The following is a 72,089-nucleotide window of genomic DNA, read 5'->3' on the forward strand; positions in this document are numbered from 1 at the left end:
GCCAGATCGTCTTAGATATGTGATAGAAGCTGATAGCATGTGGACAAGATTTTAAGTTAACAGGTCTCTTTTTGTTTTTTATGATTTCTGTTTGAGGAAGAATTCTTTTAACTTCCAAGTAGGATTTATTTTTTTCTCGAGGTTCAGCCCACTTGTAAGACCCAGAAATTGGGCATATATTATTCCATATTTTTCGACATATTAGACAGTCGAGATACTCTGAACAAATTAATTACACCTCTATTAAATAAAGTTTTACCCGGGATCGAACACGACACGTTTCGGTTATACAGTGGAACAGACACGCTACTATATGAGCTACCGAGACAGGACAGTGACAGCTGCAGTCCAGAATGTAGATCCCTTAGCAGGCATTTCCCATTCAGTACAGTGAAGCAATGATATTTTGTGACTCGGGCTATGTTGTCAAATCCTGGCCTTAAATGGCAGTCTTCTTCGTGATCCTTATTCTGGTCCTTGTCCTTCTTGTCGTCCTTATAACAATTCTTGTACTATTTGTCATAGTATGTATCGTTACGTTGATATCGAGTGTACCGCGCTGTAGAACTTTATCTTCCAACGACCAAGAATCGTCTCATTCCTTTTAAGGGTAACTGTACATCATGTAATCTAATTTATATTCGAATATTTTTTACCCCTTTACCCCTGTACGCCAGTTTATATCACAATAAGTTTTTTTTTTAATATGACTTGACAAATTGTATCTCAAAAATTAAGACCATATTAATTATATCTTACTTTCGCTAAAACATGATGATACAATATATAAATTCGCAATAAGTCACTTTTTAACAAATAATAATATTGTGGGATACGTATATTTTAGAAATTAAGACATTGTTATTTCCACAATGCTTAACTGATTGGCAACATGATTATATAGTTAGATTCTCGCAGTAACACATTTTCGGGAAGAACATTATTTAGGGAGACCTATACTTTAGAGTTAATACTATTTTATTTTCACTGGGCTTACGTACTTTCACATACTACCATTAGTAACTTTACAAAAATATCATTGAGTTGCTTTTTGGTATGTGTAAAATGCTTTGTTTTCCCCTCCTTTGCATAAATATATGTATAATTTATGTATAGGTGTGCCCACTCGAGAGCAAGCTGCATAGTTGGCAATGTGAAAAACACGGAGTTGAGCAACTGTCCCTAAGCTTTATTTTAATACGGCCATTACAAATGCTAGTCCCACTGAAATTAAATTGCAGTTGCTTAAATTCGAAAGGCAAGTTAGTAGGTATCATAGGAATATGTGAAGTAAAAACATCTTCTTTTGTTTTACCAGTTAGTATAGTCACTTATATTACTTTTTTTTTTTCACGCTCCAATTCCTGTTCCATTGCATAATTTTGGCATGGAAATATTTTGCAATAGTTCCGGTACTATTGGTGATTCAAAATTAAGTAGGCTATTAAATTATGTGGTTAAAATACAGCCTGCTCACTATCTACAACTGTTTATTTAAAATAAAATACCACTATTCACTATAGTTTCTCTCTGTATCCACTGATGCTTACTTAGAATAAAAATACCACTATTCACTATATTTTATCACTGTATCCACTGATCTTTATTTCGAATTAAATACCATTATTCACTATAGTTTCTCACTGTATCCACTCATGTTTATTTCGAATAAAATAACACTATTCACTATAGTTCCTCTCTGTATCCACTGATGCTTATTTAGAATAAAAATACCACTATTCACTATAGTTTATCACTGTATCCACTGATCTTTATTTCGAATAAAATACCACTATTCACTATACTTTATCACTGTATCCACTGATCTTTATTTCGAATAAAATACCACTATTCACTATAGTTTATCACTGTATCCACTGATCTTTATTTCGAATAAAATACCACTATTCACTATAGTTTATCACTGTATCCACTGATCTTTATTTCGAATAAAATACCACAATTCACTATAGTTTATCACTGTATCCACTGATCTTTATTTCGAATTAAATACCATTACTCACTATAGTTTCTCACTGTATCCACTCATGTTTATTTCGAATAAAATACCACTATACACTAGTTTCTCTCTGTATCCACTGATCTTTATTTCGAATAAAATACCACTATTCACTATACTTTATCTCTGTATCCACCGATCTTTATTTCGAATAAAATACCACTATTCACTATAGTTTATCACCGTATCCACTGATCTTTATTTCGAATAAAAAACAACTATTCACTATAGTTTATCACTGTATCCACTGATGTTTATTTAGAATAAAATTGCACTATTCACTACAGTTTCTCTCTGTATCCACTAATGTTTATTTAGAATAAAATACCACTATTCACTACAGTTTCTCTCTGTATCCTCTAACGTTTATTTAGAATAAAATACCGCTATTCACTGTAGTTTCTCACTGTATCCACTCATGTTTATTTAGAATAAAATACCACTATTCACTATAGTTTCTCACCGTATCCACTAATGTTTATTTAGGATAAAATAGCTCTATTCACTATAGTTTCTCACTGTATCCACTAATGTTTATTTTGAATAAAATACCACTATTCGCTATAGTTTCTCACTGTATCCACTAATGTTTATTTAGATTAAAATACCACTATTCACTATAGTTTCTCACCGTATCCACTAATGTTTATTTAGATTAAAATACCACTATTCACTATAGTTTCTCTCTGTATCCACTAATGTTTATTTAGAATAAAATACCACTATTCACTACAGTTTCTCTCTGTATCCACTAATGTTTATTTAGAATAAAATACCACTATTCACTACAGTTTCTCTCTGTATCCACTAATGTTTATTTAGAATAAAATACCACTATTCACTACAGTTTCTCTCTGTATCCTCTAACGTTTATTTAGAATAAAATACCGCTATTCACTGTAGTTTCTCACTGTATCCACTCATGTTTATTTAGAATAAAATACCACTATTCACTATAGTTTCTCACTGTATCCACTAATGTTTATTTAGGATAAAATAGCACTATTCTCTATAGTTTCTCACTGTATCCACTAATGTTTATTTAGAATAAAATACCACTATTCACTATAGTTTCTCACTGTATCCACTGATCTTTATTTCGAATATAATAGCACTATTCACTATGGTTTCTCACTGTATCCACTGATGCTTATTTAGAATGAAAAGGCACTATTCACAATATCTTCTCACTCTATACTGATGCTTATTTGCAATCAAATACCACTATTCACTATAGTTTCTCACTGTATCCACTGATCTTTATTTCGAATAAAATAGCACTATTCACTGGTGTTTCCCACTGTATCCACTGATGCTTATTTACATTCAAATAGCAATATTCACGATAACATCTCACTGTATCACTGATGCTTATGTAGAATCTACTAATACATTAATAAGATATTAGATAGGCTCCAAAACTAGAAACGATTAGGATTTTACAGCTTGGAGAGCACAGCATGCTTACTTTTTTTAACTTGGAACACTTGCAATGGGTTTCATTCTTATCGTTCAGTGCCTGCTTTTCATTTTGGACCTTACACTATTTATTAATGAATATGTTGGCCAATACCTTGCTGCACTTCATTGCTAATAACCCATACTCCTTGTTAAAGTTCCAACTTTCCTAGGAAAACTTATAAATGTGGGGCTTAGAACAAAAAGCAGATAAGTGACAGAAACATAGTTTTGAGGAAATTATATACTAGCTTGGTGAAGTGATGCACATATAGCATCATTGCACAGTGTGATCACTTCCTTGATTTTTTCCCAAAGAAACATCCTTTTGGGCTATCACAACACGCACTTACCTCATTTTTTTAATAATGTCACTTACCTGCTTTTTGTTCTAAGCCCCTCAAATGAATATGGAAATGAATATGGAAATTTAGGCTATCTTCTCTGATAACGAAATAACAACGAACTTGTTTGGTGGGGTAAAATGTTCACAGTGGATGCTTCTTGTCCACTTACAGTATATCTTAAATCTTTATCTTTCGCAAAAAAAAAAAAAAAAAAAAAAAAAAACAATATATGTACAGTTGTCAAAAAAAAAAAAAAAAAAAAAAAAGAAGTGGCCACACTCGTGAACAGCGAATATTTTCTAAGTCCAATTCGGGTCACAGCGATGTTACGCGATGCATGTGCTTTTAGAAGCAGTTCTAGAACTATGAAATCATTCCATATCTGCGCCTTGTAGACCAGCGGTAGAGTGTTCGCTTAATGATTTGAAGGTTGTGAGTTCCGGCCTTGTTCAAGTTTTCATTTTATTTTTAGTTGTTCTTTAGCGATAGGTATAAATACATTATTCAAATTATCATTTTCGAGGGGGATCCAGGAAATAACGACCGTTTGCGCATACCCGCCGCGCAGCTGACTCCCCTTCCTTGTTTGAAGGTCAACTGGCTTCCTTAACATGTGTTCTCATAATGTTGTGAGTACTGGTTGCAACAAGTCGCCATTGTGCATTTTGTGTTACTTCAAAATGAACGACGTGGTTGATAATCCCGCCGACTGTGAGGTGAAGAGTGTGATTCGATTTTTGAATGCCCGACATTTGAAACCTGCACAAATTTACCGGCAATTGAAAGAAGTGTATGGTGATACTGTAATGAATGAAAGAAATGTGCGATATGTTCAACTATGGGCGAACAAATGTCCACGATGAAACTCGACCCGGATGCCCATCACTCATCACAGAAGACCTGAGGACTAAAGTCAATGACAGAATCTTGCAAGACAGGCGCACATCACTCGACGAATTGCATATTGCCTTTCCTGACATTTCTCGTTCTTTGCTTGGTGAAATTGTGTCGCAACATCTTGGCTACCACAAAATCTGTGCACGATGGGTTCCACGACAACTGAGTGACCAACACAAAACTCAGAGAATGGCCTCAGCATTGACATTCTTGATGCGATATCACACAGATGGAGACGCCTTTCTTGATCAAATTGTGACTGGTGATGAGACCTGAGTGTCTCACAACACCCCAGAGACCAAGCGCCAATCACGTCAGTGGCATCATCCCTCATCACCCAATAAACCGAGAATATTCAAACAGACTCTCTCAACACAAAAAGTCATGGCTACTGTCTTTTGGGATCGCAAAGGTGTTCTTTTGCTGCATTTCATGCCAAAAGGCACTACGATCAATGTAAATCGTTATTGTGAGACTTTACGAAAACTACGGCGAGCCATCCAAAACAAGAGCCAAGGAATGCTTTTGAGAGGAGTTGTGCTTCTTCACAACGCCCGCCCGCACACTGCTGCTTCAACTCGAGAATTGCTGGATCAATTCGGTTGGGAAATCTTTTATCATCCGCCCTATAGGTCAGACCTTGCTCCTAGCGATTTTCACCTTTTCACTAAGCTGCAAGACTTTCTGGGTGGTACACGTTTTGGAAGTGATGAGTTGAAGAAGACAGTGAACACTTGGCTTAATGAACTGGCGGCAGAGGAGTATAACACAGGATTTCTAAAGCTAGTGAACAGATACGACAAATGTTTAAATGTAGGTGGTGATTATGTAGAGAAGTAAAGGAAGCTTCAGTTATGTAACAGACTTTGTTTTTTCAAATAAATATATTTTTTTAATTATTACAACAAAACGGTCGTTATTTCCTGGATCCCCCTCGTATATTCTGTTATCGTTCTTTATCGATATGAATAATATTCAAGTTATTTATATTTTTTCGTTGCTTTAGCGATATATATAATATTAAAGTTATACTTTGTTATATTGTTATCGTTCTTTAGCGACGTGAATAATATTCAAATTATCATTTGTATTCTATTATCGTTCGTTAGCAATATAAATAATATTCGAATTATCATTTGTATTCTGTTATCATTCGTTAGCGATATAAGTAATATAAATTTAATGTTAGGTTTAGAACAATACAGCTGCCTAATACGAGTGTTAGTTTTTTCTTCTTATACTGTTATATTATTATTACATTACACTATCCTGTAACATAACAAATTGGAAAGGTGTCACGAGCCTGATACATTGACATTTCAATTCCGAATTTCGCGACGTCCGACGTTCCTACGTTCTTCCGACTGAGCTATGTCATTTACCTGGTATTAACGTAATTCAGCGCATTGTCAGAAACACTACAACTTAACAGGGGCGTATTTTGCGGACTACCGGGGCTACAGGCAGTAGCCCAAGGAAATTACAAAAGAAAAAGTTTATAATATAACATAATGTAATAATTTTGTATTATTAGTTTTACCACATTAATTAAAATTAAGATAATCGTTAGATTTATATGCGCTCTCTGCTCTCGAAAAGAAACAAGTTGTCAAGGCGGCATCGCTGGAGAAACCGCTGCTACTAGGCGTAGCCTGTGACCGTTCCGCTAATGCTGTTCTGTCGCACAACTGCCCATCCCCTTCTCCCTTCTGTTTCCATTGTGCAGTGTAGGCCAGGTGAGTTGCCGCTCTCATGATCGGTTTCTTCGCAGGCACGAAGCAACAATACGCTAGCTCATCAATGTGATTGCGTTCTTGCAGTGCAGTATTTTAAATTTGTGATTTGTTCGAGTGTCTAAGAGTTATATTAATTGTTCATTATTAAGTTTTTAATTTCCCAATTAAGTGATATTGTGAAAAATATGGCTGAACAAGTTTCTGAGAGGTTTGTGTTGAAAATGACTGTGTAATAGAAGGTTTATTAAAAGTGCCTTTTAACCGTCGTACATAACGAGAAAGTTGAAACTGTGAAAATGGAAAGACCAACTCCTGAGTTAAATTTGTCCATGGACGTAAAAGAAAAACAGCGTGAATACACACGCCATTTCACTTCAACATCATATGGTAAGTGGAATTGGTTGTGTGGTAGTTCTAAACTGTCTAAACTATTTTCCTGGCCATGTTTGTTATTTAGCCCGCGAAACTAATGTGTGGTCAAAAGAGGGGTTTCCTAATATGAACTCCCTTCGAACGGCAGTCCTAAAACACGACAAATCAAAAGCTCATATTTGTAGTAGCACGAACTTTGCAAACTTTGGGAAGACAAGAATTGATTTACAGCTAGATAAGCAAAACGCTCTACACATCAATCAACACAATGATCTTGTGAAAAAAAAATCGGGAGATTTCACTGCATCTTATTAACGCAGTCTGCTTTCTAGGAAAACAAGAATTGGCTTTTCGGGGTCATAATGAGAGTGTGGAATCAGACTATAGAGGAAATTATATTCAATATTTAAGTTCCTTAAGTGAATTTGACCATTTACTGGCCAATCATCTTGAGAGTTCAACAGTATTTCGTGGTACTTCTCCTGCAATTCAGAATGACTTAATATTTGCTATAAGTGGGGTTATGATAAAGAACATAAAATCTGTAATAGAAGAAACACCTTTTGTGGCCATTGTTGTTGATGAAACAAGTGACTGCTCTAATCAGAGTCAATTGTCCACTGTTTTAAGATACGTCGACAGTACTGCCAATGTTCAAGATCAGTTTATAGGATTCACAAATGTCAGTTCGGACAAAATTGCTGCTGCTTTGTTTCAGCATGTGGAAGGGGGTTATTGCAGAATACAATGTCGGCAATAACTTAATTGCACAGACATACGATGGTGCTTCATTTATGGCGGGAAATATTAATGGCTTAAAAACAAGTTCTAGACAAGTATCCTCAAGCACTATTTGTCCATTGTTACAGCCATGTTCTCAATTTAGTTTTGCAACAAACTACTTCATCCATTCCAGAATGCCGCATTTTTTCAAAACACTGTCGGGTTTAGCTACATTTTTCTCATCATCTCCTAAAAGATCAGAAAAACTCAAGGAATTTATGAAACAATCTCCCAAATGTAGCACCAACTAGATGGGATTTTACATCTCGGCTTGTAAATACAGTGAAGGAATACAGAGAACAACTGACTGCTTTTTTGAAAATATCATTTGTAATGACTCTGAAGAAAACTGGGATGAAGATGTAATTGTGCAGGCTCAAGGATATTTGTATTTTTTCACACAGTTTCACAATATATTTCTTCTTGAAGTCTATGCTAGTGTGTTCGCACATACAGATGTGCTCTACAATATTCTTCAGACAAAAAGTCTAGACATAGCATACTGCTTGCAAGAAGTATCAAAGTTAAAAAATACTATATCCGAGTTCAGACGTAGTGGGTTTCCGTCCATATGGAGTAATATGGAAAATGAAAATTCTTCAGACAATACAATGGAACCACCATTAAAGCGAAGAAAAGGAGATGATGAACTGAAATACAGGCAGCTGTACTACAGCATACTAGATCGTATGCCCATGGAAATTACTGACAGATTTTCTGATTGTGGAAAGCTTCAGTTCACACATCTTCTAAATTCTCAAAAATTTTCTGCTTATAGAGAAAACTTCCCAAATGAGGCACTACACAAATTATTTCAGTCCTATAACAGTCACTTTGATCAAGCGCGTTTGAAAAATGAATTAAGTGTAATATATTCAGCAGAAATCTTTGATTTATCGAACAAACCTATCCATGAAATATTATCTGCCATATATGAAAACCAGCTGAATCAAGTTATTCCTGAAGTCCTTAAATTGGAAACTTTAATTGTGACAATACCAGCTACGTCAGCAACGGTAGAAAGAACATTTTCTGCGTTGAAGAGAATAAAATCCTACTGTAGATCAACTCATACACAAGAACATTTATCCGGCTTGGCACTGATGTCCATTGAAAAGTCATTTCTACAGAAACTTCGCAAGCGGCCCAACTGTAATTTCAATGACGAAGTCATCAAAGTATTTTCGTCCCAATCAAGACGTCTGGAATTCACATATAAATAGGTGTTATTTTATTATAGGGATTTTAAAATATATTTTGCGTAATAATAGGGTCAGTGGTAGCACAGACCCTTAAACCAGTATACGCCACTGCAACTTAACATTCATTTCAATTATATTCTGAATATTTAATAATGATATAAAAAGATTACGTTTGTGGCAATAATATTTATAGTTGTAATACCAACTGCAACAGCAGCAGTGTTAACAGCAGCAATGATTAAGGATGTATTGCGTGCATAGAGTTCAATACAGATTTTTCGAAAACAAATTATGACACTGAGGTCGAGATAAGATAATTATATTCTTCTTAACTCTGTTGACTTCATGTTTGAAAATGATACAGTTATTAATAAGACTCTAACAAGTATTTATATTATTATTTCCTAATTGAAGAATATATATTTTTAGTATAATGAATGTTTTGCTGTTATTTTAAGACCTAGGTAGACACTAATTCTCTGAGGAAACCATTACGCCATTTCTGCCTGTGACTTTGACTGACATGACTCCACAAAGAGGTGCAGGAACAAATGAAAGTATAATACGTGCTGTGGTTCATCTTGGTTTTTCGGCATCTGAGGCAGGTAGGCGTTTCAACGTTTCAGAAAGGACAGCCCGGAGATGGGTGCAAAATTATCAACGCTCGGCAATTTTTGGCCGGAAAGCTGGGAGTGGTAGAACGAAAATTTCAACACAACAGGATGCCAGATTAGTGGCAGAGCTTGAAAGGAATCCCTGTATACCGCTGCTATTTTGAAGGCAGTTGTTAATTTCCCTGCCCACAACCAGACCGTGAGAAATCGTTTAAGGGCCGCCAATTTGAGATCTCGACGTGCCATTCCTAGGGAAGTTCCTAAGGAAGAGCATATAGAGGAGCATTTAGTCTTTGCAGTGGGAAATGGTGATCGTGATTGGAAAAGAGTAATCTTTTCTATGAAGTCACCTTTTCTACTGCAAAGGAAGGACCCACTCTTGTATATCGTCCTCCTGGTACCCGATTCAACCACAGATACACTGCTATGCATGCCCGCAGTGGTAGAGTATCTGTGTCATGTTGGAATTCTTCAGTTTCAGCAGGATAATCATCCAGTCCACACATCTCAATTGATTCGGGACTGGTTTGCAAGGAGACAGGATATTGAATTGTTAGACTGGCCTCGTCGCTCTCCAAACTTGAACCCTTTAGAGAATATGTGTCAAGTAAAGAAGCATATGCGGAAAAATTGGCACAATCCCCTCCAAGAATCCCCGATGATTTGTGGAAACTCGTCCATGGTCCCTGGGATGCCATGGCTGAGAACAGTTGTATTTGAAAACACTAGTCGATTCCATGCCCACTCAACTGCAAGATGTGATCGAGATGGGAGGAAGATGGACTAAATACTGAATTGTGGCTTTTTTTTTTTTTTTAAGGCAGATGCCTGTGTTTTGTTTATGCCACGAAAGATATTTCTGTTGAGAATATAATCTTTCTTTCAGTGGCGGCTCCTGCATATTTCTTAAGGGGACGAAAGAAATTAACAGCACTAAATGACACCTTCTTGAATAAAACATGCCACAAATTAGCCTACATGCATACATGTAAGACCAGGTAGTGTTGGGGTTGGCCTTCCCTTCTGTATAGCAATAATCTGTTCTTGTAAACTGAGTTTCCTAAATTGTTCAAAATATATTATGATTTCACTTCCATTCATTGTTGAATAATTGCACAAATTAACAATTACAAGGAAATTCACAACCTCGTAACATTTTTCGAGCACACTACAGCATCACACATGTTGGAAGAGACTAGCTAACTCATAACGAGAACCGTTTTACGGAAATGGGAAATAATCTGAGGAAACCACCCACCCACGTGGCCTGTGTTGCCACATGTACATTTTACAAGTTCAGTATCACATACTTTTGAAGAATGTCAGTTCTTGTAAAGTCATACTGTCATTATTGTTCAAAGCTGCCGGTGGCCGATTAATTTTTTATGTTAAAAATAATGTAGTTTGGAGTACCTACTTTCAGTTTCAAGTATATCTGTACAAAACTGACAACTTGGCTGTTGCCCTGTCTAGTAAACAATGAATATAAGTGAATTTCAGGGGCCAACTACGTAAAACTACTTCCTCTTTGTTTTACATAAACCCGACTAACTTTCAAATATCCACAAAAGTTTCAAACCATGAATAGTAGCCTATATAAAGCGCAATGAAAATATTTTTTATTTATAATTTAAAAAAAAGTTTACATGGTGTCTTTCATAGCATTGCGTTAAAACTGTTTTTGTTGTCTCTCCTCCTAGATGTGTTATAGTCCAGTTGAATGCAACATCGTTAGGTGGCAGTGGTAGCGAGCTTGCTGCACAACCAGTCGGTTTCTATTTCCCGCCCATGACTGATTCAGAGGAGGATCTCCTCCCTCTCCGTTCATTTACTTGCCTTAAAACTCAGCTTCCTCCTCTGGCCGCTAGTGCACTGTTGTCTATGTATGTTAACTGCAGTAGAGGAGGAATGGAGTGCCTTTCCTCGCATCTTTCTCACAGTTTTCTACAGCACATGAGTGCACATCGTTTAAAACTCAATCTACCGAGTTTTTCTTATAGCTGTGAACTTAAAATTATCGAATCTTCCTCGAATTTCAAGGCACATATTTTATTTGGTATTTACTTTCAAAAGAAAATGTGAGGAGGACATTCCTCCCTTCCCTCCCCTGAGGAACCGCCACTGCTTTCTTTCCATTTGCAGCCATAATGTCATAATAAATAACGACACAGTCATGGCATAATACATTCATGAACCTGATGTTAATTACTAAAACAGTCATAAAAAAAACAGAAACAATTATATTTCCTCTCTCTCCTAAACAAAACAAAGAGCATTAGGTTGTGTTCGAACGCACGACCTTACTAACACTTGCCAAAAACGCTACCATTACGCTACAGATTAACACGCAAAATCTTTCATTCTGACTGTAGATATCAGGCCACGTGGTCCAACAACATGTAACATCACCTGTCTCCGAATTGTAGCGAAGATACCCGAAGGGAACTTTGTGTCTAGAGAGCGGCCACTTTTTCTTTTGACAACTGTACCCACGGACTTTCTTAATGATTATTCCATTTACAATCTGGGACATCAAGTAAACATGCCTCCACAATTATTGCGATACCTGCTACACTGTCAAACATGTCTAATCACTTCCGCTTCCAGTAGCAGTTCCGGTACTATTTAGAAGGTCCTGCTATCACCATCCTTCAAGATCTGTTAACCTTAGCGAATAAAAAATATTTTGCACTGTAAAAGCACAAACCCTTATTTGTATGTAAGACTGCTCGAAAACGATATGTGAAAAAATCTGTAATAACTGAAGAAAAATATTTTTTATGGACCCAAAAGTGAAAAAAATTAACTACCCAAAAAATTAAATTATGGAACAAAAATATTGACATTACAACTCTATTTCGTTGTCTCTTATCTGGCAGAATATAATTTTTGAACATAGAGTTTTTAACTTATTAAGTTTTCAAAAACGAATAAGACATGTAGATAACGCATTTTCCAAATACATGCTGATACTTGATTATTACTAGAGGTAATTCTTATTCACAACAATGATAAATGCATTCGGTTAAAACTCATAACTGCCATGTCACACTTGAACAATTACATCTCTCTGGTCAATTGTGGACTCCTCCATACCTGAACTTGTTGAAAGGCTGTGTGGTCCAGGGGTAGGTGTGCAGTTACAGCATGCAATCCTCCGTGACAGAGGCGTGGCTATTTACGCAGAGCACAGCCTGCAGGTTCGATGCGGAGGCCAGCCCCCAGTCACGCAGCAACCACTTCAGACAGGTGCACCTCATGTTCCCCAGGTAGAAGCTCTGAAGCTTGCTTGGACAATCTGGATGGCTTGGAGCAGTCGTGTTCCTCCTGCTAGGGCAACGGATATACGTAAGGGTCTAGGCACCAGAGAATATACTAAACCCAATGTAGGAGTCAATGGGCTCTAATAAATAAACGGAAGAAAGACATCTATAAACTCCAGTTTAACTGAACATAGTGGGCTGCGAGTTCATAAGGGCTCTTTCAACAAAGTGACTAGAATAATAATGTCCCACGAGATGTCTTTAATACTGTTAATTGCATCTTATCCTTACATTTCAAGCATGGAAGAGTCTTTGCATAAGATGTATACATTAGGTACATCTATAAGTTTTGAAAATGAGTTAAGTGATGATAGTTCAGATTCTGAACCAACAGCTGTAATGGTTATGTTTCTTAGTCCGAATTATCTATGATTTCAATATTATGTCTACTTCATTGTAATTCGTATCCTTAATTGGTATTTATTATTTCAATTCACTAATTTATAATTGTAACACTTTACTATTTCAAGATTTGGTGAAACTAGCGTTGAGCGACTTCCGCCGATTTTGGAACAGACACCGACGCACTTGAACTCCCAACATAGAAAACAAAAAGTCACACTCAATCGCTTTCACCTTCATCTTGACGCGATAATAAAAGCCTAAACTAACTTAACCTAAGTGCGTCGGTGTCTATTCCAAAATCGGCGGAAGTCGCTCAACGCTCGTTTAACCCAAGATTTTACTTTAGCCCCAACCTCTACCATTACTTACATATTAAAAACTAACCTTTTTGCTTAACACAATTGAACTTCGGCAATTCTGACATCCATCGTTATTGTCTATTTCAATAAACAGATGCATTAGTCCCTCTAGCCACTCCCATCGTGATCTAGACCAGGCCGTAATGCAGGATTGTGACGATGGGTCGGGTTTTTCTATTTGAGTATAAGGAGCTGAGTGAAATATATTACTTTAATGCGTGTCGGTGCTCAATTTTATTTAGTGTAATGTGTGTATAAGATACGTTCACTTCTTATTGCATAATATGTTGCAGAAATAATCACAAAACTGTGTTATTTTAATGTGAACGGAGTTTTACATGTTAACATAACCTGTTTGCATCAACATTTTAAGTTTGGAATGGAAGCTATTTTCAGATTTAATAAAGAAGAATTATTTATATTGTGATTTTAATTTAGCACATTATCTTCCTTACTTGTAGGTAGAAAAATTTACCACAGTCCCTCCTATGAAATTAGTGTAGGTATGTACGGTTGTGTGTTACTTCATCTGGTAGGTTAGATAAATAGAATTAAATACGGCCCAGTATAGTAGGGAACAAATAAAACAAATTGTTATTCAATGTAATGTGTGCATAAGTTCCATTTATTTGTTGTATAATGTGGCAGGATTATAAAACCGTGTTATTTTTATGTGAAGAGAATTCAGCATGTTAACATAACCTATTTGCGTCAACATTTTAAGTTGAGAACGAAAGCTTTGAGATTTAATAAAGAAGAATATATTTAGGATAAACTTCAGAACACGGTTATCTTCCTTACTTAACGGTAGAAAATTCACCACACTTCCTCCTATGAAATGTACATACGGTTATATTACTTACTAGCTCTGAGGTATAGTTCCGGTAATTTCTGAACTGAAAACAGTTTAATTTATTTTTTGTGGAGATGCATTTAATCCTCTAAGCAAGGCATAATAAAAACCTGAACTAACCGTACTAATTAGTATATGCAAGGTGTATGAATACGAAGGGAACTACCTCAGCGCTAGTTTAGGCCTGGTAACTAATCAGACTGGAGTACCGTATGAAACGAATAAATACAATTGAAGTGTAGACAAATTGCATTTACAAGTTATACGTAGCGTTATGCTTAATTATGATGCATAATTGGGAATATAGAAATAAGGCAAGTACTGATAGAGTAAACATAACCTATATTTTCAACACATCAAAATATGCGTGCGATGCAACTGAAAATTGTTGAAACGTGCTTAAATGAATGTGCAAGAATTTCGTAATGAAGTGAGCATGCTTTAGTTCAATTAATTACAATACTAGATACTGTAACAGTAATGAAAACTATAAGGTATAATTTTTCACAATATACTGTATGTATCTCGCTTTTAGTTCAAATTGTGTATATTATCTAACGTCGTATTATTTATAATGTAGATTATTTACACATAAGATTGGCGCAATAATTTAAATTTAATTAAACAAATACGGTAAACTAACAATAATGGATTAGACCGACAAGAGTAACATCAGTAACGCTGCTCTTTGGCCTAATCATAATTTACTTTACATACGAGTCAATGTTTCACTTTCACGTGTATATTATTACACATATTTACTAACACCAAAAATTCACTTAACCACATAAGGGCGCAATGTTTAATCGAAATAAAGGCAGGTATTACACATACGAACTTTGCCTGCAACAACGTAATTTTTACACCAAAAATAATATACCTTACGTTGCAAGTGAATTGTGTCTCAAGTGTCTCACAATCACTGTTTAAAATTTTACTGACGCAATTACACTGCATTTCAGAGAAATATATGTTATTTTTCATGTACTGCAACTAATTGATATGGTTGAAAGACCACCCTTCGCGATCAGCTGTTAAGCGAGTCACGTGGTCTGCCTTACGGCCTGTATTAGATCACGATGGCAGTGCTCTAGCACACATGAAACAGTTGACTCTAATCTGAGGACATTCAGAAAGCGATCAAATTTGCAGTACACTCAAAGACAGCATTTTCAAATCCAGTGTTGCCAATAGCATGTTGCATAAATATTACAAGTTTCCAATACATTACACGCAAAATGAACGTATTTTATGAAAGCAACAATTTTGTCTCAAGTTTACTTTATTACATTCTAGATGGCACTCAAATGTGCATGCGATTACAGACATTGAAATTGATGCACAAAAACTATTCCACTTCTGCAATAGGACTAATATATTTCGTATCCTTGAAGAAAAAAAAAAAGCAAACATCGCAATCCAGAATACCTTGTGAAACTTCAGAACAACTCTGATCCGTTGAGATCACTGCTTCGATCCAAACAATGGCTCCATCTAGCAGAGGCTTTAGACATCATTACGCTCGCTATAGTAGCGCCGCCAGTCCATCTATTCCGAACTTGGCCAGGTAATTTATGCTCGGAACAGTAAAATAAATTCAGGAAAACTATCTCACTAGAATATATTTTTCCATTTCAATAATTAGTTTCTTCCTTTTGAAGTCTTGCGAATAATTTTTAAATGTTACAATTATTCGCGAGGTGAAATTGGTTACATCACTACACTTCCATATACGTCTTTTGAGCAAACTCCAGCAACTCGCAGGTCGGCTCACTTGGTTCCGGCGCTGTACTACTAATCCCAACTTTGCAGGTTCGAATCTCGAAAGGTATTAAAATTAATTCAATAAATGTACAACAATTGTAGTAGTAGAAAATATAGAATAAAGAAAGCGCAAGGGCAAATTATATAAAGAGTGTTTATGCGGGGCGGGATATGGGGGGAGTAAACAAATCACATAAGGGAGAGTATCGCAATGTCAACCGAACTCAGACAACCTCTCTTCATGCATAAAAAATTAGAAGGAAGCGTAGACGGTATGATTCTATTTTAGAAGCAAACTTTCTAAACTTTATTTGTACATTTTCAGAAGATTCTACAAATTCTCTAAAAATTGACAGGTTTTCAAAGTTTGCCCCTCACACGAATGCTTCCTTCACTATTAAGGGTGTACAGTTAACACCCAATTAATTATTTCACTGTTTAACATAATAAGAACTGGAAATTTTTCGTTCTTAAGAGTGGAAAAATTCAAATATCAACAATAACATATAAATGACACTCGAGAGGAAATTAGACGCAAAATAAATGTGGGATACATTAAAAAGAAATACATGTCTTATACCAATACCGTATGTCTCCATGCCCGCCTCTAGATATTCCGTTACAGTTAAACCAACATATCAGTTCATACAATCAATCGTTCTAATAGAAAAAAAAAAAAAGTTACGAATAAAACATGGGTCATTCCATAGTGACACACGTATCATTTTTTAAGTACCTAACTATCATCTTCACAGGATATTTAATTAAATACTTAGTAAGTCATGAAAAGACATTACTGTCTTTTAACATAAGTATTCCTAAATATAAACAAAAATTCTTAATGAAAAGGAATAATTAATAATGCAAAAAATATTAAATATTGTATGGTGTGACACACGAACATTTTCTTGCCACTAGATTTATTACCAAAATGGAAAATTGAAAATATCCACGGTTGTTTACAACCTTATGTGGTGATATTTCCTGTGTAATGTCATGTGACGAATATGCCAATATGTCAACCATTCCCTTCCTTGGACATCACAGACACTTTAAATTCTTCGCTATCACAAGATTTTGTAACTTCATATGTAGCCTATATTTGACGTCTTTTTTTTACTTGGTCATTTAACGACACTGTATCAACCACTAGGTTATTTAGTGTCAATGCGATTGGTGATAGCGAAATGGTATTTGGCGAGATGAGGCCGAGAATTCGCCATAGATTACCTGACATTCGCCTTATGGTTGGAGAAAACCTAGGAAAAAAACCCAACCAAGTAATCAGCCCAACTTAAATTCTTCAAAATACTATCAAAAAATGTTCAAAATGTATTAATATTTATATCAATAGAAAAACTAATATAGATTTAAAAAGGCCTAACTTTTAGAATTGCTAAATTAATTAATGTTATTAAATAAAACTATTTTAAATTAATATCAGAAATTTAGTACCATTTACCTAATGTTCAAATAATTATACCAATTTATTTATACACAGCCCTAGTATGGTGGCTACCTGTTTATGATATAAATGTACTGCATAAGCTTGTTTTTAATATGAAATAAAGTAACATAAACCAATTTTTTAAGTTTTTAATTCAAGGAATTAAAAAAATAATAAATATTTTATACGAACTTTAGGCATAAATTGTCTTATGCTAATTTTAGGCCTACACACTATATTTTTACAACAGTTGTTTAGTCTGTCCAAAGACAGGTGTGAACCTCACAATCGATACCAAGAAGGCACCACTTATGAGGCAACTAGGCCAGGAGATAATAGGATAGCATGGCCAGTTCCTTTCCCCCTTATAACAGTGTTATGGAACACATATTTTCAACAGTGTTTAACTTACAGTTTATGTACATTGAAATAAACGTATACAGGTGCGTGTGCACGCACACACAATTATCTAAATCAACAATAAGTATTTGAAATTCCACTATTAATTATGTTTAAGCGTAAAGACTTCCAATAACAAAATTTGTAACTGGATTTTAGGATAAACTTTAGTGACACACGAACATAACATTTTTGTTCGTGTGTCACAGTCATTGTGTTACGTGTGTCATGTGTTTTTCTTGTAGAATATGTACATAAATCAAAATGTTGTCCATATAAGAAGTTGATTGTTATGTGATGTTTCTCACTTTTACATTTATGAAACATGAAAAACTTAAATGGTTTTGAAGAAATATAAACAAATGTCCATTTGAGCGTGACACACGAACTCTCAACCTTTCCTTGTAATAATTGCAATCTAGCACGAAATAATCATTGTATTACGGTTTCTATGCATTGTAATTATTAACAAAGGTCCGCACTTCATTATTATTTGCATTTAACATACCGAAGTAATGATTTATTTGCCTTAAATGTGCATTCAAATATGTGATTTCTAATAGATAATTTCGCGCTCTTAAACCACAGGGTTCTAGGTGCTTTTTCTCCCACATACGTGTTGTTACACAATCAGTGTTATCAGATTCAAAAAATTCGGATCATAACGAAAAAAATTACATATAACCAGCAGAGATTCGTGAGATTTTTATTTTTCGTGAAAATGTCGCATTTTCGTGAATGACCCACATGCAATAATTAAAACATTTCTACACAATGGTCAGTACAATAATCAAGAGAATATTAAAACTCCACTGCGATTTAATTGACTATTACACGATTAGAAGACAGTATGCTGGCATAAAGAGTACCTTCACCAAAACGTTTCAACGGAGCCGCCATATTCAGTTGGCAGTCTATGCTCTAAACAAATAACGATCGCAAAGCATGTTTTATAGTACCGTAAGGAATTTGCAGTTTAAAATTTTGGCAAAAGAAAAACAAGGCTAGGTCAGTGATAAATTAAACAAATGCTAGGGAAGTGATAAAATTGTGCGATATAACGTCTATTAAACCTTAAGTCGGCTTCACTTCATATTGGGTATAACTGAGTCAATTTACCACAGAATGATAGACATCAAATATAAGAATTTTAGAACTAGTCTGTATGTGTGCAGCGATTTATACTAAACTATTGGACGGATTTAATTCATATTCAGTAGCCACGACTTAATTTATCTGAGAATAATTGACATGAAATATAACAATTTTAGTACTAGTACCAATCTGTATAGAGATTTCTATTACACTATTGGACGAATTTTCTTGATATTTAGTACCTACGAGTCAATTTAACACAGAATAATAGACATGAATACTAGTCAGTCTGTGTACAGCGATTTCTACTAAACTATTGGTCCGATTCTCTTCATATACAGTATCACTGAGTCAATTTACCACAGAATGATAGACATCAAATATAAGAATTCTAATACTAGTCTGTAACTTGTGGAGCCCTGTATACCTGAACTTGTTGAAGGGCTCTATGCTCCAGAGGCAGCATGCAGTCCTCTGTGATGGAGGCAGGTCAGAGCAGAGCACGCGGGTTCGATGCGGAGGCCAGCGCAGCTTCCACTTCAGACGGATGCACCTCATCAAGCCCAGATAGAAGCTCTGGGCCGACTGAACATGATGGAGCACTCCTGTTCGTCCTGCGAGGCAAATAGATACAGGTGCGGTACTCACTCAATAAGGGTCTAGGTGCCAAAGAATATATTAAACTCAAAACAGGAGTCAATGGGCTCTGAAAAATAAAAGTGATAAAAGACATCTAAAAATAGAGTACAATAGAACCTGGTTTATACTTAATTGCAGTTTTACAGAACATTGTAGGCTGGGAACCCAAAAGGGCTCTTTTAACTCGTCTAAATTCGTTTTAAGCATTACAAAGTGACTATCGAAGAATGTTATTTCCTTTTGGAGTTTTTTAGTTTAATTAGTTGTTTCTGAAGTGGAATAACTATGTGCATATAGGTTTGGTCCTTCGATAATATTCAACAAATTTCAACTGTCGATATAAATTCATCGTTTCATGTAGGTTAATTTGAAAATGATTTGAATTTCAATTTTACGAACGATATCCGTATAGGTTAATGTTAACAGAGTTTTATTACTTCAAAACAGCACATTGGCAATTCAATGAAGACAGCAAATCAGATATAAGAAGATTACTAAACTTAACATTACCTATATTTGTGTATTAATGCTTTCTCTACCTGCAAAGACGATATCCATTGACATGGCCGGGGGTTTATAGCGGGAGGCAAGCCCTCCGCTGCCTCCCCAAAATACCTTCGGTTTAACGTCAGTGCGATCCAAAGAAGTTTTATAGTTTAACGATCTAAGGCTCGACTACAGTGTGTTCACGAATATTACAATACAACGTACTTACGGAATCTATGTAGCAAACACCGGTAGGCCTACATGGAATCCATCAGTTTGCGCTAAGAACCCAAAGCTCTGATCTGTTATATAGACTACATGTTGATTAAATAGAGAATTAATAGTGCCTTCCGAATGTTTCCTGCATTTCAATAACTGGCCTTTAATTGTGCAATTTATTTTGAGGGAATGTGTGTAACTGTATTAAAGTTTACTTGTTGCATTGTGAGATAATTTCAGTGTAGTTAATGCTATTTCAGGAGTATGTGTGGAGACTTCTTTCTTATTAACATTATCTTTATTCCAATTCCCATTTTTTTCAAAAGATGTATTAGATTAAGTCAGATTTAAATTATTTAGTTCTAAGCACGCCATTATTCTTTCAGACGCCAGAGACAAAACTCCCCGTGGAAACGAGCTCGTGAAGGTAAACTATTAAAGAAAAGTGTTTGTTGTCAGTATTTATATAGCACAAAATGAAGAAAAATTAACGGAAATCAGAAGTTATAATTACCTATATCAACTTACGTTCACCAGGTCTTGATGCGCCTCTAGAACACGTCCAACTGATGCGACGCTACATTTCAAATGACAGAGTGACGCCTGTATCCGGTAACGTCTGCAATCTACAACGGTCGTCTTCTATAATTACGTAATTTGGGCGTGTTCTAAAGATGACCGATACATCTCAATCTGATAAGCGAGCGCTTGATGTCAAAGAACACTAACTCCATAATCACAACTTTACAGGACAGGTAGAAAACAGTAGGCCTATTCTGTACACTTTATTCTTATTGCTTTAATTGAAGAGCTATATTGATGACATTTAAATCATATATAGGTATAGAATATAACAACAGTCTAATATATAGTCACGAAGCTTGGGATGATTTTTTGCATTTCTCGCGGTAGTTGCTAGCAGCTTGGAGCGCTGTGACTATTTGGACCATAGACAAATAAATAGAGGCTACTTGCAAGGTAGAGGGAAAGGTGCAAGGGTGCAATCCATGTTCTGGAGTTTATCCTTCTTTTTATCCTCTCAGGTTTATCCAAATGTTTTTGATGTTGAGTTGTTGGCAACACTGCTCTACTACTCTACTTTTGGCGGCATGTGCATAATTATTATGATCTGGGTCAATGTCATCGGTCTGTCTCCGTGAAGTGCAGGCGTGTTCACTGTCATCGTTTATCATCCACAACTCATTCATGTTTTTTTTAAATAGTTAGTCACCGGTCGGTGCGGTACTTCGGTGCTATTTATTCAGTACATAAGAGAATACAATTTTACATTAGAGAATTTAGCTGGCTACATGGGATCATTGAATTGAACCGACGAAAGAAGAGACTGGTGAACGAGGAAGCGAAATAAGTGCGGGAATAGAAGGGGAAGTAGTGAGTGTGTAAAGCGTGCCAGGAATGAGAAAAGAGGGGGCAGTAGTGGAGAAAAACCTGTCTACAGGATGTTTAAAAAATACGGGGCATAATTTCAGGTATGTATTTCCCACATGTAGACAATCAAAATAGTTCATTACAACATGTGTTCGGAAATGCTTCATTTCCGAGTTATGGCCTTCACATGAAACCAGGCAGCCCGGGTTCGATTCGCGGTCGGAACAAGTTACCTGGTGGAGGTTTTTTCGGGGTTTTTCCTCAACCCGATAAGAGCAAATGCTGGGTAACTTTCGGTGCTGGACCCCAGACTCATTTCACAAGCATTATCATCATCTCATTCAGATGCTAAATAACCTAAGATGTTGATAAAGCCTCGTAAAATAACCTACTAAAATAAAAAAAAAAAAAGATGAGAAAGGGAAACTCAGTGTCGGCACGTAGGCTACTATACGATTTCCAGGCTAAGAATATGTTGTACTGTAAACAAAGCTGCAAAAGATATCCATCCGCGAGCTGCTATGATTGGGCAGAATTGCGCAGAATACTTTATCCGCCATGTGGCTGTTACTTTTAACTGTATATAACTGTCACCCCTCGGTCGAGGTCACGTTCTTACGAGAAAATCGGAAAAATGACGACTAAAGTAAGTAAATATGAATGTAATCCAGGTCCAATGTCATGAACAGGCCTGTTAAGAGCGTCAGAGGCATGCAAGACATACAATAACTAGTTTAATTGCCTACCTAATCAGACTGAGACAAGGTGCGGACTCCTTCCAGGAAACTCCCCTCTTCCTCTTCACCGCTGCTGCTGCTGCACTCAGCTGGGTTGATAACGAACCTGTCAATAATGGTGTCGCACAGGCCATCTGATTTCCAGAATTTCTCTTCCTCTCTTCTACATGGCATATGAACGACCACCATATATCTGGTGTTACCAACTTTAAGCCTTGTTAGTAAGGTCCTGACTTCATTAAGTTTAAAAGATTTATTATTTAGGGCAACACACCCTTTCACTTTGCTCCAAACGGCTTCTATAGGATTTAATACACAGTGATAAGGAGGGAGTCTTAACACTGTGTGACCTGCCTGTTCTGCCATAGAATCCACAACATGTGTGTGGAACTTCTTGTCAACGTTAGCTGTCTTCATCTGTTCTATCAGTTCGTCCGTCCTGTATCCTATGCCTTTCGCATCCGTCCACTCAATCGTGGATGTGTATTGCTTAGAAATCTGTGATATTCCTAAGACAGATCATGATCTGATATGAAAATATTGGGAAGCAAGAAAGAAAATAACTATGTATGAACAGGAGCAGTTTTGAAGATAACTTTCTCGAGAATTTAAAAAAAAAAAGTTAATGACCTGGCGAATTCCAATGAACTCATATACTGTTATTCGAATATGGTTATATGAAAGTAATGAAATTCATTGCACTTAAATCCTTTCTTACATTACACTGACTTTATGGCACAGTATGGAATGTGAAATTTTATTGGGAATCAGTTATAAATTATAATACTTCGATATATATTTCAGTGTGGTACTTGATTTTTATTTCTGTATTCATGTGCAATAACAGACGATTTTTAAAAAGATAACATATTTGTAGACAGTCATTGAAAAGCTGCTGAGTATTTGATGGGCAATGTGACTGAAACTTACACTGCTCAGATATTCTTTCAGTGCTAAAACTTTAGTACCCATGATATCCAGTTAACAGTACGAAAGAAGGACACAATATTTTCTGTTCCTTAATCATCACGGGTTCCTGTTGATCTTTAAACAATAATTGTCTTTTATGTGAAAATTGTGATCTCTCTTGAAGTTTTCTATTCCTTGTATTTTTTATGAAATTTGTGACTTCTTGCTTTCATGTGTATTTATCAGATGTCATTGATGTCCAAAGTGGACGAGAGATGGAACAGACTTTGATTTTGAAGAGATTTAAACCTAAATGCAGTTACATTTTGAATAAAGAGCTGGACCTAACCCAGTTTGAAGTTGAGATTACAGCAAATTCGGATGTGTGTGTCAGGTTGCAGACTGTTATACATCAGGTGAGTATATTTATCTTTACTGAGAAGACATGCTATATGTAACCTGTCTCCATTGTTATTTTGCGAGCATAATGTACAGAGAGTTTGCATTCAGCTCTCTAATGTTTATTCTTACTGGATTTTTAATGTCTTTTTATTTATTTATTTATTATAAAGAATTCATTTCTCTTGATATTGATTCCTTTTATAACACTTTCAATATTTGAAAAAATATGATAAACGTTTAAAAATTTAAAAACCTGAAAACTGCATAATGTTAAAATATTGTTAAAAAGGGAATATATCTTAAATACACCATACGGCCTTTTTCGAAGTTATTTGCTCGTTTGTCGTCAATAATATTTTTTATGTTTTCATTTCAGTTTCTTAATCCTCTTCTTGTGTAGCTTCCTCTTTGTGAATGTTGCTTGATTTATTATATTTATAGCTGATGTTCTTCCATTCTTCTCAACATTACGACTCTCCCGAGTGTCGTTTATATTTGTTACTGTTGCTCCGAGATATTTGAATTTTTCCACCTCTTTGCAGGAAAATCTCCAATTTTTATGTTTCCATTTCGTACAATATTCTGGTCAAGAAACATAATCATATACTTTGTCTTTTCGGGATTTACTTCCAAACCTATCTCTTTACTTGCTTCAAGTAAAATTTCTGTATTTTCCCTAATCGTTTGTGGATTTTCTCCTAACATATTTACGTCATCCGATTAGACAAGAACCTGATATAACCCGTTCAATTCCAAACTGTTTGTTATCCTGAACTTTCCTAATGGTATATTCTAGAGCAAAGTTAAAAATTAAAGGTGATAGTGCATCTCCTTGCTTTAGCCCACAGTGAATTGGAAAAGCATCAGATAGAAACTGGCCTTTACGAACTCTGCTGTAAGTTTCACTGAGACACATTTTAATTAATCGAACTAGTTTCTTGGGAATACCAAATTCAATAAGAATATTATACAAAACTTCTCTCTTAACTGAGTCATATGTCGTTTTGAAATCTATGAATAACTGATGTACTGCACCCTTATACTCCCGTTTTTCTCCAATATCTATCGGATACAAAAAATCTGATCAATAGTCGATCTATTACGCCTAAAACCACACTGATGATCCACAATAATTTCATCTACGTACGGAGTTAATCTTCTCAAAAGAATATTGGACAAAATTTGTACAACTTCAACAAAAGTGATATTCCTCGAAAGTTACTACAGTTAGTCTTGTCCCCCTTCTTAAAGATAGGTACAATTATGGACTCCTTCCATTGTTCTGGTACAATTTCCTTTTCCCAGATAGTAAGTACAAGTATATAAATTTCGCCAAATAATGCGCTTCCATCTTGTATTAATTCTGCTAGAATTTGATCGATATCTGGAGACTTGTACTTTTTCAGATTTTCTGTCGCAATTTCGACTTCTGAAAGTGTGAGTTCGGATATAAATGGCTCAGCAGTTTGTATTTGAATTTCGTCCCGATCATTTCTATTTGGCCCATATACATTTAGTAGTTGCCCAAAATAGCTTTTCCATCTGTTCAAGATTGAATAAGAATCTGCAAGCAAGTCACCATTCTCATCCTTGATCACGTTTACTCTTGCCTGATATGCATTCTTAAATTCCTTTATACCATTATATAAATCTCGAATGTTTTTATTCCTACTATTTGTTTCTACCTCATTCAGTTTTTCCTTCAAGCTACCTCTCTTTTTATTCCTAAGTGTACAACTTGCTTCCTGTCTTTTATTCAAATAATTATCTCTATTCTCCTCAACTGGATCCTGTAAGAATTTCGGGTTTGCCTGTTTCCTTCTTTCTACTACCATGCAACAATCTTAATCAAACTTAGTTTCATAATAACCTATGCTCTGCTCAGCTGTAATTTTGATACTATCTCTGATATTTTCCCACACGCTACTAACATCTAACTCTTTCTGAACTACGTCGGAACTTCCTAAGGTGGCAAACCTATTCGAGATTTCGACCTCATAATGTTGCTTAGTTTCCTCGTCCTTTAATTTCAGAATATTCAATTTACTAATATTAACTTGTTGCTCTACTCATTTGGCTACTGGTAGTCTTTCTCTTAATTCTCCAATTACCAAATAGAGGTCAGAATTACAGTCTGCCCCCCTGAAAGTTCGAATGTCTACTATAGTAGTATGTCTCCGTTTATCTATCAAGATGTGAGCTGTTTGGTTGTGTGTCAATCCATCTGGAGAGGTCCAAGTATACAGGGTGTTCCGAAACTATTCATTCAAATTAATACAGAAGGTAGAGAACATGAAAACAAATATATTTCGATAAGGAATATATGGTCTCTGAAGTCAACTTGTAATGTTATGGAACATTATGTTAGTGGTGCTGACGTAAGCTGTTGTGTCGGTGTCGCTGACTGGGAATGTGTACTGACATTCACAACTGCTCTCTGTACAGTTGGTTGGCTCTAAGGTCTGCAGTGCACATGGAGCGGCTTACTCATGCTGAAATGGCTGACATGCATCTGGTATACGGGTTTGTTAATGGAAATGGACGAGCTGCAGTGAGAGAGTATCGAGAGCGCTTTCCCAACCGACGGATTCCGCAGCACCAAACATTCGGACGTCTGCATCGCCTGCTACGTGAAACAGGCACTTCTCGTGCACGTATGCATGATACAGGTCGGAAACGAACAGTGCGAACTTCCGAAATGGAAGAGGAGATTATGTGACATGTTGAAGACACTCCATCTACAAGCACACGACGCATTGCACACATCAGACATAGCCTTGTGTGGAATGTGGTACACGATCAGCAGCTTCATCCTTTCCATGTTCAGCACTAGGACCGCAAGATTTTCCCCCACGCGTGCAGTTTGCACAATGGTTTGTACAACAGACTGCCTCGACCCCTTATTTCCGGCCGAGGTCCTGTACACCGACGAGGCTTTGTTTACTCGTGAAGGCTGTTCCAATATCCACAATTCGCATGTTTGGGCCCATGTGAATCCACGAAGTACTCGACCTCGTGCTCATCAACAGCTTTTCGTTGTTAATGTGTGGGCCGGCATTCTCGGTGATAGGTTGATTGGACCATACATTCTTCCATTTCGCCTCAACGGACAGACATATCGCTACTTCCTGGAACATGTGTTCCCGGAACTGCTGGAGGATGCATCTTTGAATGTTAGACAAAGGATGTACTTCCAGCACGATGAGGCGCCAGCCCATTTCAGCATTGCTGTGAGGAATCATCTGAGAGCCACCTTTGGGAATCGATGGATCGGCCGAGGTGGCCCCGTGGCCTGGCCACCCAGGTCACCTGACCTCACGTGTCTGGATTTCTTCCTCTGGGGGCATATGAAGCAGCTGGTGTATGAAACCGTTGTGGAAACAGAAGAAGACCTCGTCGCTAGAATTACTGCCGCTGCTGAAGCCATTGCGGACATGCCAGGTATCTTCGAGCAGACATGAGAGTCCCAACCCAACCCAACCATTCCATATCTGTATATTTCCTAACATTTTCTAAATTTCTCAAAAATTTCAATTATTTCCTATACTCCCCTTCGCACCACCGATAGGCTCGAGGCCACACATTTGTCATCCACGGCATGCGCTGGGCTGCATCTACAGGCTCGCCACTCCCAACTAGCAGTACATTAAATTAAAATGTTAATGAAATTTAAGAGTTTGTTGGAATTATAAAATTTTTTTAAATTTTTAAAAAAGTGTCAACATTTTCAAAAATCGTCGAAATTCCCGAAAATTTCAATATTTACAAAAATTATCAAAAATTTAAAAATTTTCAAATATTTAAAAAATTTTCAAAAAATCCAAATTTTACAAATATTTTCAAAAATTTTAAAAATTTCATAAATTTTCATAAATCGTCAAAATTCCAAAAAATTTCAAAATTTTCAAAAATTTTTAAAATTTAAAAAGTTTCAAACATTTTCAAAAATCGGCGAAATTCCAAAAAAATTTCAAAATTTTCAATACTTTTCACAAATCTTCGAAATTCAAAAAATTTCAAAATTTTCAAAAATTTCAAAAATTGTCAAAACTTTTCAAAAATCGTCGAAATTCCAAAAAATTTCAAAATTTTCGAAAATTTCAAACACTTCAAAAATTTCAAAATTTTTAAAAAAATTTTCGAAATTCCAAAAAAATTAAAAAATTTAAGAATTTTCAAAAATTTCAAAAATTTAAAAAATTGTCGAAATTCCAAAGAATTGCAAAACATTCAAAAAGTTTAAATAAATTTCAAAATTTTGAAAAATTTTCAAAAAAATAAATTTTCTAAAATTTCAAAAATTTTCAAAAATCTTCGAAATTCCAAAAAATTTCAAAATTTTCAAAAATTTCAAAATTTTCAAAAATCGTCGAAATTCTAAAAAATTTCAAAATTATCAAAACTTTCAGAAATTACAAACATTTTAAAAAATCGTCGAAATTCCAAAATTTTCAAAATTTTCAGAAATCGTCGAAATTCCAAAAAGTTCAAAATTTTAAAATATTTCAAATTTTTGAAAAATTTTCAAAAATTTGAAAATTTTCAATAATTTTCACAAATCGAAATTCAAAAGATTTCAAAATTTTCAAAATTTTCTAAAATTTCAAATATTGTCAAAAATTTCAAAAATTTTCAAACATCGTCGAAATTCCAAAAAATTTCAGAATTTTCGAAATTTTTAAAAATTTGAAAAATTTCAGAATTTTCAAAGCTTTTCAAAAATCGTCGAAATTCCATAAAATTGGAAAATTTTCAAGAATTTTCAAAAATTTCAAAATTTTCAAATATTCCAAAAATTTTCAAAAATCGCCGAAATACCCAAAAATTTCAAAATTTTAAAAAATTTCGAAATTTAAAAAATTTTCAAAAATTTCAAAATTTTCATTAATTTTAAAAAATCGTCGAAATTCCAAAAAATTTTGAAAATTTTCTAAAATCTCAAATTTTCAAAAATCGTCCAAATTCCAAAATATTTCAAAAATTATCAAAAATTGTCGAATTTCCAAAAAATTTCAAAATTTTCAAACAAAAAATTTCAAAATTTTTAAAAATTTTCAAAAATTTCAAAATTTTCAGTAATTTTCAAAAATCGTCGAAATTCCAAAAAAAATTTCAAATTTTTAAAAAATTTCAAAATTTTCAAAAATTTTAAAAAAATTTCATAAATTTAAAAAAATCGATGATATTCCAAAAAATATCAAAATTTCCAAAAATTTCAAAAATTTTAAAAAATCAACGAAATTCCAGAAAATTTCAAAATTTCCAAAAATTTTCAAAATTTTCAAAAATTTTCAAAAATTTAAAAGTTTTCAATCTTTTCAAAAATCGTCGAAATTCAAAAAAATTTCAAAATTTTCAACAATTTCAAAATTTTCAAAAATTTCAAAATTATGAAAAATTTTCAAAACTCGCCGAAAATCCAAAGAATTTCAAAATTTTCAAAAATATCAGAATTTTTAAAAATTTCAATAATTTTTCAAAAATCGTCAATATTCCAAAAAAATCAAAATTTTCAAAAATTATAAAAAATTTTAAAATTTTGAAAAATTTTCAAAAATTTCAAAATTTTAGAAATTTTCAAAAATCGTCGAAATTCGAAAAAAAATGTCAAAATTTTCAAAAATTTTTAAAAAACTTCAAAATTTTGAAAAATTTTCAAAATTCGTCGAAATTCCAAAAAATTTCAAAATTTTCAAAAATTTAAAAATTTTCAAAAATCCTCGATATTCTAAAAAATTTCAGAATTTACAAAAATGTTCAAAAATTTCAGAATTTTCAAAAATTTAAAAAATTTGAAAAAATCGTCGAAATTCCAAAAATTTCAAAATTTTCAGAAATTTTCAGAAATCGTCGAAATTCCAAAAAGTTCAAAATTTTCAAAAATTTTGAAAATTCGTTGAAATTCAAAAAAATTTCAAATTTTCAAAATTTTTCAAAAATTTCCAAAAATCTTCGAAATTCCAAAAAATTTCAAACTTTTCTATCATTCTCTATATTTCATAATAATTTCCAATCATTTTCAATACTCCGCCTGGCAGCACCGATAGGCTTGGGGCTACACATGTCAGCCACGGCATCCTCTGGGCTGCAACGGAAGGCTCGTCGTTGCGAACTAGCATTACAATTAAAAAAATTAAAGGAAATTTAGTAAATTTTTAAATATATCAATATTTTTTAAATTTTAAAATAATTGTCAAAATTTTCAAAAATCGTCGAAATTCCAAAAAATTAAAAAATTTTCAAAAAATTCAAAATTTTCAAAAATTTCAAAAATTTTCGAAAATCGTCGAAATTGCAAAAAATTTCAAAATTTTCAAAAATTTAAAAAATTGTCAAAAATTTCAAAAATTTTCAAAAATCGTCGAACTTCCAAAATTTCGAAATTTTCGAAATTTTCAAAAATAGTCGAAATTCGAAAAAAAGTCAAAATTTTCAAAAATTTTAAAAAAACGTCAAAATTTTGAAAAATTTTCAAAATTCGTCGAAATTCCAAAAAATTTCAAAATTTTCAAAAATTTAAAAAAAATCAAAAATCCTCGAAATTCTAAAAAATTTCAACATTTTCAAAAATGTTCAAAAATTTCAGAATTTTCAAAAATTTCAAAAATTTGAAAAAATCGTCGAAATTCCAAAAATTTCAAAATTTTCAGAAATTTTCAGAAATCGCGGAAATTCCAAGAAGTTCAAAATTTTCTATCATTCTCTTTATTTCATAATAATTTCCAATTATTTTCAATAGTCCGCCTGGCAGCATCGATAGGCTTGGGGCTACACATGTCAGCCACGGCATCCTCTGGGCTGCAACGGAAGGCTCGTCGTTGGGAACTAGCATTACAATAATTAAAAAAATTAAAGGAAATTTAGTAAATTCTTAAATATATCAATATTTTTTAAATTTTTAAAAAATTGTCAAAATTTTCAAAAATCGAAATTCAAAAAATTAAAAAATTTTCAAAATTTCAAAATTTTCAAAAATTTCAAAAATTTTCGAAAATCGTCGAAATTGCAAAAAATTTCAAAATCTTCAAAAATTAAAAAAATAATCAAAAATTTCAAAAATTTTCAAAAATCGTCGAACTTCCAAAAATTTCAAAATTTTCGAAAATTTCAAAAATGTGAAAAATTTGAAATTTTCAAAATTTTCAAATCTTTTCAAAAATCGTCGAAAATCCAAAAAATTTAAAAAATTTTAGAATTTTGAAAAATTTTAAAAGATTTTGAAATTTTGAAAAATTTTGAAAAATTTCAAAATGTTAAAAAATTTTCAAAAATCGTCGAAATTCCAAAAAAAAATTCAAAATTTTAAAAAATTTCCAAAAATCGTCGAAATTCCAAAAAATTTCAAAATTTTCTAACATTCTCTATATTTCATACTTTCCAATTATTTTCAATACTCCCACTGGCAGCACTTGGGGCTACACGTCAGCAGGGAATCCTCTGGGCTGCATCGGAAGGCTCGCCGTTCCGAACTAGAACTACAATAATTAAAAAATATTAAAGGAAATTTAAGAATTTCTTAATTATATCAACATTTTTTTTTAATTTTTAAAAGTTGTCAAATTTTTCAAAAATCGTCGAAATTCCAAAAAATTAGAAAATTTTCAAGAATTTTCAAAATTTCAAAATTTTCAAAATCGTCGAAATGCCAAAGAATTTCAAAATTTTCAAAAATTTTCAAATTTCACATATTTTCAAAAATTTCAATAATTTTTCAAAAATCGTCGAAATTCCAAAAAAATTCAAAATTTTAAAAAATTTTAAAATTTCAAAAAATTTAAAATTTTAAAGATTTTGAAAAATCGCCGGAATTCCAAAAAAAATGTCAAAATTTTCAAAAATTTCAAAATTTTGAAAAATTATAAAAAATTTTAAAGTTATCAATAATTTTCAAAACTCGTACAAATTCCAAAAAATTGGAAAATTTTCAAAAATTTCAAAATTTTCTAGAATTTCAAAAATTTTCAAAAATTTCAAAAATTTTGAAAAATCGTCGAAATTCCAAAAAATTTGAAAATTTTCCAAAATCTTTCAAAATATTCAAAATTTTTAAAGATTTCAAAAATTTTCAAATATTTCAAAATATTCAAACATTTTCAAAAATATCTAAATTTTGAAAAATTTTCAAAAATTTCAACCAACCACGGCATCCACTGGGCTGCATCGGAAGGCTCGCCGTTCCCGACTAGAACTACAATAATTAAAAAAATTAGAGGAAATTAAAGAATTTCTTAAATATATCAACATTTTTCTAAATTTTTTTAAATTATCAAAATTTTCAAAAATCGTCGAAATTCCAAAAACTTCGAAAATTTTCAAGAATTTTCAAAACTTTCAAAATTTTCAAAAAAAATTTCAAATATTTTCAAAAGTTTGAAAATTTTGAGAAATTTTAAAAAAATTCAAAATTTTCAATAATTTTAAAAAATCGTCAAAATTCCAAAAAAATTGAAAATTTTCAAAAATACAAAACTTCCTGAAATTTCAAAAATTTTAAAAAATCGTCGAAATTCCAAAGACTTTCAAAATTTTCAAAAATTTTAAAATTTCCATTGAAATTGAAATTCCTAAAAAATCAAAATTTTCAGAAATTTTAAAAATTTTCAAAATTCGTCGAAATTCCAAAAAAATTCAAAATTTTAAAAAATTTTAAAATTTCAAAAAATTTAAAAATTTTAAAGATTTTGAAAAATCGCCGGAATTCCAAAAAAAATGTCAAAATTTTCAAAAATTTCAAAATTTTGAAAAATTATAAAAAATTTTAAAATTATCAATAATTTTCAAACTCGTAGAAATTCCAAAAAATTGGAAAATTTTCAAAATTTCAAAATTTTCTAGAATTTCAAAAATTTTCAAAAATTTCAAAAATGTTGAAAAATCGTCGAAATTCCAAAAAATTTGAAAATTTTCCAAAATCTTTCAAAATATTCAAAATTTTTAAAGATTTCAAAAATTTTCAAATATTTCAAAATATTCAAACATTTTCAAAAATATCTAAATTTTGAAAAATTTTCAAAAATTTCAACCAACCACGGCATCCTCTGGGCTGCATCGGAAGGCTCGCCGTTCCCGACTAGAACTACAATAATTAAAAAAAATTAAAGGAAATTAAAGAATTTCTTAAATATATCAACATTTTTCTAAATTTTTTAAATTACCAAAATTTTCAAAAATCGTCGAAATTCCAAAAACTTCGAAAATTTTCAAGAATTTTCAAAACCTTCAAAATTTTGAAAAATTTTAAAATTTGCAGAATTTTCAAAAATTTCAATGATTTTAAAAAAATCATTGAAATTCCTAAAAAATCAAAATTTTCAAAAATTTTAAAAATTTTCAAAATTCGTCGAAATTCCAAAAAAATTTCAAAATTTTCAACAATTTTAAAAAATTTCAAAATTTTGAAACATTTTCAAAATTCGTCGAAATTCCAAAAAAATTGAAAATTTTCAAAATATTTAAAAATTTTCAAAAATCGTTTAAATTCCAAAACATTTCAAAATTTTCAAAAATTTCAAAATTTTCAAATCTTTTCAAATATCGTCGAAATTCCAAAAAATTTCAAAATTTTCAAAAATTTTTTTTAAAATTTAAAAAAATTAAAAAATCGTCGAAATTCCAAAATATTTCAAAAATTTTCAGAAATTTAAAAAAATTGCAAATTCGAAAATTTTCAGAAATCTTCGAATTTCCAAAAAATTCAAAATTTTTTAAAATCAAACATTTTAAAATTTTAAAATTTCCAAAAATTTCAGGAATTTTCAAAATCGTCGAAATTCCAAAAAATTTCAAAAATTTTCAAATATTTCAGAATTTTTAAAAATTTCAAAAATTTGAGAAAATCGTCGAAATCCCAATAATTTCAAAATTTTCAGAAATTTTCAGAAATCGTCGAAATTCCAAAAAGTTCAAGATTTTAAAGAATTTTGAAAATTCGTCGAAATTCCAAAAATTTTAACTTTTCAAAAATTTTCAAAAATTTCAAAAAATCTTCGAAATTCCAAAAAAATTTCAAACTTTTCTAACATTCTCTATATTTCATAATCATTTCCAATTATTTTCACTACTCCCCCTGGCAGCATCGATAGTCTTCGGTTTACACGTCAGCCACGGCATCCTCTGGGCTGCATCGGAAGGCTCGCCGTTGCGAAATAGCATTATATAATTAAAAAAATTAAAGGAAATTTAGTGAATTCTAAAATATATGAATATTTTTTAAATTTTTTAAAAATCGTCAAAATTTCAAAAAATTGTCGAAATTCCAAAAAATTCAAAAATTTTCAAAAACTTCAAAATTTTCAAAAATTTTCGGAAATCGTCGAAATTCCAAAATATTTCAAAATTTTCAAAAATTTCAAAAATTTTCAAAAATTGTCGAAATTCCAAAAAATTTATAATTTTCAAGATTTTTTAAAATTTTATGATTCTCAAAAATTTTTGAACATTTAAAAAATTTCAAAAATTTTCAGAAATCGTCCAAATTCCAAAAAATATCAAAATTTTCAAATATTTTCAAAATTTTCAAGAACATCAAAAATTTCAAAATCGTCGAAATTCCAAGAAATTTCAAAATTTTCAAAGATATTCAAAATTTTCAAAAATTTTCAAAATTTTTAAAAATTTTTAAAAATTTGAAAATTTTCAAAAATTTCAAAAATTTTCAAAAATCGTCAAAATTCCAAAAATTTCAAAATTTTCAAAAATTTAAAAAAATTTCAGAATTTTCATAAATTTCAAAAATTTGATAAAAATCGTCGAAATTCCAAAAAGTTCAAAATTGTCAAAAATTTTGAAAATTCATTCAAATTACAAAAAATTTCAAATTTTCAAAAATTTTAAAGAATTTCCAAAAATTTTAGAATTTTCAAAACTTTCAACAATTTTTCAAAAATCGTCGAAATTCCAAAAAATTCAAAATTTTCAATAATTTTGAAAATTTAAAAATTTAAAAAAAAATTTTCAAAAATTTCAAAATTTTAAAGATTTTCAAAATGGTCGAAATTCCAAAAAAAATGTCAAAAATTTCAAAAATTTTCAAAAACTTCAAAATTTTGAAGTTTTCAAAATTCGTCGAAATTCCAAATAATTTCAAAATTTTCAAAAATTTTCAGAAATCGTCGAAATTCCAGAAAGTTCAAAATTTTAAAAAATTTCAAAATTTTGAAGAATTTTCAAAAATTTGAAAATTTTCAATAATTTTCACAAATCTTCGAAATTCAATAAATTTCAAAATTTTCTAAAATTTCAAAAATTATCAAAAATTTCAAACATTTTCAAAAATCGTCGAAATTCCAAGAATTTCAAAATTTTCTAAAATTTAAAAAATTTGAAAAATTTGAAATTTTCAAAATTTTCAAAACTTTTCAAAAGTCGTGGAAATCCCAAAAAATTTTAAAATTTCGGAATTTTGAAAAATTTCAAAAATTTAAAAATTGTCGAAATTCCAAAGAATTTCAAAACTTTCAAAGATTTTTAAAAATTTCAGAATTTTCAAAAATTTCAATAATTTTTCAAAACTCATTGAAATTCCAAAAAATATCAAAATTTTCAAATATTTTCAAAAATTTTCAAGAACATCAAAAATTTCAAAAATCGTCGAAATTCCAAGAAATTTCAAAATTTTCAAAGATATTCAAAATTTTCAAAAATTTTCAAAATTTTTAAAAATTTTTAAAAATTTGAAAATTTTCAAAAATTTCAAAAATTTTCAAAAATCGTCAAAATTCCAAAAATTTCAGAATTTTCATAAATTTCAAAAATTTGAAAAAATCGTCGAAATTCCAACAAGTTCAAAATTGTCAAAATTTTGAAAATTCGTCGAAATTACAAAAAATTTCAAATTTTCAAAAATTTTCAAAAATTTCCAAAAATTTCAGAATTTTCAAAACTTTCAATAATTTTCCAAAAATCGTCGAAATTCCAAAAAAATTCAAAATTTTCAATAATTTTGAAAATCTAAAAATTTAAAAAAAAAATTTTCAAAAATTTCAAAATTTTAAAGATTTTCAAAAATGGTCGAAATTCCAAAAAAATGTCAAAAATTTCAAAAATTTTCAAAACTTCAAAATTTTGAAGTTCTCAAAATTCGTCGAAATTCCAAATAATTTCAAAACTTTCAGAACTTTTAAAAAATTTCAAAACTTTAAAAATTTCGAAAAATTTCAAAATTTTCAAAAATTTTCAGAAATCGTCGAAATTCCAGAAAGTTCAAAATTTTAAAAAATTTCAAAATTTTGAAGAATTTTAAAAAATTTGAAAATTTTCAATAATTCTCACAAGTCTTCGAAATTCAATAAATTTCAAAATTTTCTAAAATTTCAAAAATTTTCAAAAATCGTCGAAATTCCAAGAATTTCAAAATTTTCTAAAATTTAAAAAATTTGAAAAAATTTGAAATTTTCAAAATTTTCAAAACTTTTCAAAAGTGGAAATTCCAAAAAATTTAAAAAATTTCGGAATTTTGAAAAATTTAAAAAATTTGAAAATTGTCGAAATTCCAAAGAATTTCAAAACTTTCAAAAATTTTTTAAAATTTCAGAATTTTAAAAAATTTCAATAATTTTTCAAAACTCATTGAAATTCCAAAAAAATTCAAAATTTCCAAAAATTTAAAAAATTTTAAATTTTTGAAAAATTTTAAAAATTTTCAAAATTCGTCGTAATTACAAAAAAAATTCAAAATTTTCAACAATTTTGAAAAATTTCAAAATTTTGAAAAATTTTCAAAATTCGTCGAAATTCCAAAAAATTTGAAAATTTTCAAAAAATTTTCAAAAATCGTCTAAATTCCAAAACATTTCAAAATTTTCAAAAATTTCAAAACTTTTCAAAAATTGTCGAAAATTCAAAAAAAATTTCAAAATTTTAAAAAATTTTGCAAAATTTTGAAGATTTTCAAAAATTTTAAAAATTCGTCGAAATTCCAAAAAAATGGCAAAATTTTCAAAAATTTTCATAATTTTCAAAATTTTCAAAAATGTCAAAAATTTCCAAAAATCGTCGAAATTCAAAAAAATTTCAAAATTTTCTAACATTCTCTATATTTCATAATTTCCAATTATTTCCAATACTCCCACTGGCAGCACCGATACGCTTGGGGCTAGACACGGCATCCTCTGTGCTGCGAGCCCGCCGTTGCGAATTAGCATTACAATAATTTTAAAAATTAAAGGAAATTTAGTAAATTCTTAAATATATCAGTATTTTTTAAATTTTTTAAAAATTGTCAAAATTTTCAAAAATCGTTGAAATTCCCAAAAATTTCAAAATTTTCAATAATTTCAAAAATTTTCAAAAATCGTCGAAATTCCAAAAAATTTCAAAATTTTAAAACATTTTCAAAAATTTCAAAATTTTGAAAAATTTTCGAAAATTCCGAATTTTCAATAATTTTCAAAAATCGTCGAAATTCCAAAAAAATTTGAATATTTTCAAAAATTCAAAATTTTCTTAAATTTCACAAATTTTCAAATATCGTCGAAATTCCAAAAAAAAATCAAAATTTTCAAAAATATCAAAATTTTGAAAAATTTTCAAAAATTTCCAAATTTTGAAATATTTTCAAAAATTTCAAAATTTTTAAAACTTTTCAAAAATCGTAAAAATTCAAAAAATTTCAAAAGTTTCAAACATTTCAAAATTTTCAAAAAATTTCACAATTTTTAAAATTTGAAAAACGTTAAAAATTGTTCCAAATTTTCAAAAAATTTTAAACATTTGTCGAAATTCCAAAAATTCTGAAAATTTCCTAACATTTTCTAAATTCCTCAGAAATTTCAATTATTTTCAATACTGGCAGCACCGATAGGCTCGAGGCTACACGTTAGCCACGGCATCCTCTGGGTTGCGTCAGCAGGCTCGCCGCTACCAACTAGCAGTACAATAAATTCCGAAATTAAAGGAAATTTAGGAATTTGTTAGAATTATCAAAATTTTTAAAATTTTTTAAAAATTGTCATATTTCAAAAATTTCAAAAATTTAAAAAAATTGTCGAAATTCCAAAAAATTTAAAAAAATTTCAGAAATTTTCAAAATTATCAAAAATTTCAGGATTTCCAAAAATTTTAAAAATATTCATAACATTCAAAATTTTCAAACATTTTCAAAAATTTTCAACAATATCAAAATTTTCAAAAATTTCAAAATTTTCAAGAATTTTTCAAAAATTTCAAACACGTTAAAACTTATTCCAAATTTTCAAAAAATTTTATAAATTTGTCGAAATTCCAAAAATTCTGAAAATTTCCTAACATTTTCTAAATTCCTCAAAAATTCCAATTATTTCCAATACTCCCTCTGGCAGCACCGATAGGCTCGAGGCTACACGTCAGCTACGGCATCCTCTGGGTTGCATCTGCAGGCTCGCCGCTACCAACTACCACTACATTAAGTTCAAAAATTTAAGGAAATTTAAAAATTTGTTAGCATTATCAAAATATTTTAAATTTTAAAAAAATTGTCAAAATTTTCAAAAGTCGTCGAAATTCCAAAAAATTTCAAATTTTCAAAAATTTTCAAAAATTTCAAAATTTTCAAGCATTTAAAAAAGTTACAAAAAATTCAAAATTTTCAAAAATTTTCAAAAATTTCAAAAATTTAAAAAATTTTCAATAATCGTCGAAATTCCAAAATATTTGAAAATTTTCAAAAATTTTCAAAATTTTCAATAATTTTCAAAATCTTGAAAATTTTAAAAAATTTAAAAAAGTCGCAAAAAATTCAAAATTTAAAAAAATTTTCAAAAATTTCAAAATTTTCAAAAATTTTAAAAAATCGTAGCAATTCCAAAAAATTTCAAAATTTTCAAAAATTTTCAAAAAATCCAAATTTTTCAAAAATTTTCAAATATTTTCATAAATCGTCAAAATTCCAAGAAATTTCAAAATTTTCAAAAATTTCAAAATTTTCAAAAATTTTCAAAAATCGTCGAAATTCCAAAATATTTCAAATTTTTTATAAATTTTCAAAAATTGTCAAATTATTTCAAAATTTTCAAAAATTTTCAAAAAATACAAAATTTTCAAAAAATTTTCAAAAGTTCAAAAATTTCAAAAATTTTCAAAAATGGTCGAAATTCCGAAAAATTTCAAAATTTTCAAAAATTTCAAAAACGTTAAAAATTCTTCAAAATTTTCAAAAAATTTTCAAAATTTGTCGAAATTCCAAAAAATCTGAATATTTCTTTAACGTTTTCTAAATTTCTCAAAAATTTAAATTATTTCCAGTACTCCCCCTGGCAGCACCGATAAGCTCGAGGCTACACATTTATCAGCCACGGCATTCTCTGGGGTGAATCTGTGGGCTGGCTGCTACCAACTGGCAGTACAATAATTAAAAAAATTAAGGGAAATTTAAGAATTTATTAAAATAATCAAAAATTTTCAAAATTTTGAAAAATCGTCGAAATTGCAAAAAATTTCAATAATTCAAAAATTTTCAAAATTTTGAAAAATCGTCGAAATTGCAAAAAATTTCAATAATTCAAAAATTTTCAAAATTTTTAAAAAAATTTCAAAATTTTCAAAATTAAAAACCAAAATTTTCAAAAAGCTTCCAAATCGCCGAAATTCCAAAAAATTTCAAAATTTTCAAAAAATTCAAAATTTTCAAAAATTTTTAAAAATTTCAATATTTCTAGAAATTTTCGAAAATTTCAAAACTTTCAAAAATTTCATAAACGTTAAAAATTCTTCAAAATTTTCAAAAAATTTTTCAAAATTTGTCGAAGTTCCAAAAAATCTGAAAATTTCCTAACATTTTCTAAATTTTTCAAAATGTTCAATTATTTCGAATACTCCCCCTGGCAGCACCGATAGGCTCGAGGCTACACACGTCAGCCACGGCATTCTCTGGGCTGCTCCCAGATAGCAGTACAGTAATTTAAAAAATCAAAGGAAATTTAAGAATTTTAATTTTCAACATTTTTTAAATTTTTTAAAAATTTTCAAAATTTTCAAAAATCGTCGAAATTAAAAAAAATTTCAAAATTTTCAAAAATTTTCAAAAAGTCAAAATTTTCAAAAGATTCATAAATTTTCTAGAATTGTCGAAATTCCAAAAAATTTCAAAATTTTCAAAAATTTTAAAAAATTACAAAATTTTAAAAAATTTCCAAAAATTACAAGATTTTCAAAAATTTTCAAATTTCGACGAAATTCCAAAATATTTCAAAATTTTCCGAAATTTTCAAAATTCGGCGAAATTCCAAAAAATTACAAAATTTTTAAAATTTTTCAATATTTTCAAAATTTTTAAAATTTTTCAATATTTTCAAAATTTTTAAGTTTTAAAAAATTTTCAAATTTCGATGAAATTCCAAATAATTTCAAAATCTTCAAAAATATCAAAAATTTTCAAATTTTTTCAAAATTTCCAAAAATTTTCAAAATGACGGAATTCCAAAAAAACCTGAAAATATCCTAACATTTTCTAAATTTCTCAAAATGAACCTCCGGGTTCCTTAAAAGCCAGTAAGTACGTTATCCTATTTGAGTAGCGTGATCTTCACCAGATACTTCTAATGTTTGAAAAGCAGCTGTCAAACACCCAAAATTCGACAAAACATAATCTATACATATAATTTGAACTGGTAATGGAAATTACGGGAAAACGGCTCACCGGATTTTAATAAATAACCCCTCATTTTGAAGCTTGGAACCCAAAGTTTTTATTGAATCACGGCCGACTTGATCGGATTTCAGAACAAAACACACACTACAATAAACAATAGGCTATTACACGAAGGCTATGACCTGCAGGATTGCCGACATATTTAGAGCTCAATTCAATTTGTTATTAAAAACTGATTCTGCAGTATATAATTTTCTGAGTACAGCTGTGTATTGGATATTCAAATCTACGAAACTTGAGGTGGTTTGGTGACATTATTACCATTAGAAATTAAATATTATTATAGTTAATATCATGATGGATCTATTTTTCATTAATTGTACAGTACATAATATTAATGCTATATTCATGACATGAAAGTGAAACGTTTTGAGGATATGTAAGTAAATGTAGAGAATATCTTAATTTAGATCTTCATTTCTATAATTTACTGAGTGGCTGCTATATATAACTACAAAACTTAAGTAAGATAATAATATTGTTATTAAAAATCGAATATTTTTATACTTATTAACCCAGTGGGGTTGGGTCTTTTTCATATACTTAATGGCGGTGTAGTGTAGATATTGATTGTGTCATTGTCTTCAGTATTGGCTCGAGAGAGCGCAAAAATTACAGTTCCTAAGGAAAGATCAAAAGGTATTACTTACTGATAAAATAAGAGGCCTAGAAAATTTTGTAATCTCCAGATCATTTCAGCAAGATATCTTAGTAGGATAAAATGATTTTACGCTCTACATTTCAAGTTCTACATGCAGCAGCTATACGAAAATGCAATTGTTCGAAAGCTTAGCAAACCTGACATTTTTTTAACTTTTGCCTACAATCCACAATGACCTGAAATAGCTACTGCTATCGTCCTGACATTGATACTTGCGTTTTCGCGTTGAAACTCTAAAACTGATGTTGGATAGGTTGTAGAAAAAGTATTTGGCCTAAAAAAATTCATTCAGAGGGAGTATGTTTCATTATTATGGAAGCAAATAACTATCAAAAAGGCAAGTATTCTTCATTGAAAATAAACCTGAAAAATTTTTATTTGAACGTCTAACGAACTTAGTTTGCAGCAGCATTTGCTGCACAAGCCACTAGTTATATTATATTCTGTGATTATATCCCTTCTAATTAGTGTTACATACTTGGTTTTAAGCAAATGATTTAATCACTTGAATTCTATTACAGATTTTCAGTTCATTTCTTTATAGAAACACAAGACGAGATTAACGCTTCTCCGGGCAACCTACTTTTGTAATGTTGATGGGCAAGGAGGGTCCGTCAGACCCACATGCCATTTTAATATATTGACAGAAGAAAATCATTTCATTGTACACAATATTAATCCTCTTTAATAATGATATTATTATAGTGACCAATGTATCCATGATAATATACATAAATTATATAATTTTAGTAGGTTTTTCATGCGATAAAAGAAACATGTTTAGTGTATGATCTACAATTTTTTTTTACTTTCATCGTAAAACTCACACATATTTACACAAATTTTAGATTTTCTCATTTCTAGCACACACACACTCACACGTTATCACTCTCACGTGCTCACACGTTATCACTCACATCACACACTCACACATCACTCTCAAACTCACACGTCATCACTCATCATCATTCTCACAGTTTTTACACACACATGTCACTTCACTGTTCTCATTGCACACAGATTGGCCACAATTGTCACAGATTTGTTTTTGTTTGCGACTTTTTTCATACTGATACATATAACACCTTTTAATGCTCTCCTGTAGTTGGGGCGCAGTTGATGTAGAGGCCTACTAGCTCTTTGCATGAAAGGAGCAATGGTCATTACAGTTTTTTCTGAAGTCCTACTCTAGGTCTTCTTTCAATTTGAGGTTGGATGAGACTTTCAGCAACACCTACAAGGAACAACCTCCTATTGTTCTGTTTTCCAAGATTCCACGAAGGATGAAGGCTCATCCATGCAATAAATGCAGTAATTCCACATACCTACATCTAAAAGATTCATAAAAATGCAAATGGCCAGCGATTTGTATGTCTCTTGCACCCATATGCATTCACTAATGACCGAGTATGTCAGTATCTCCTTTTGTGCTATTACAGTGAAGAATAATTTGTGGTTTATTTCCTTGTTCCGAAATGGTTTGTGTGTGGTGCATTGCAGAAAGAACAACAATTGCCTTATTTGGTTTTGGTACATTGAAACCAATGTTACATATTTTGTAAATCCGAAGATGGATGAACACTCTGGCCGTCTTTTATTTGGCTGAAACTCAGGAGAGATGAATATACATATTTTTTGTGTACTGTTCCAACTAAGGTGAGACCATTACTGAGGAGATTCTCAGCGAGTTCTTTGTCAGTAAAGTAGTTATCGCAAGTTACATTTCTGTTTGTTCTTTGATAAGACAGTGTTTCTACAACCCTTCGACCTACTTCAGAGTGTACCCTTACACAGTTTTCTTTTCTAGTGTATGGCAGACCATTTAGGGGATAGAAGGTTTTGGAGTCACAAGCCCACCATATCTTCATGCCATATTTGTTAGGTTTTGATGGCATGTATTCCTTGAAAGGACATCTACCACGGAATGGAATAATTTTCCCATCAACCGTTATATCAGTACAAGGATTATAGGCCTAATATTTTTTAAAATTCGAAAACATTTTTCCAGACATCTATAACCAGGGCAAACTTATCCTTCTCACGGCAAATGGATCTTGTTGTTTTGTCATCAAAGCAAGTAAACGCTAGCAAAGATTTCAATCTCTTAAGACCCACGGTCGCTCTAAATACTGGAACACCATACAAGCTGCTCCATGGAATGTCATAATTAGTGTAATTTGCTTTGATGTGTCCTACAGTTACTAGTAGACCGAAAAATAGCCGCAATTCAGTGTTGTTACAACACTTCCACGGGTGTGCAACATTTCTTTCTAAATACAGCCGCTCAGCCTTTTGATTATCTATGTCACTTATAACTGAATCAGTATGAAGATTGAAGGCATCAATAGATTTCCCAGGTGAAAGAGTGACTTTATTTATTGACCCTTTGATAATATTGTGAGCCTAGCTCAGCCTGTCGGAAAAGGCTCAGAATTCCACGTGGTGCCATCTTTACCAAAGAAATTAGCAGTTTGAACAAATGCTTCCCCCCATATCCTAGTTCTAGACGGTCGAAACTAACCTCTCGTGGATCACATTGGTGATAACTGCTTTTCTCATTGATAGATAGATCCTCATCATGATGGGTTTCAGGGTCATATGGTGGCTCTAAATGATGATTACTAACTTCTGATGCTTCACTTTGATGATTAGATTTGCTATTATCGGCGTTATCATCTGGATCGTAGCTAGAATCATCTTTTCTTAGGTCAGGTTCTATAAACAAATCCTGATTGGATTCTTCACACAAGTACTTATACTGAGTCTGTCAGAATATTTGACCTAATTACAACTCATCATTATAACAGCATAACTAAGATGCATTCAAATATACTGTAACATCTAAAGACCGTACCTTTGTTTCTTTGACTTTCTTTGGCTCTTCCATAATAATTACTCCTATATAAAAATAAAGTAAAGATGAGAGATTGTCACTCTTCCTATTATAAACTACACCGTATTATGGCTAGCATAACTTCACAATGACTTAGACTATTTGTATTTATTATAATGCATAATTGGTCCATTTTTTAAATGTCATTGTTGTTGAGCTTCGGAAATAATTTTGCCAACATTCCATTGTCGTCAGATTGTCACTGAATGGTTTCAAAGAGTGAAATCTCGTTACGAAGTGAGAAAAACCAATAAAATATACTATGGTCCAATAGACCCTGCATGCCCAGTTAACACTTTAAAGAAGTAAAAGCGTTCTAGAACATTTGTGCAAAATACTACAATATTTTCCTTCTCCCTAACTATAAAAAATACAGAAATTAACAAAGTCATGAAATTTCAAGTAGGTAGAAATTATAGTTTTAATTTTATTCACAAAAATATTAGTGCCAGGGCCCAACGGACCCTGGTTGCCCGGAGAAGGGTATATCCGAAAATGACACATCACACCTCAACAAAGACATGCCACCTAATTAGTGTTAGTTGTCTGCCATTAACCAAATGATTTAATCACTTGAATTGTAATATATTCTGTCATTTCTTTTCTTTATAGCAGCCAACATATCCGAAATGGCACAAACCTGGACGTCACATAAATGTGAGTTCATGTTCACTTTCCTGAAGTATGATTTGCGGGTGAGGGCTATCTGCAATCAGTGTCATAGAGCAGCATTGAATCTCTATGCGAAGTGCAGATGGACTGAAACCTGAAAGTGATTGCTGATGTGAATGGTTGGGGCTATTAGGCACACTCGAAATAAACATTTCATATCTTCGAACATTATTGAAATGCTGAGCTTTTGGAAATAAAAGTATATTGTTAAGATCGATTCACATTCATCCTATTTAAAATTAAGTGTTCTAATAATCACACAATTCCCACAATAATACTTACAGTCACGTCAGTATAATATAACCATTTCCTTTTCTTCATACTTTTTTTTACCCACTTAGCCCCCCTCGCTCTTGGGTGTGCCAATGTTTATTTGTAAACACTCTCATTCTATCGAATTTCGTTATTATGGCCTCAAGATAAACTTGCAACCAGAATATGTGGCCCCGCATTATTCCTATGTTACCTAGTAAACAACACAAGATTCATCGTCTTGCTCAAAACTAATAAGTTCCTTATTAAATGTCGTGACCTTATATCATCTAATCTGGATTTCAGAAAATTACAGCTAGGCGTTATGATGTTGTTTATCAGCACAATTTTCTTACAGTTACTACAATTTCATTCAGAATATTATACTGATCGTCACAATTAATATTTTGCCAAATTTATTATGAGAAGGGGAGTTAAGCCATAGCCGCATTTGTTGTGGGGATTGTAAAAATGTGATAGACTTTGAATGTAAATGTACATAAATACAACAACCACGATAAGATTGAGAAAACTTCAGAAACAAAGATGATTATGGAGGAAATGAAATCAGAGAAGTGTATGAAATAATGTTATTAATATTATGGAGATTCTAAATTACAGTGAAATCTTAATGAAATGGGGTAGGCAATGTTCAAGAAAGTATGTAACAACACAATACTGGTAGATGTCAAGGAATGGCTTTCAGAGTTGGTACAACTCACGTTTAGTTTGGAAATGTGGTAATATTTTCGTAGGCTATGATGTTAATGTTGAATTCTGAGATGATTGGAAATCAAACTCGCGAAATTTGTAATTCACTTGTATTATCGAAACTTATCCAAATTTTGTTTACATTATATAACTCAGCCATAAATAGACAATAACATATTTTCTGTATTGCATTGGGTCAGCAACAAAATTATTTCATGTTTTCACTATTACTCCTTTTATATATTAGTATTACTTAATGTCTTCATTTACTGGAGGGAAGATCTTGCTCACCACGTTACTCCTGTATCTGTTGGATGATCGATCACCTCTGCCCAGGCTTGTGCACGTGACGACAATAGTTTGTTGGTTGACCTTGGCCATGGATTGTTATTAATGTCTTAATTTATATTCAGCTTTAAGTAGTGTTAGGAAGAAGCAATCCCACGTGCTACATAGTACACGTGGCAGTGGGTGATGTTGAACACCATAGACAGTGTGACGCAGGGAAATAACTCACATTGTTATGTAGTTTGTATTTTGTATTGATTTGTTATACAAATTGGTGTTATATATCTAAACTTGTGCTGATTTGGTACAGATTGTAAATTTATAATTTATTTGTTTGTTTATGTGCTGAGAGGTCTTTTTTGTCTGAATTCCATCTTCAGCCTGATTCAATTTATGAACAATACATCTACTTAGTGTTGAATACACAGTTCTACACCAGATATGTCTAATGCTTCAATAGCAGCTGGCAAAAACCTAAAACACGACATATCATATATTATATTGAATGCCTGCATCCCTTCTATTTAATATTACTTTAATCTTCTCTTTACAGCCTCTGTCTGGCCTGGTATGCCGCCTCTGCCCCAGAACAAGTGTGATGAGTTCACATTTACTGTTATTTGTTTGTTTCCTGTGGGTCACAAAGATATATAGTTTGGGGGGGGGGGGGGAAGGCTATCCGTAATCAGTGATATAAGGCAACATTGAAGCTGTAAAACTGATTTCTTATTGAAAGTGTGGACGAACTGAGAATTACAGAAAGTGATTCCCTGGTAGGAATGGGTGGGCTATTAAATACACTCAAAATAGAATTTACCAATTTTCGAACATTATCGACATTTTGTGCTTTTTTAAATAAAAGTGTATTGTAAAAATCTATTCACGTGGATGCAATTTGGAATAAAATGTTTTGTAAATCACACACTTCCCAGTATAATAGATACATACACGTCAGTGTAATATAAATCTGTCCTCTTCTTCGTTTCTTTCTTTTCTTCCTTTTTCTCCATTTTTTTTTTTTTTTTTCATTGGTTGCACTTGAGTCCCTTTAGCCCCTCTCCTTTGTGGGAGTGCCACTGTTTGCTTTTATGAAACGTCGTTGTTACTGTTATGTAGTTACGATTTCTAGATAAACGTGCTGTAAATATAATAATGTAGCCCTGCATTAGCCCTACGATAACTCTCACATTACCTAAAAAACAACACGAGGTTCACTGTTTGGCTTCAATCCAGTCAGTTCCTCATTAAATGTTGTGACCTTATGTCATTTGATTTGGAGGAAACAGATATTGACCTGTTTGTTTCTCTTCATCGAAAAATGCTAGTACTTGCTTAATAATATTTTTTTTTATCACTCAGTGCTACAGTATTCATGTTGATTTGACAACGCTGGACTGCAAGTGCAAATAAACTATCCTGCAAGAAGGTTCAAAATTGTGAATAGTGGGGGAGAGAAACGGAGAGAAATACAAAAGAGAGAGGTAGGAATGCAAGGAGAGAAATGAATTACCGAGGCTGAGAAGGAATTAGGGTTCAATTTGCATATCTTACCGGGCACAGATCTGATGGTCCGCTGCTGGGCTAGTTGCTTGTACCTTCAGATCTAGCCAGTAAAAGCCTTGACAGTGAAAATATTATGTGTCTGAGTAGAAGGCACCTGTAAAAATGGCATTCACTATGTTTTACTGTCTAATGGCGGGTACGTGACTGTTCGTCTTTCACCCACTTTCTCTACAGGACTGTAGGGCTGGTGTTCAGAATTACACGTGTCTATAATGGTAGGACTGTAACGTGGAGTTGGATAATTAAAGTTTCGAATCTATTCTCACCTTTTTCACTACAGTGATGGAAGAGGATATAATGTTCGTGAAATGTACCTTTGATAATTTAAAATGTAAATTATTTTTCCCAGAAAAAGAGAAACTTTTACAAATTCAGTTGGAACCAGTTTATTATTCCATTTATTAATATTTATCTTGATCCTGTTTATATTACCTTGACGTTAATGTCAGCAACACACAACAGAGCTGCATTACTGTTGAGCATTTGTTAGTAACAATATGTAATGAAATCACTGTTGCTTCTTTATTCTTCAGAACCTCGGCAAACAGGGGCCAGGTAACACAGTCTGGCAGAATATGTCGTCGCCTGAATGCAAGAACTAGGTAACTCGAAATTTGCGTTTTTTAGTTACCTCTTTTATAGCATAGCAAAAATCGCACAAAATGTAATCCAGGATCTAGGTAACTGATTGAACGATACCAGCGACATCTATTTTCCAATGTAACAAATAGGTAAAAGAAAACGAGACATATTCCTTAGTGCAATAAATAAGTAAATATGCGATGTCACAAAATATGAAAAACCAAGTTACCTAGTTCTTGCATTCAGGTGACGATATGATATCCACATACTTTTTTAATCTCTGAAGTTCAGTGAAATGTGTGAATCCAGATTTACATGAAGGCCTCATATGACTACAATATTACAATGTAGAAGTGGATGATTATACATACTTGCTTCATGGGCTTGCACATATTTATGAAATTCCTTAAGTTTAGAAGAAAGATTTTTTAATGTGCTTTCCTTCATATACTCTAAGATGTTAAAAAAGAAATACATATATTAGAAGAAAAAACTTTCTTGAAAAACTTTCTGAAACTGTGTCTTTGTTCTTAGGCTAAACATCTAACAATATTGTCCAGATATTGTAATGCTCAAAATGGTGTTAAATGTCAACCAATATTGAACATTGACAAATTCAACAGATTGAGTGACTCGGTCATGTGTCTGTAAACACCTGTGTGTATTGCATTGTACAATTCTTTTCAAGCATGTATACATGAAATAGAATGATTACATATAAATACTGCTGGTAGATTTCATTCATAATTGTAAATGTGTTACAATTTAATTCTTTTTACAAATAATTGACTCAGACCTCGGTTATAGTCTAAATATGTATGGTGATTACAAGGCAACATCATAATTATTACAATTTTCTTTTTGTACTTTCAAGACATAATGGGCCGAAACTGTGCAGTTCTCTTTTCCCACAGTGCACCAAGAGAGATGGATATACGAATGATAATTAGGATGGAAAGATTCTGTATCCTGCAACTAAGCACTGTCTTTGTACACCAGAAATTATACATAAACTTGCCGGGATTTGAACCAGTTCTCTGGCATTGAAAAATTGATGCTTCAGCTTTTGCCTAATGGTGTGCCAGGAAGAGGGAAATATATCTTTTGAAAATATATTTTATGTCAGTTTTGTGAATATAGTAAAGCTAACTTCATCTGAATTCTCCAGATTTACAACCCGAAATATTAAGGGCCGTATTCATAGACATTCTTAGCGCGGGCTTTCGGTGGATGATCAGCAAACTAACGTTTTTCGTATTCATAAACCAGTGTCAACGATATGATATGATATGAATCCTGTTTAGCACGCTCGTAGCCCGGGCTAGCGAAATGTCTATGAATAGCACCCTAAAAGATTAACATGTTTCCTTTGTATCATATGAGACGGAGGCAATATGAGTGAATAATGCTGGTCATCTTCGCTGTACTGATAGTTCATTTATCGTTGAAATTCAGTTCACATGAGTAATATTTCATATACAGAAGTGAATTGTAATTTGCTTGCACTAATGAATGGAATCTTTCATTTATTCTTGACACTATGTTATTATATATATATATATATATATATATATATATATATATATATATATATATATATATATATATCTTAAGGTATCTATGCTGGCAAGATTTTAATCTTCATTAAATACTGAACATTTATGAACTGTATTTGTTCACTTCCATGTGTGTTATTTCTAACAAGGAAAATATACCTATTAATACTTGCTTTTTTCTGATGGGAAGTTAATTTTTGAAAAGTACTTTCCACACTTCGTCTTCAAAAATATCAGCTTCTTGTATTTGAAAATTATACTAAAGTTAAAACAGGAAAACTTAATATATATTATCTTAGATTAATTTAATGATTTTATAACCCTACAGTCAAATCAAGAGCAACTTGAGACATAGGAACAGGTTCAAATGAACCTAAATCTAAACTATTTATGTTTGTGCTGATGGTGATGATGAATTTAAATAATGAAGCGAAGAGAGATCATCTTCCAAATTGATTTACTAGCGATTGAATTAAATTTATTACCAAAGTAATGGGAAAATATCTTATGACATAGCAGTTGAAATACTTGCTTTATTGTTAAGTTATTTCATTTATCAGACATTTGGAAAATATTTAAATTTAGAAAGAATAATAGTATCTTACATGCTCAAGTTCCTCAAATGACTTGAATACATATTTAAACTCTGAAAGATCATTGAGAAGGAACACAAATTCTGTCTGAAAGACACACATTTTTAACAGTTAACAAATACAGTTGGTTGAGTCCCATGTCTGTTTATTGGTTAGTGATCATTCTTCTTTCAGACCTGACCCCAGAGTGACAACAAATTCAGCTCAGTGGTCTATAATGTGAGTGTCGTCCACTCGGAATTAACCACATATGTACAGTATCTATATTTTTGGAACCCTTTGTAAAATATGAAATGTTTGTTTCACCTTGTGTTGGCCCCTCCCCATACGTAAAATACTCACTACAAACGTGTTTCGTAACTTTCGAGACTTGTTCTGTTGGAGAGTAGTTGATTGTATGTAATTAATATACATTTTCTGATATAAAATATATATCGGGTAGTAAATAAAAATTACCTCATTACTTCCTGTTATTTTTTTTTTCTAGAACATTCTAGTCACTACACATTTTCAAAAACAAATTTAGTATATAATTAGTGTTGTACATACAAGTAAATTTAAAAGCTTAACTGTTAAAAATAAAAGTTTCAGTTTATTTTTAATGATCTTCTAACTTATTTTTCTTACATATCCCTGGTATACCGAAAGAGAGAAGGAAGAAAGACTCAAGAAGTCAAGAGCTTTAATACTTCTTTAAATATACTAAAGACGTCAAGAATAGAACTGCAAACCTGAAACTTTGTTAATACAGTACAACAATCTCGTACTGATCAACCATATTTGCTCTATGTGCAGCATTGAAAAGTTGATAGGAAATATGTTACTGTATGTATCCAGAGCAGGCAAGGCAGTCCTTGGTGAAGTGTAATATTTGTAAATGATGGTACGGACTGAATGGACAAACGAAATGTGTGGCAATCTTGTTGTTGGAATATTAATATAGGCATGAAAGTGTTACATTTGATATAGAATGGGGAAAGTGCCTCTAGTTGCCAGTAAGACAAGGAACCATTTGCAAGGGTGGAACAAGCTTATGTGTGTATTTTAAACTTTGACTAAAATGTGTGCAGGTTGTGAAGAACTGGCTACAAAAGCTGAAAACTTTGATATTATTAAAAAAAAAAAAACAAAGACATTACAAGTACAGTGTAATCAAGTCTTATAAATAAGTAAATAAATTAATATACCATCTCCAAAGCTCTGTGATGTCTAAAGAAATAAGAAATTTGGGAATAATATTTAATGTACAGTAATTCTTTAACAATGTCAGCAATACAAGAGTTCATTCATATTTTAAGCCTATCTTACTTCTGTAAATTGCATTGCTGCTCCTTTGACTTATATATGCCTGTAATTTTTATTTTTGAAAAATGTCTTCATTTTCACAAATGTTGCTTCTTTTAGTCATAGTAAGAGAATGACAATGCAAAATCTCCGCTTACATAATCATTAGTGCCCATTTAACTGTGGGTCGAAAACGACCCTGTGGACATATGAGCTAGAGTCGGGCAAACAGCCTCTTACTCCCGCTCGTCTCGTAGGCGAGACTGGCTGGCCGATAACGCCAGTTCCGAGAATCGTAATCTCGAGATTGGCACTCTCGGGAACGAGGAATACCGGGTCCCGGCCTGTTATCGCACGGCCGATTTATCGTTACGAAATGCGTACACTGACTGCCGGCTTAATTGCCGCTCATCACTGAAATTCGTGACTCTTTCTGAAATATTAATGTTCATAAAGTAATTTAAGAAGGCACAGCAGTGTGGTATGCAATAATACAGCACATTATGATTGTCGACATTCTTACAGAAGTCACACTATTTTAATGAACTACTTATTGCCTTTCTGGAGAAGCAAAATAATGCAGCACTTTCAGTCGTTACCTAATCCTAAGCTAGTCTAAAACAATAACACGTTATGGTTGGAGCTATGATATACTTTCTCGCTATCAGCATTTCGTTGACATTGCATATTTAATCATTCGATAGTGTTTTGTATACGCTATAGTAATGGATAACACACGACTGTATTATTATATTGCGCGTTCACATCTGGATGTTTCGTTGTTATGCAACGGCATCTTCATCAGCATGGGTAATTATTGTGCTGTGTAAGGACGAAATAAAATAATTAATACTTATTTATATTATAAAGGACCAAAGACTCTGGCAAAAGATATTTTTGTTTCCCAACTGATAAAATGCTGCATGTGAAATGGAAACACTTTTGCAAGAGGAAGGACAGAATTACGAAATAGAGTAGATCCTTTCACAAATTGATCATAATTACTTACAAATGCATTTTAAGGAACCCGGAGGTTCATTGCCGCTCTCACATAAGCCCCCCATCGGTCTCTAACCTGAGCAAGATTAATTCAGTCTCTACCATCATATCCATTTTTATATTATCTTCCCATCTACGTCTCTGCCTCTCCAAACGTCCTTTCCCTCCGGCCATCCAACTAACACTCTATATCCATTTCTGGATTCGCCCATACATGCTAGATGTTCTGCCCATTTCAAACCTCTGAATTTAATATTCCTAATTATGTCAGGTGTAGTACAATGCGTGCAGTTCTACGTTGTGCAACTTCCTCCATTCACCATCCCTCTTAGCCCCAAATATCTTCCTAAGAATCTTATTCTCGAACACCCTTAACCTCTGTTCCTCAAAGTGAGAGTCCAAATTTCACCACCATACAGAACAACCGGTAATGTAACTGTTTTATAAATTCTAACTTTCAAGTTTTTTGAGAGCAGGCTGGGTGACAAAAGCTTCTCAACCGAATAATAACAGGCATTTCCCCCCATATTTATTCTGCGTTTCCTCCTGAGTGTAATTTATATTTGCTTTATCATAACAACAGAGAATAAATGAGGGTTATTATTATTATTATTAAATTAGTTGCTTTACGACGCTTTATCAACTGCTATAGCTATCTAGCGTCTGAATGAGATGATAATGCCAGCGAAATGAGTCCAGGGTCCAGTGCCGAAAGTTACCCAGAATTTGCTCTCAATGGGTTGAGGCGAGGAACCTCAGCCAGGTAAAGGCTGGTGCACAATAAACCGGGAACGGAAACGACAACGAGAAATAATCTATACTAATAATAAATCTGTAAGCGAAATTTTTCTGGTAATTTTCGCTTTTCCAAAAATAATTGGTCCTAACATATACAATTAATTAATTATCCTGAAACCGAAAATCGCTTTTTTTTAAATTTTTGTTTGTATGTCTGTCTGTCTGTCTGGATGTTTGTTACCTTTTCACGCGATAATGGCTGAACGGATTTCGATGAAAATTGGAACATAAATTAAGTTCGTTGTAACTTAGATTTTAGGCTATATGGCATTCAAAATACTTTATTTAAAAGGGGGGTTATAAGGGGGCCTGAAGTAAATAAACCGAAATATCTCGCTTATTATTGATTTTTGTGAAAAATGTTACATAACAAAAATTTCTTTAAAAATGATTTTCGATAAGTTTTATTCCAGGCAAAATTTTGATAGGACTGATATTTAAGTCTGTCTGTCTGTCTGTCTGTCTGGATGTTAGTTACCTTTTCAGGCGATAATGGCTGAACGGATTTCAGTGAAAATTTGAATATAAATTAAGTTCGTTGTAACTTAGATTTTAGGCTATGTAGCATTCAAAATACTTTATTTAAAAGGGCGGTTGTAAGGGGGCCTGAATTAAATAAACCAAAATATCTCGCTTATTATTGATTTTTGTGAAAAATGTTACATAACAGAAGGTTATTCAAAAATGATTTTCGATAAGTTTTATTCCAGGCAAAATTTTGATAGCTCTGATATTTAAGGATATAAAAGAGTTTTAAAATAACAATACATTTCCACCGCCGCCTCAGATTGTAGCGTCGTTGTTCCGTAACTGCTATGTGCAAACTATTAAATTTTTTAGTAGGAAGAAAAACAAATTTATTCGTTCTATGGCAGTAGTGCATAGAAGATCGTGAATTTTTACATTTTTACACAATCAACTCTATTAATTTGGAGTGATTTATTAAAGGATGCATTCAAGACTAATTTAGAAAAATGTTAAACGAGTTATATTTGCACCAAATGAGTGGTCTCTGGATCAAAATGATAGCATTTTAATTATTTAAATACAATTTAAATTAAGTAACATATTAAACGATTTATTCTTCTATCAAACACGAATGTTCCCTGGACCCAGTGTTCTATTTTAATTATGTAATTACTTTATATTTATTTCTAATAAGTGCAGCGGAGCGCACGGGTACAGCTAGTGTTAAAATAAATGTATTTAAATGTGAACATTCACAATTAACGAGAAGATTAACGGGAACGTGAAAGTTAATTGTGAATGCTCACATTCAAATGTATTTATTTTAACAATATTTCCGTTATCGTTGTCGTTTCCGTTCTCGGTTTATTGTGAACCAGTCTTAACTTGTCCCAACCAAGATTCGAACCGGAAGCAGATCGTTTCACAGTCAGGTGTGCTAACCGTTTACTCTACAGCGATTATTATTATTATTATTATTATTATTATTATTATTATTATTATTATTCTTATTATCATTATATCATTATTATTAGTAGTATTACCGTTATCATCATTATCGTAATCATTAGGATGATTAAGATTATGATTATCAGGATTATTATGATGGTTATTATTTATTACTGTCTTGTAAGTTATCATTAGGTAAAAGTATTAGAAATCTGATTAATTCTTAATTTGTTATTCTCGTTCCTATAACATAGGATAATTATTGTAAATCATATAGGCCTATATAATTTTATATTGTAACATGGCTAGAATACGATAATGATTGTTCTGTAACAATAATTTATAACGTGCACACCAATAGAAAGTGTAGTTTTCTATAGTATAGGCTGGTTCAGAATAAACCGGGAACGGAAACGAGAACGGAAATAATGTTAAAATAAATGTACAGTATTAAATGTGAGCATTCAGAATAGTTAATTGTGAATGCTTACCTTTAAATACATTTATTTTAAAAATATTTCCGTTCTAGTTCTCGTTGCCGTTTCCGTTCTCGGTTTATTGTGAACCAGCTTTTAATATTTTCATGTTTCATATCATTGTGTTACAAACAATTTTTTTATTTAGTTGCTATAAAAGATAGCCTAATTACTATAAAGTGTAAACCATCTTGGACTATATAGCCTCATTTTCAACTATCTTTATTAAAATATCAATTAATACTATCCGTCCAATAACGAGTTTTCATGCGTTGAAACGGAACAAATTTTACGGAACAAACGTTTGAGTCATGAGTCCTGCGCTAACAGGTTAACTCGCAGTTATTCGAGAACCAGTAAAAATTTTGAGTGGCCATCACTTTTAAAAGTAATTTCCATCCTTTCTCAACATTTCTCTCGCTTTGACCCCCCATCTAACGTGAAAAACAAAAAAGTTTTCAAAGGTGAAAGGTGAAGTTGCAAATGTCTATTCTGAACACATCAATCTCCATCGAAGTTAATATTTTTTTTCTCACTTTCCAAAAAATATTTTCAGTTCGATTTTTTTCCTATGTTTTCCTTAGACATTGAGCTATCAATCCAAAAAATTACAGCGCGATTGATTAAGTATTATAGGAGCTACGACATGATATATATTTAAAGAACCGGGAAATGCATAAGCCAATGCTTCCTATAAGGAGCACGGCCCGAGCGATATTGCTTGCTTATCAGTACAACAGTCCCGCATAGGCGTCCGAGACTGTCGGGAGTGATCTAGTATCGGTAATCTCGGGAGCAAGAGAATCTCGTGTTCTCTATCAATGAGTCATTTGGCTACGTTAGGTACTCGCGCACTGGGCGAGACTGCGGTGATTACGCAAGCGAGAACGGGCGATAATATGAGGCAGTCTGCCCGACTCTAATATGAGCAACCTTTTCTTGCATATTACTGTAAAGTCATCACAACGATTATTTACTAAAACTGTTGGACATAATTAATAAAAAAATTACTCTTTTGCTTAATATAACTAAAAAATTTATTATTACACTTATATTTTGTGTATGCAGATACAAAGGGACGTATGTACAAAACTACTATGCATATAAACTGTCTCTGTTACTCAGAAATTCCATGTGGATGCTATGTAATAGGGCATACTGGACATAATTTAGTCAACCTTTTACATGTTTGATATAATAGGATTTTTTTATTACTGTAAGGATTCAGTTTTTACAACAAAAAATATGCATAACAATAAATTTACGGAACTACTGCTACCAATGAAAAAAAAGTTTTGCACAACTAAAGCAGCCTAAACCAAACAAAATACTACCGGTAACCACTAGCCAAATAAATGCTGCTTTCATGGACTTACAAATGAAGGGAATGGAAATGGATGTACATCGTACGCATGGAACTGTATGAAACACTTATCACACAATGCTACATCACATCTCTTGCATGCTTTTGTGGTTTTGCTTTTGCAGTAAACACATCTTTTAGAGTTGTGGCCCACAATTCTACAGAACTGGAACGATTAATTGTATAAATAATTGATTAAATGGCAATCTTGCTCGTGTTAATTATGTAAGCATGTGTGGCTTACAGCTGTTTCGGTGTTACTTGACACCATCAACATGGATTAATTTTAGCTAATGACTGTTCTTATAAGGTCACATCAGTCCCTCCAATTATCCCTGATGCTTCTACAGAGGAGGCTCAGGAAGATAGCTGTATTTCTACCACGTTTTCATTTTCGCAATCTGTGTTTGAACAATTTCATTGCAATCTACAAACTCGTTATTGACAAAAAGTACAGCTGGAGCCTCAAGTTGGCAATGGCACAGAGATTGTTACAATATTCGCCAACCGAATCGTCACCAGTTTCATTACCGTCATCTTCAAGAGATTGTAGAACCACCCAATATTTGAAACATTTTCTTGAGAAGATACTTTCTCAAGTTCTTCCAGTATTTCGAAAGTGGTAAGACTCTTTTTGTAAGATTAGTCGTAATTATCACTACAATAAGGGAAAACAAACTTCTTACAAGAAAACATTCTGATGGAGGCAGATGAAGTTAATTAATTTCTTTCACCATGTTAATAATCTCAAAAGAAGTGCTTGTACAAATTTTGGCCACTCAACTGCAATTACGAGGGCCGTAAAAATAAAAAGTTCGCCAGGGTAAGTTAACGGAAAGAAAACACGATTTCATTGGAAAAAATTATTGGAACAGACAAAGCAATTTTCGAGCAGTTTTTCAACATATTCTCACCGGAATTGAGATATTTGTCATATCATGGGATCGACAGAGACTTGCAAACGGCTATCAAACGCTGGTTCCGATCCCAAGTGGCTGACTTCTATGACACAAAGATACAAAATTTGATCCCATGATATGACAGATGTCTCAATTCCAGTTGGGGACATGTTGACAAATAGCGCAACAATTGCTGTATCTGTTCCAATAAATCTTACCATGCAGTTGTGCTTTATTCTGTAAATGGCCCCAGGGAAAATTACTTTCTGGACGGCCTCGTAATTGCGGTCGAGTAGCCAAAATTTGTATAAGTACTTATTTTGACATTATTAACATGGTGGAAGAAAAAAAATTAACTTTTTTATCTGCCCTCATCAGAATGTTTGCTTGTTAGCTGTGTTAGCAGGATAAGGTTTTCCTAAAAAATTACTTCACGTATTTATAAATCGTAAATTTTCATAGGGAATATTCCGAAATTACTGAAAAACAAAGGTTCTCTAAATTACCACCAGCCGAAACATAGATGGGAAGATAATATTAAAATGGACTTGAGGGAGGTGGGATATGATGATAGAGACTGGATTAATCTTGCACAGGATAGAGACCAATGGTGGGCTTATGTGAGGGCAACAATGAATCTGGGGTTCCTTAAAAGCCATTTGTAAGTAAGTAAGTCTCGTGACCAGAACATAGCACGAAATGGAGATATAAAAATTGGAAATTTATCCTTTATAAAGATGGAAAAATTCAAATACCTTGCAGCAAATATAAATTATACACGAGAGGAAATTAAAACGCAAAATAAATATGGAAAATGTCTGTTATTATTCGGTTGAGAAGCTTTTGTCATTCAGTCTGTTTTCAAAAAAGCTGAAAGTTAGGATTTATAAAACAGTTACATTATTGGTTTTTCTGTATGGTTATAAAACTTTGATTCCCACTTTGAGAGAGTAACAGAAAATAAGGTGCTTAGGAAAATATTTGGAGTAAGAGGATGAAGTTACAGAAGAATGGAGAAAGTTACACAACACAGAACTGCACGCATTGGGACTGGATTAAGCTTGCTCAGGATAGGGACCGATTGCGGGGTTATGTGAGGGTGGCAATGAACCTCTGGGTTTATGTATGTGATGGTTGCCACGTTGTGTGAACTTTTTAATCGTATACGATGATATCTGCATGCACATAGGCTAATTTCTGTATAAAGTGATAACATCATCACCAACTCTTGAAGGTTTAGGAGAGCTGTCCTGTCCTGCCTCATGCTTGATGCCGCATTCCTGCTGGTTTCCCTGCAGCCTCATATTAAAGTGGTACTGTATTTTTATTTAATTTCTTCCTGTAACCACTACAGGTTGCCATCGACAAAGAATACCATGATACATTAGAGTAAATGCCTTGAGCCTTAGTGATACATTGTTGTTAGAGTGAAAAATAACAGTTTGAATTATATTGAAACACATGATATTAAACGAAGTAACGTCAAGGAGATGCGAATTAAAGTCCTGGTCCATATGTATGATGCCTGAAAATAGCTATTGAGCCTTTGAGTGCTGCAATTGTTAGATCTCTTAAAATATTTTTATGCAGGCCAAAAGATTTACAGAAGTCGACTAGGAACTGGGGTATGGTCCCACGGGCTCCTATCATTAGTCCCGTAATGACGATGGATTCCAGATGGTATTTGTCCTTATAAAAACTGATGGAAGGTTCGTATATATTTCTTTTTTCCTCGTGTACTTCTTCTGGCTGGTGTTCGTGCGATTCGAATCTCACAGTAGGGTCTATGATGTAACCTTCAAGAGAGGGGGGTTTAAATGCAATTATGTCGATTCTTCGATTACTGCCCTCACTGGATATGCCGTGTACTTCTTCATATACTGAATAACCTTTGTTCCTTAAGGCAGTTGCTATTATAGATCTTACTGTATGATGCCGTGTATTTCGTAGAAGTTCACCGTGTGAACAGGCCCCCAGGACATGGGCAAGGGTTTCAACCTCCCTGTCGCAACGTCGACAGAGGTTACTGCCCGAAGACCTGCAGGGTACACTACGCACAGCTGACATGTTCGCATTCATCTTGATCGCTTCCCTCCACTCACTACAGATTCCGGATCCACTTATTGGCCGGGGTATATTGTTGGTATAAGAGCACGCCTTTGCATTTATGTTTTTTCTGGCTCCAGTTCTCAAACGCTTTTTCTCTTAATACTTGCCGTACCTTTCGCGTATCTACAGTGCCGTATTTATTTAAAATATTTGCTGATTCGGTGATATTGAGTGCTGTGAGACTGGATGTAATTTCTTGGGATAATGGCATTGTAGCATGTAGGAAGGAATTATTTGATTTAAGCAATATCTTACATGCATTTATATGTTGTAAGTATAATTCCCATGCTGAACAGAATAAACCTAATCCTTTGAATTTTGTGTCTGTATACAACATATCTGTAGGAAGATCATTAGGCAGTTGCAATATTTCTTTCAGCACACCCCTTATCATAATATCTGCATCCACTATGAATTTATTAGAAATTTTTTTTTGGAGGCACTGTTTGAAATGGATATATTAGACTAGGACAGATTGAGGTGTTAATGATGTATTTTTGATCCGCTTGTAAGTGTGGTGAAGAAATAAGCAATTCTACATTTGTTCTTACTTTAGACAATGTTGAAAGAGGATCAAAATTAATCTCATCATAAAAATTGACTCCTAGATAGCGAATGAAGTCACCTCTTTGCAAACCAGCTATTTCATTTCCAGACGAGATGTGGAAATTTTCTTCAAACAGCTGACCCTCTTTTAATATAAATGCCTTTACACTTGTTAATGTTAATATCTAGTCCGATTTCATCGAATTGTTGAAATGCATGATTGAAGAGTGTTAAAGCGGATTTTTTGTCTTTACCAATGATAACAATATCATCTGCGAAGCCCATTACAGTTGATTGATCTTCAGATGGACTTAAGTTAAATCCATACTGAGTAGTCATGCCGTGTTCACTATTCTTACACTTATTATTCTAAATATATGAAAAATATTATTATTCATATTTTGTGTGACGATTGGGACATTAAGTGCTATTAACTGCTAAAGTAAATGTGATTAATATACTGTATTTAATATAAAAACTGGAGAACCTATGAACAACATGTATTTCTCTCCAATATTAAAGGCGAAACAATGGCACCCTTCAAAACAAAAGAATAGTGAGTTGTACAACATAGTTTAGCCAACCACAGAAATTATAAATTCAAGGCATTTAGTTTTATCCATACTTTAAATTTAAAAATCTGGAATATTACAGAACACACGGGATCAGTATTTGGTTGTTATATGCCAATAACCATAAAATTAATTATTACCTGTCAAAATGCACAAAAAAATTAACTTTAAAATTGTATGGTTATGTCAAAGTGTACATGGAATGACTCATAAATATATAAATAGATCCTTGGCACAACAGCCTATGGAGGGTCAAGATCATCAGTCGACTGCTGGCCTCACGTCTGCATGCCTCAGCAAGTGTGAACGATAATCAAAGCAATACTGGTATGAAGGTAACATTATCATTTTAATTTAGCTTATCATTTTAACTGTGTATTGTTAATATTGTATATACCACTGCCACCGGGTGCTTGCCCACTTGCAGTGTAAATAAATACATACATGTGATTAGCACAATAATCCCTACCCCAGCCATTACAGCTGGCTCACGAGACCGGATTCCACTATGTGTTGTAGCTCCCCAAATTCAACATGCTGCTGAGTGGTCACTGGTTCTTATACACTGGTCGAGATTTCATGAGAAAATTTGTTCTCTCCCCTGACTGGAACCAGCGGTCATTTCGTATCACTAGGCCAAAGCATTATGCCTTATACAGCGCAGATACAGTGATGGACTTTCATAAACATTACGTTGTTAAAATGTTCGTCTTATAGAGATGTCATTGACATCTTCAAAGGAAGTTTCTGCAAGTTGATCCTCTTGGTAAATTCGGAGTTTATAAAATAGCCAAGAAATTTTGTGAATCAGGTTTTGTGATCCTGTGATTAATTTGGCTACATAGGTATATTCTCATATAGATGCTGAACCTGACCAAGTGGTAATTACAACTTAGATCAGAAGCCACCTACCTACTCTGGAAAGAGAATAGCACCTACCAAAACTGGATCAACAAAACGTAGAAAGGGAAAAACAGTTAAGAGACGCATTCACAATTCATTTTGAAAGTCAAGTAGTTCAAGGTAATGTTGTTCCATCTTGAATCTTGTGTACTCTACTTTTAAGACTTAAATATAAATGATTGGTTAAATGGCAAACTTACTAGTGTTAAATTATATAAGCACGTGTGGCTTACAGCTGTTTTGGTGTATCTTTCACTCCATCCTCAGAGCCTACTAGATCCTGGCGTCATCATCGACATCGCTGCAAAGATTGGATCCTGCAGGTGCCCTTGTTCAAAATACTTGTCTTGCAATATTAGATGACTACAGGTATCAATGTATTCTGCCCTTAACTACATAACAACCCAATGGCTGGAACTGAAAACAGAACACAGCCTTAATACACAAAGTGAAAAATTAATTTGATGATGGCGCGTTTCTTTCATTGTTCCTCCAATCAAGCACCTGCTGAAAAGACTTTATGAATGTATGAAAATACTGAAAAATGTTGCTAGTTTAAGTTTCCATTATGTTCTACAACAAATCAAGGATTTCTTAATTCAACATAGCCAAAAAAGTTACTGAAAACATTTAAGTACAGTAGCGTACGATGAACTTGATGAAATGGAAAAATTTCAGCTTTACTATTGATTTTTGGGATAAAGTTTTCCAGTACAAAGAGGTATCAAATACAAAACCATTAAAAGAATTAGCATACCAAGTTCGCACCATCAATGTTATGTCTTGCTTGGTGAAATTCAGAAGTGGTTTCGAAGCATTATCGTTAAACCAAAATTAGTCCACCACTGTGGTCTTGTGGTAGTGCGTTCGCTCCCGAACTTAGCGGGCCAGGGTTCGATTCCCTGCTTGGGACAAGTTGCCTGGGTGAGGTATTTTTTTTCAGGGTTTTTCCCTCCTATGAATGAATATCAGGTAACTTTATCAGGTGTATGGAACCCCACTCATTCTCGTCACTTCTTTTCCCCCCTCATCATCCTTTCCTTATCATTCTGATTGTGTACTTGGTTTTCAGATCGCGCCTGCGGCAGCCATCCAAAGCTCCTGACGCTCTTGGCTGGCTCTATGGAGATTCCAAAGCATGGTAGTTGCGGAACCCACTCCCCTCCCGATGGGAGGGGTGGCCTATACCTTAGACCATTTAAGGGGGGAATGTGAGGGTGCTGTTGTGGTGGAATGGTACACGGACTTAGAGGGATGGTGGGACTGGTCATTAGGGTGTTGGGATTTAGATCGGCTCGACGTGGGTGCGGTCGTTGAGCTACAACTCATCCCAGGGGCGCACAATAGACCTCAGGTCGCGGGTGCATAGAGATGTTCTCCTCCCGGCCTCATAGAGAGAAAAAAAAAAAAACAAAATTATAAATAGAATAGAAATTTCAATAAATTTTGAAATTAGGGCTGCACTAAGACGGAGTGTTATGTACTGTTATAATTTTTAATTTCTTCAACACAATCATGTTAAAAAATTTGAACTTCAACTGCAGCTGCAGGTGTTTCAAACTTCATTTTCTACACCTTTATCTGAAACGTGAAATCACTAATTTTATAGTTTCGATATTGAGTGTTTAATAATTATTTATATCTTATCTACTCATTATTTAACAATTAAGTACAAACAAATTTGTAGAAACAAAAATTAGGTGGGTTTTATGACGTTAAATTTGGTGAGTTTTTGTACGTGTGTAGTGACTTTTCGCAAATTGGAGTTGGCGGCACTGTCGAATAGGTGCAGGCGGTGATTTACAAAGTAGTTTCGTTTGGTGTTAAGTTGAGAGGATAAACTAATGTATTTGTAGTTTCTGAGTGATTAAGTAATGATTTTACGTAAGTCAGTTCGTAGACATTCATTTAATTTAATATACTGTAATCGTAAGCAGCAAATTTGGTTGTGAAATGGGTCATTCCTGTTGTGTGTCTGGTTAGAAATCGAACTATGGCAAAGCACCATATATCACAGTTTTTAAATTTCGTAAAGAGAAAACATTGAGGGGAAAGTGGCTGAAGAATATACAACGTAATAATTTTGAAGTGAATGATAAAACAGTATGTGTTATATATTTCAAACTTAAGTTTGTGGTTAGAGAAGATATTTTCCCTTTGCTGAATAGTGAACTTATTCGTGTTCCTCTGAAAATTCCAAACAAACCTGACTAATGATGGTTATCCTATAATTTTTCCTAATCATTCATCTTATCTCGCAGTGAAACTTAGCAAACAAAGAAAAGATTCTGAAGAGCGTGTGCAGCAGATTTTACAGAAAGATGAGAATAACTTTATTGAATGGTATCAACAAGATATCATTGCAAATTTTGATTAGGCTATTTCACAAGTGAAATTACGGGAAAAGACATTAATCCATTCATAACTATCATCAAGGAAGATTACATCTTTTTCATTAAAATAGATTAACTTATGATGGATATACGTAGTGATGTACACCATCTGTGTCATTGAGTTTTAAAGTTTCGAGTAATTTAGATGTGACTTGAAATGTGACAGCTGGAGCAAATTTGATAATTTGGTGAGTTACCTTGTTAATTCTAATAATCATACTATGTCAGTCTCTGAAAGAATGCTTATATTGTGAAATTTATCGACTCATGCAAGTACTGATTAGCAATTACGAGTCTGAATTTTTTAAGTTAAAATCTGAGAGTTGCTATGATAACATTAAGAATTCAGTTCATTGAAAACTCTGTAAACTAATATAGTAGATGGTGGATGAAGTTGTGGTGTGCCTTTGTTAAAAGTTGTTAAAAAATGTGTAAAAGTGTTAGCTAACATATTTAACTATACCAAAGTTTTTAATAACAAAAAAGTGTCCAAGGAACTGGCAAAAAAGAAAAAAACTGAAAGTCAGTTAAAGAAGAAAAGTTACTGACGAACTTTGAACCAAAGTAAAAATGCACAAGAAATGTGAACTTGGCAACAAGTAAATAGGGCTATGTCAGGTAATCTGCATTTTCCATTTTTTTTTTTGCACATCAGTTACTTTGTTTACATTCTGTTTTTTTCTAGTAGCCTGTATACGATGGATAGTATACTAGAAAGTCGACAGCAATTGGGAAGGCGGTCGTCTGCTAGCGTTTGCGTCGAGAGAGACAGGTAGAGAGAGCAAGGCAGCGTACAACATTGCCACATCACACTTACACGTGTGTGCAATACAAATAGCGCAGGAGAGAATTAAAATTATCAAAAGACAATAATGACCTTAGCCGTTGATTACTGTAAGCATGACACCTAACAAACCCTCTTTCCTTCACTAACAATATTCTTTGCACGGTTCCCAATCCCACACCACATGCTTCTGCAGTCGTTTCTTGCGCGTTGGCAACGTTGCAGCCATCACCATGATGGCCGGCAGCATTCTGCTCGTCAGCATTTTAAAAATAATTATACATCTTAAACACTATTTCCCGCGCCTGCTTGTGCAATACTTGTCTTTTTACAATCTCTCCTTCCATTTATTTACCTTACACACATAAGTTGTTATGTCAGTTTTATTTATTCAGTGTGTTGAAACACTCACAGTGAACAAACGGACTTGGGAAGCACTTGTTACAGACTGATTCCGATTGGTTCTACTGTACCACCTTGTGACGTCACATACCAGAAATGCTATGGAGCATATAGCAGATGATCTCCTTCCCAAATGCTGCCGACTCTAGTTGATTGAGCTGTTTTTATGCATGCAGTTGTGATTTAACGTAATCAGTAATATTAGACTATTTCGTTATAAGTGAAATGCGTAGCTGTGAAAAATAACTCTAGGTCGAAGGTTTCTTGTAGAATTTATGCCTAAATAATTTCAAAGCGTTTTCTCATAAGTTATGCCTGTTTGTACAGTAAGTTACCTGTAACTTATATTATAGAATAGTTTCCATTTGAGTCTGATCTTGTATATTGTCAGCTGACCATCTTCGATGGCTGCCATGTTTTTTTCTATGTTATAGTACAGTCTAGTAGGCTATATACAGTCACGAAGCTCAATACGTAGGAAATATGCATCCATAGATAGTTGGAAACCACTAAGATCGCTACTATCGCCTCGTCACAGACAATGCGAAATAGTACCGGCACAGTCTATTGTTCCTAGTACCCTCAACAACTCAAGGTTCGTGAATGTATATACTAGTCTGTGTAATGGAATCTGGTCTTGCCCTAACCCTCTAGCCCAAAGAGTTTGTAATACTAGAGACACATACCTGTGAGTGGCAGGCAAGGAAAATGTCACATCCGTCCCGTCGCTTTCAAGCATTTTGCCTTGGCTTGCTCTCTCCTTTCTTTTTATCCTCGAAGGTTGAACCCAACGAGTCTTCTGAGCTCGTGGGTTGAATGTGTTATGGTTGTTACATTTCATTTCTACTTTCTTTCATTACTGTTCATCATATTCACCAACAGATAAGGATACTGTGTGGTTCCTATGGAGCCATTAAAAAGAGTTGTCTCAGGAGGATAGGATGAGACGAAAAGTAGGCCTATATTGCATCTTGTGAATCTTATTTCATAACTCGAATATCCAATTTTTACTAACACTTATTTATTTTTAATAGTCGTCACTAAACTCATGACCAGAAGTCTCTTTCCTTTTGTAAAGAGGTACAAAATGGAAGATGGTTGGTATTGCATCAGCCAGTAAAGGTCTCCTCTCGTTTACAAAATAGCCTACATGCATTTATTCTCGAAGTGTGCAGAACACAAAATACTATTTGTTGTGGCATACCATTGATTTGTCTTCATTTTCAGAGTCCATGGATATCCAGAGTATTGCAATCCTTTGCGCCGGAAATGCCAACAAATCACCCATTGTTATTCCCGTGGGCGCTATTTTCCATACCACTCCATTAGAACTATAATAGATAAATGGTTAAACAGAGAAAAAGCAGCATATCTAGGATTCCTGGGTTTACACTCAGCTTTTGATGAAGTTCCTAGAGAAGAGATGTGGAAAGCTCTGAGGAAGAAAGAAACCCCGAAGAAGCTGATGAGAGCTATACAATCAGTATTTCAAAAGGTAGAAGGAGTAGTATGTATGGATGGGAAAATGTCAGGTACATGGGACAGTTTAAGCCCACTACTGTTCATCATCTTTATGGATGAAATAATGAAGACATGTAAAGCCAGAATGGATAAATCTGTAGCCTAGTTGGGATGTGGAAAATGAGACCAGTATATGTACAGGCTTTAGTATATTGTGCGCATAACAGATACAGAGAGCAAACTACAAAAGGCAGTGTGTTCCAAAAAGACTTGTAGCTTTTACATTTTCCTCTAGGTACATTAGCCTTTGCCAGTCTCATTATTATATTGGTGAGATTTCTTAGTTCATCTCTTGGTTTGCCTTAATGTCTGCCTCTGTTTCCATTTCATATTTCTCCCAGTTTGCTTTTTTGAAGTTCCATAGGTTTTGTTTTCTTTAGGTGCATTGATGTGATCTTCGTAATGACTGCTCTGTGTTCTGTTCCCATGCCTGCTATGGTGTGGGTTGAGATATTCATTAGGTTTGTTGAAACAGTGGCTAGGTCAGGATTTGGTATAATAATATTTATAGGAGAATGCATGCATTTTTAGAATTAATATTATACGACATAACAGACAAATAATGTTACACAACACAAAACAAGATACATGAATAAAGAATATCTAGAAAAGCAAGAATAAAAATATCGGAATTTGGAAATACTGTATTAATAAAGGACAGAAAATGTTTGTAACCATGATTATTCGTAAGAGTTTGATTACCTTTGTTTAGGTATCTTTCAAACCAGTATCAGGGGATATACAGTAAGAATATGTTTCACATCTGATCCTTTGATGTACAGTGGGGGAAAAGTATTTCTCTAGTCACTGATCCTCTTGTGGTGTTCTGCCATTACATGTTCCAATCTTCGAGAATATATTCCTTCACCAGCTTCTTAATGTGGAGGAGATGAGGCAGAGGGTGTAATAAGTAAGAAGATTAGATTCAGCAACCATTTTGGCTGATTCATCAATCCTCTCATTTTGGCGATCCCAGAGTGTCCTCGAACCTAAGAAAAGCAAATTTGGCCAGGAAATTTCCCTAACAATATCCAGTCCTCATTGCAATTGGGTGTAGGTTATATGTGTTATTTATATCACATATAGTAGATTGAGAATCATTATAAACACAAACAATATGGCCTTAATTACCACACTATTCCATTGCCCCTTCTACTGCAAACAGTTCTGCTTGAAATATTGAATATTTAGGGGATAACATGCATATTTAGAAAGTTTCTGCAGAGTTGTTATATGCACAAGTTACTTGCTTAGACCCGTGTCTACTGTTTTTATTGAAACTCTTGGGCAGTGTTATGTCATCTATATATATCTAGACACATCCTGTTCTCCTTTCTTTGCAAAGTGAAGACATACAGGTGAATTAGCTTTTCGTATGTATAAGTACGTGTTTTAACGAAGTACCTAAATACTGACTGTGAAAAAATTTACCTCTCCCCAAAATATGCGTTTCTAGATCTGTTGTGTGCATATGAATATGCATATATTGTAGAATGCAGCATTGTTGCTGACATCACAACTTGAGTTCCTAAAAGTTTTATTTATTAGTTCCTAAATAGTTTAGAGTAGTGATGTAGTTTTGCAGAGGCAGAGGTAGCTACACTATTATAGTCATGTGATTATTTTGCATTTTTTGTTTTTTATTTTGTATTTTCTGCTTGTTTTGAAGAAAACTTTTCTAATGGATGTTTTCTGTAGAGTATCTTTACATTTAAACAACTAACCTTAGTAACTTTTCATTTGTATTGGTATCTTTATCCTCCGAATTGATCAGCTATTCCCTTACAAGTAATTTAATGGTGATACTCAGATTGTGTTTTATGTTGTAGCCGTGAGTGTGCCTTTTCTCTTTTTGGTTTCGTATTAATTCTGTGATATTTTTTTTCCTTAAGTTGCGTTTATTGCATCTTATTACAACATAGCTATTTTTATTGCAAGAAAAAATTACATACAATAACAAAGATTTTACAATACTATTTTAATACTCGTATATGAATATTTTTCAAAGTTCGAAATTGATTAGAAATCTCATATTCAAATAGTCTACATATTACAAATTATTGTATAAATACAAGGTAACTGGGCCACACGCGAAAAAGCAAGATTAGGAATATAGATGTTTTAGTACTGATACACTTTGAACTTTGGGATTTCGTGCCCTTGTGTGTTTGAATGTGAAACTTTTGACATGCTGCATTTTAAGGTTAGGGCGCGAAAAAGTGATTTATCATCCCGAAAAATAAGGATTGTAAGGACTCTATTGGGAGAGGAAAGATGTTCTCAGGGGATATAGTGAAGAGGCTTAGTATTTGTTAAAAATCTTTGAGCAATATTAACAAAAGCTGTGATTTGTGCAAAGTTGTTGTTCAGTCATCTGTCCGAAAACAGGTCTGAACCTCACAAGTGATACCGGTACATACAAGGTACCACTTATGAGGCAATCGGGCCAGGAGATAATAGAGTATGGTAACCACTTTCTTTTCTCCTCCACATCGCTGACTAGCTACATATTACACTAATCAGACTTCAGATGCATACGATTGTTCTTTCTCTGACACATATCATCAAGTGAGATGTATTGCCTGATAATAGATGTACATATCAACCAGAACCTCAATCAGAGGTAACTGTGCAAAGTGTACTAACAAAACTGAGTATGAAATTGTGAATGCAAGAAGAAACTTTCACCTAGGACATAAAGTAACAGAAAAAAAAAAATCTCTCTTCTAAACAGAAAATTTCCAGTAAACACGTAATAAGTGAAATGAAAATGTATGAACTGGGAGTAGACTTTTCACACAGAACCATGCAAAGATTCCTTCGCAACATGGGTCCAAGAATCTGTAGGCCTCACAAGAAGGGGAAGGTGGCTCAGAACTGTTTTCATTGGACAAGAGGACTTCAGAATTGGGGAGTCTTGGACTAGTTTTTCTTTGTTATTTTAATAATTTTTTATGATTGATGAGTTTTGTTTGTATAGACTGTGATTTGATGTCATTTCAGTGGATTCAGTCATCAGTTTTTTTTTTTCCATACTTCTACTTTACTCTTCAACTGTTCCAAAGATCCAAAGAAGAGTCCAGTTCCAGTTGTGTGCAACAAATAATAAAACATCCTAATGGTTTAGGGATCATGTCTGTTTGTTGTCCTTAGACTTTTTACTTTGTAGAAGGCATGAGAAGGACCAATATCTGGAAGGATGTCAGAATCATATCTTGCTTTAAACTCATTGATGGCTTGAAAATATGAAATTCACCTTCATGCATTATGGCATTCCATGCCACAAAGCAAGATTTGTGACTAAGTTTCTCAAGAAAATTAAGTCTCTCTGCCCCCTTGACCAGGAAATTTTCCGGAAGAAACGTGTAGAAAGTCTTTTAATAACCTTTATGAAGAAAAAAAATGCGTCGATTGTTCCCCAACACTACAGCAAAGTTTTAGGATGAAAGGTGTGTGTACCGACTCACACAAACTTATGTATGTTCCTTTGGTTCCTGGACCCCACGGTGCTTCTGACTGAACATCTCATACTCCTATAGTTGCAGTGTTCATTGCCTCACTATGCATGGCAAAGGGCATTGTGTCAATCTTGCACTCCTCCGCATCAGTCAGTTTTCGTCGTTTTCTACTGGATCTATATCACATGACTGAATGACTGTTGTCAGTGGTGCATTTTTAGATTCCCCATCCTCTGCTCTGTTCTTCTGTTGTCTTTTGTAATTCTGGTAATATTTTCACTTAGAGTCTGATATTTTCCAAGGTGAGTCAATTTTTTTATTAATTAATTTTTGTTCAAACCTGAAACAGAACAAGGTACAAATAAATGAAGTGTGCTATTTCGGATAAGAGTTCGACTAGACGAGTATGACGATACCGGTTTGGTCGATGTACGACCAACCACTTACGAAAAATGGGCCCCTGGAACTAGTGAAACTTTGTACTACAAGACCATTTTGCACTGACGCGAAGTGATGCATAACAACCTTTAGTCCTTTGGATACATAACCCAACACTGCAGTTCAATGGTTTAGCATGTAACATGGCATCCAGTGATTTTAAAGACGTATACTTGTCTGGCTGATATATGTATCTATTATCAGGCAGTACATCTCAATTGACGATATGTGTCAGAGGAAGAACAATTGCTTGTATGCATCTGAAGTCTGATTAGTGGAATATGTAGCTAATCGGCGATGTATGCATTGGAGGGGGAAAGGAACTGGCGACCCTACCCTATTGTCTTCTGGTCTAGTTGCCTCATGAGTGATGCCTTATTGGTGTTACTTATGAGGTTCAAACCTGTCTTCAGACAGTTGATTAAACAACAGCAACATGTCAAAAATTTAAGCAGAAAAAATATAACTACAGAAGATCAGCTGAAACATGAATTTGCTCAACCTTGATATGAAGATATTATGTGAGAAAATCACGCAAAAATCTTGTGGAAAGCATGTCTGAAAGAAAGGAAGGGTTGATTAAGAATGAAAGGGTCCACCGCTATGGAGTAACGGGTAGCATGTCTGACCATGAAACAAGTGGACCCAGGTTGAAATCCTGGTTGGACAAGTTATCTGGTTGAAGTTTTTTAAGAGAAAATGCTGGGCCACAGTCTCATCACTTTCATTTGACTGGGAAGCTGGATAACCATCACATTTGATAAAGCAATTAAAATCGATAAAGGGATGCTCACCCAGTTCTAAATGTTGTAAATTTTCACTGTTATATGATTTGAGTGTAAATATAATATACCATAAAGAAAAAATGTTGAGTATAATAATTTGGCCACCTCTGTGTACCTAGAAAGAGTTCTTCAGTTGTATATCTCTGGAAGATGTAATGAATGAAGAGTTCAACATATTGAGCAAAGTACAAATACCCTAGCACTTCACTACAATTTAACCATATAATTCCCAAATGACATATTTTAATGTATTTTTAAATTATGATACTCAAGAATAAGAAGAAATTTGAAATATGTCTTACATGTTGCAATCTACATTTACTTCACTTGAAATGAGTATTGCATATTTTGGTGAGCTCATTGTTCAGTAATTGACCAGATTCTGCTGCTACTAATATGACTTTAAAATTGAATACTTCCCTGGAATAAGAGTATATGGTACATTGTTTCCCTATGTACTTAGACCCTTATTCTGAGGGGGGGGGGGTATTCAAATGTGATTTTGTGATGTACTATAAAATACATTGCAGTTAATCATTTATTTTTTGATAATGAATTCTGTAGTTTGCCTTTCTTATACTCAGAATTTACTCTCATCTTTTATATTTATACTACAAAGGACCTAAGATGCATCAGTAATAAGAATTTTATTGTATTTTACTCATAAGGAAACTGTTAATGATCTCATGTCGAAACCTCCCCTCAACCTGCATACAAAGGTCTCCACAGCAGACATACATAAAGAATTAGCTA

At 32.9% G+C, this 72,089-nt stretch overlaps 1 protein-coding gene across 2 annotated transcripts; it reads left to right on the top strand.

The window, feature by feature from the left end:
• Nucleotides 1–19,513: 19,513 nt before the first annotated feature.
• LOC138711675 (uncharacterized) lies at nucleotides 19,514–46,860 on the top strand. Of its 2 annotated transcripts, XM_069842802.1 has the most exons (6): nucleotides 19,530–19,649; nucleotides 20,745–21,848; nucleotides 23,640–23,809; nucleotides 26,241–27,236; nucleotides 44,586–44,630; nucleotides 46,450–46,860. In XM_069842802.1, the coding sequence occupies exons 4-6, from the start codon at nucleotides 26,456–26,458 to the stop codon at nucleotides 46,548–46,550; spliced, it is 927 nt and encodes a 308-aa protein (XP_069698903.1). In that variant the 5' UTR covers nucleotides 19,530–19,649; nucleotides 20,745–21,848; nucleotides 23,640–23,809; nucleotides 26,241–26,455; the 3' UTR covers nucleotides 46,551–46,860. The 2 variants fall into 2 exon arrangements, with proteins under 2 accessions (XP_069698902.1, XP_069698903.1); XM_069842801.1 differs by lacking the exon at nucleotides 20,745–21,848 and having other exon boundaries at nucleotides 19,514–19,649.
• Nucleotides 46,861–72,089: the final 25,229 nt, after the last annotated feature.

The sequence above is a fragment of the Periplaneta americana genome, chromosome 13 (assembly GCF_040183065.1).
Source record: "Periplaneta americana isolate PAMFEO1 chromosome 13, P.americana_PAMFEO1_priV1, whole genome shotgun sequence".
Lineage (NCBI taxonomy): Eukaryota > Metazoa > Arthropoda > Insecta > Blattodea > Blattidae > Periplaneta > Periplaneta americana.

Bases quoted from the DNA above. Each gene is read 5' to 3' on its own strand.
- LOC138711675 (XM_069842801.1), top strand. From the start codon at position 26,456: ATGATACAGGTCGGAAACGAACAGTGCGAACTTCCGAAATGGAAGAGG. The intron at 27,237-44,585 runs GTATCTTCGAGC...TTTTCTTTATAG, and splicing joins AGCCATTGCGGACATGCCAG to CAGCCAACATATCCGAAATG. The intron at 44,631-46,449 runs GTGAGTTCATGT...TTCTCTTTACAG, and splicing joins AACCTGGACGTCACATAAAT to CCTCTGTCTGGCCTGGTATG.